At 46.7% G+C, this 70,596-nt stretch overlaps 3 protein-coding genes across 10 annotated transcripts; 2 read left to right on the top strand and 1 right to left on the bottom strand.

Annotated features, from left to right (window-relative positions):
- Positions 1-10,564: 10,564 nt before the first annotated feature.
- LOC113597274 (embryonic testis differentiation protein homolog B) lies at positions 10,565-21,380 on the top strand. 7 transcript variants are annotated; one of them, XM_053201716.1, is made up of 7 exons: positions 10,565-10,720; positions 12,617-12,704; positions 14,544-14,798; positions 15,710-15,901; positions 20,478-20,509; positions 20,873-20,918; positions 20,995-21,380. In XM_053201716.1, the coding sequence occupies exon 7, from the start codon at positions 21,038-21,040 to the stop codon at positions 21,218-21,220; it is 183 nt and encodes a 60-aa protein (XP_053057691.1). In that variant the 5' UTR covers positions 10,565-10,720; positions 12,617-12,704; positions 14,544-14,798; positions 15,710-15,901; positions 20,478-20,509; positions 20,873-20,918; positions 20,995-21,037; the 3' UTR covers positions 21,221-21,380. The 7 variants fall into 7 exon arrangements, with proteins under 7 accessions (XP_053057691.1, XP_053057693.1, XP_053057692.1 ...); XM_053201718.1 differs by lacking the exon at positions 14,544-14,798 and having other exon boundaries at positions 12,617-12,686; XM_053201717.1 differs by lacking the exon at positions 14,544-14,798.
- Positions 21,381-41,619: 20,239 nt separating this feature from the next.
- CT55 (cancer/testis antigen 55) lies at positions 41,620-64,864 on the bottom strand. 2 transcript variants are annotated; one of them, XM_027054736.2, is made up of 5 exons: positions 64,630-64,864; positions 54,822-55,003; positions 51,843-51,987; positions 42,794-42,906; positions 41,620-42,024 (listed from the first exon to the last, which is right to left on the bottom strand). In XM_027054736.2, exons 1-5 carry the CDS (start codon positions 64,814-64,816, stop codon positions 41,833-41,835), a joined length of 819 nt encoding a protein of 272 aa, XP_026910537.1. In that variant the 5' UTR covers positions 64,817-64,864; the 3' UTR covers positions 41,620-41,832. The 2 variants fall into 2 exon arrangements, with proteins under 2 accessions (XP_026910537.1, XP_014942269.1); XM_015086783.3 differs by lacking the exon at positions 64,630-64,864 and adding an exon at positions 57,524-58,076.
- On the top strand, positions 64,034-64,640 carry LOC113597795 (small integral membrane protein 10-like protein 2A). Its single transcript, XM_027054737.2, has one exon. It carries the CDS (start codon positions 64,159-64,161, stop codon positions 64,393-64,395), a length of 237 nt encoding a protein of 78 aa, XP_026910538.1. The 5' UTR covers positions 64,034-64,158; the 3' UTR covers positions 64,396-64,640.
- Positions 64,865-70,596: the final 5,732 nt, after the last annotated feature.

Raw genomic sequence — 70,596 nt, 5'->3', positions numbered from 1 at the left:
AACCATTTTAGAATGGTTCTTTCAAAGCTATGTTCCTGAAGTCAGGCATTTTCACCTAATGTTTTTTGACAATGAAGAAGTCAAGGCATTGTTACTTGTGAACAATTCCTGGGCTTACCCTTCAAATTGAATCACTCACTAACCTATGGGGGCAGTTAGATGAAAGACATTTTCTTTTTCTTTCTTTGTTTTTTTTAAATCGTAAGTTTTTAAACCATATGGGGTTTATATATTAATCTGCACAAAATTATTCCTTGTAATTGTCTTCAATAGAAATTATCTGTAGATTAACAGCCATTTAGAATGACTATAGAAATAAGTATAACACTCTCTTCAACCTACTATGGTTTGTATGCTTCAAAGAGAAGAATCTTATTTAAAAGGACTACGGGGCGCCTGGGTGGCTCAGTAAGGTAAGTGTCCGACCTCAGCTCAGGTCATGATCTCACGGTTCAGTCGTGGGTTTGAGCCCCGTGTCGGGCTCTGTGCTGACAGCTCGGAGCCTGGAGGCTGGAGCCTGGAGCCTGGAGCCTGGAACCGGGAGCCTGCTTCAGATTCTGTGTCTCCTTCTCTCTCTCCGCTCCTCCCCTGCTCGCACTCTGTCTCTGTCTCTCAAAATAAATAAACGTTAAAAAAATAAAAATAAAAATAAATAAAAGGACTATAGACTCCAGGAAGACAAGTTGTAATTTACTTAAAATACATTTCATTATATATTGTTAATATTATTAATAGGAAAACCATACATTGAGTCATGTTCTCTTTTATAAAACTGCAAAATTAAAGGTTTCTAATTAAACCCATGACACCTAGATGCCATTTATAGTTAAATTTTGGCCGATATGTTTGAAACACTAAAAGAGAAACGACGTAAAATCTGTAAGTCATTTTCCTTCCCTTGAACACTTCAACCTTGATTCACCCAAGGAATCAAGGTATGATCCTTAACTGGAAACAACTTGAAGAAAGTCATAATTTTGAATAAGATTGCAATGAGCAAGACAAGGAAAAGGAGTTTCCAGAATTAAAATCCACAACCCAAAAATGTGATTTTTAACTGGGCCAAGAGTTGAGATGAAGTAAAACAAATAACTATAGCAGCTTCCTAGGAAATCTTTATAGAAAGGAAACTGAGTAGGGTCTGAAAGGCTTTGAAGAGGACAGTTGTAGATAAATTCTTGAGAAATGTGGAGAATTAGAAGCCAACTTGGAAAAAGATAGGATGTGGCTAAATGGGAATGAAGACTACAAAGGCAGTTGTCCAGTAAGAGAGACTAATGAAAAACAGACTCCAGTATTTCGAGTATCTACTGTAAGACAGTGGACTATCTCCTTGATTTTGTTGATACTACAAATGAATTCCAAAGATTTCATTTTGAGCTGAAGGAGATGCAACAAGTAGTAATAAAAACAAAACAGTTGTGGGGCATCTGGGTGGCTCGGTCTGTTGAGCGTCCAATTCTTGATTTGGGCTCAGGTCATGAACCCAGGGTTGTGGGATCGAGCCCTGAGTCAGGCTCTGTGCTGAGTGTGGAGCCTGCTTGAGATTCTCTCTTTCTCCCTCTCTCAAAATAAAATACATCTTTTAAAAAATGGTTGCAGAGGGGTGCTTGGGTGGTTCAGTCGGTTAAGCATCCAACTTCAACTCAGGTCATGATCTCGCGGTTTGTGAGTTCCAGCCCCGTGTCGGGCTCTGTGCTGATGGCTCAGAGCCTGGAGCCTGCTTCGGATTCTGTGTCTCCCTCTCTCTGCCCCTCCCCCACTCATGCGCGCGCGTGCTCTCTCTGTCAAAAATAAACATTAAAAAAATTGTTTAATGGTTGCAGAGTAGATTCCGTTCTAAAATTGGTTAACTTTTGAAACTGAGGCCTGACAATATTAATGAACTATTAAACATGACTTAGACTTCTGGTTCTAGTAATTAGATTTTGTAACAGCTTTATTGTGCTATATCTCACAAATCATACAATGCACCCATTTAAAATATGCTAAAAGTCAGTAGTCTTTAGTATATTCACAAAGTCATACCACCAACGTGGAAAGTGATTACAGAATATTTACATCACCCCAAAGAGAAACACCAAACCCTCAACCTGTAACTCCTCATTTCCTGTAATTCTCTTCCACCAACCAGAGCAACCAATGATCTATTTTCTGTCCATATACATTTACCTATTCTGGATGTTTCATATAATTGGAATCATGCAACATGTGGCCTTTTCTGTCTAGCTTCTTTCATTACGCCTGACATTTTCAGGCTTTATCCATTTTGTAGCATATATCAGTACTCCATTGTATTTTACTGTTGAATGATTTTGTATAGCTATGCTATACCATTATATGGATATATCACAGGGCATGAATATATACACTGAAGTGTCCAGGAAAAAGAAGATGCCTTTAAGTTTTTCATACTTTCTCCTTTTACTTCATGTTTCAAAATGTGGTATATCCATACAATGGTATGGATAAACAAAATGGACCAGTTAAAGGTTATTGGGGTCTTTCCCTACCTTTTAGCTACTATACCTAATGTTGTTAGGAACATTCATGTACAAATTTTTGTTTGGACATATGTTTTCATACCTTTTGCATATATATGTAAAGGTATGATCGCTGGATCATATGGTAACTCTATGTTTAACCCTTTGAGGAATTGCCAGACTGTTTAGCAAAGGGGATACACCATTTTACATTCCCACCAGTAGTGTATGAGGGTTCTAAATTCTCCACATCCTCACTAACACTTGTTATAATCTGTCTCTTCTATTATACTCATCACAGTACTGTGACATAGTACCTCCCCGTGGTTTTGATGTGCGTTTTGCTGATAGGTAATGACATCGAGCATATCTGTATGTGCTTACTGGCCATTTGTATAAGGATATTAATGTTAACTACAAGATTTATCAACTATTTTATGGGTGTGATATGAGCAAATCTTCAACAGCCATTACCTAACATTAACTTCCCTAGGTCATTCCTACCTGCCTCCTTTCTGTGTACCTGTGTCAGGCAAGAGGCGATCTTAAACCTTTCTTCTTGTAGAAGAAATGCATATAATCCCTTCTTTGTAAAGACTTACATGATCACAAGGAAATGAGTCTTCTTTTCCAGAATGGAAGTCAATTTTTATTCAAAAGTGCTTGTAAGCTAGATTGAAGGATAAACGAATAATGCTTCAAAACAAACGTTTTTCCTTTCACTGATCTTGATCTTGATCTGCTTGAGCTCCTGGGGAGACAGAAAAGTTAGAAATTCTGTTAGTGCTAACAAATTTGCTAGTTGGTTTTCTTATAACACATATTTAAGACTTAACCGTTTCAGGCACTTGCGAAACATATAGATAAACCGTGGCTCCTAAGCAGTGGTGGTGATTTCGCACATTCCAAAAGCATATAAATTGATATAGTGATTCCACTGTCAGCTCTGAAATCTTTCTCAAAAGGACGCCAACTCTGGGCACTGGCGCGGCTCAGTGGGTTGAGTGACTCTTGATTTCAGCTCAGATCATGATCTCACAGTCATGAGATTGAGCCTCACGTTGGGCTCTGCACTGAGTGTAGAGCCTGCTTAGGATTCTCTGCCTCCCTCTCTCCGTGCCCCTCCCCTGAGGATCCTGACTTTAAATCCTCAAATTTCTTATTATGATGTTTAGAACCATATGGTCCTTCATTACAGGAGTAAACATTTTAAAGTTATTTCCTGGAAGAAAAAAAAAACAATTCGGTTATTGTTGTTATACAACAATATAACCTCCCTGCCCCAGGTCTGGTACTAGGGCTTTGTTTCCATCAGTGTAGAAAGGTGGCACTGATTCTCTACCCAGCAGCCTTCCGCCCCTCTCTCACACTACCTCTGCTACAAAGAGGCATGGCTCCTGCTCAGGGTCGGCTCACATCTCACAGACACTCTTTTGTGGCCCCTGTGGTCCTTACTGTCCCCAGCATCAACCTCACTTTTGTATAAAACCAGTTGAAATCTGTTCTGGTTTCCTTTACAGACATGTCAGAGCATAACAGCGTGTAGTACGTGATGTAAAAGTAGGAGCATAAAAGGTACGAACTCAGCTGCCTCTTTGCTGTGCAGTGGTTTGGTATTATCTCAAATCCACTTGCTTCTGACAAGACAAAAGAGTTGTTCTGAGAGAAGAATGGGCAGATTGTGTCGGGACGTCATCATCTGTCTGTTCTCACTGATAAGCACGCAGCAGCTCAGCTGCTGAAAGCCCTCGCTGGGGGCTTATCTATAAAAAACATACGAAGAAGCAACATGTCCAGATAAGGGGACATTTTGGCTATCAATACGCAGAGTTTGGGAGGGCAATCCAAAAGTGTTTGGCCTGGGCCAGGCCACACTTTGCTGATCTAAACAGTTGTCCAGAGACCTTGGGGGCAATTAGCTACTGCCACAGTAAAGGCGCCTCTTTTTCCAACAGTGATGAAAGCCACCCACTGGCCCTGGGAAGGCCGTCCTCTTGCCCAGCAACACCGGTAGCCACATTGGTTCTCTAGCAACCTGCTCTAGCCACGGGGGCTTTTGCTTTTGCAGTGTAGCTGCATGCCAGCTGTCAGCTGGCTAAGTCATCTCTGCCTAGTACCAACTCATAGAAAGGTACAGCACAACTAAATCTGCGCTTGGTTCCTCTCATCTCCCTTACCTGGAACAACAGCGTGATCGATTTGGATCATGATGCTTCTGTATTCATTTATTAAGAGACATTACCCTGGGGGCACCTGGGGGCCTCCGTTGGTTCAGCGTCTGACTTGGCTCGGGTCGTGATTTCGTGGTCAGTGAGTTCGAGTCCTGCGTCCGGCTCTGTGCTGACAGCCCAGAGCCTGGGGCCTGCTTCAGAGTCTGTGGCTCCTCTCTCTCTGCCTCTCCCTCACTTGTGTTCTCTCTCTCTCTCTCAAAAATAAATTTAAAAAATTTTTAAAAGACATTACCCTGTGTGCGAGTGGCTTATGAAATCCCCAAGCGAACCTGTGTTGAATACATTGCTCAGTCTCTGAGCACAATTTGCTTCCCAAAACAAAACACCCTCGCAGGGACCTCATGGGATCCTCCAGGAAGGGGCTTGGGCCTGCTGTATGAAATACCACTACGAGAGCATGGGGCCCATCGATCCTGCCTTCCCATAGCTGGTTATCACCACAAAGTCCGGCCAGTGTTACCTGACATTGACCCCAGGGCCAGGGACTAATAAGAAAGGAAATCGGCCAGCTTACTTGTCCCCAGACAGCACAGACACACGTGTGCACCTGGCCCATGTTTTACGTGTGATGTTTCGTAGTGACATCATCTCATGAAAACAGCAGAGAATAGCTACGCCGGTGACGTTTGCCAGCAGCGGCACAAGATTGGGGCTGGGTGAGGCCTCTCATCCGGGTGACTCTCTAGTGCCTCTCAAGTATCTGGGGCTCCTCACTGTTCTAGGTTCAAGACACAAGGCCTCAAGGAAGAGCCACATCAGTTTGATGACAGGGGAAGGTCTGCCTGGGGGAGGCGACAGTGGGGAGAGACGGTACGTTCCTGGAAGCGTGGGTTTAATATGATAAAAGAGCCTTAACTCTCATGTGTCAATATCAACCAAAACTGTATGTGACTGGGAAACTCCAGAAGGAGAAACAAAGATGGGTAACCAGAAAAGGACCTGGGGTTCAGAGGAAAATGAGGTCAAGAATCAAAACTCCAACTGGTGTGTGCTATGCTACAAAGAGAAACAGCAAACCTCCCTCCACCGCCTGCAGACAGAGACTTCGGACAAGCCCGATGGCAAGAAGCGGGGATCTGGACTCCCCTCCGTATCTGGTGCTCCCTGAAGGGGCTGGGCTCCACCTTGGGCACCGCAGCGGTTGAAGAGTGACATGGTGACAGTGGAGATGGTCCCAGTAAAAGGAAACAGAAACTGTGACCCCTTTGCAGAATTAGTGTCGATGTTTTCACAGTTGTGACCACTTCGTGTACTTGATGCATGAAAGCAGGTTGAAGGGTGATTCTTCCTTCCCCTGTACTTCAATGTGCTTGTGATCATAAGGTACACGGGTCTTGTTTTATGAGGTTTCCCCTTTTTTGTGTGGGTCCCTGGGTGGGCATGAACCATGGTATTTTTAAAAGACTCTCCCCAACTCTTTCTCATGAGGATTGTCTACACGCAGAAAAGTTGGAAAACTTGGACAGTGCACAGTGTATGCCCTCCACCAAAATCCAGGGATGAGCTTTGTGTCATAGTTGATCATGGTGTCCCTTGAAGAGAAGCAAATGGACAGTCTACTAAATTCTTACTTGAGCTATTTAAGTGGAAGTGTTCCCGGTTGAGTGTGCAGAAGTTGAAATTGATTGACCAAAACAGTCACAGCCCCTCAACCGACTGCCAGATTTGAGCCAGTTTTTTTTTAATTCTTTTAAATGTTTATTTATTTTTGACACAGAGAGAGAGAGAGAGAGAGAGAGAGAGAGAGACAGAGCATGAACGGGGGAGGGTCAGAGAGAGAGGGAGACACAGAATCCGAGGCAGGCTCCAGTCTCTGAGCTGTCAGCACAGAGCCCGACGCGGGGCTCGAACTCACAGACCGTGGGATGAAGACCTGAGCCGAAGTCGGACACTCAACCGACTGAGCCACCCAGGTGCCCTGAGCCAGTTTTTATACCCAGCTCCCTTTGAATGAAGGGGACACGAGGCCCCTAAGGAAAGACCTCACTACACTGCCAAAAATGTAGAATGTTAATCTTTCAGCCAGCCTTCCCCTGAAGGGACCTATGGCCTATTACCAGGGTGACTGTGCATTAGGGAAAAGGAGATGAGCAGACCTTTGGGGGAGTAATGAACACTGCTTCTGAGCTGACACTAATTCCAGCAGACCCGAAGCATTGCTGTGGCCCACCAGTCAGAGTGGGGGCTCATGGAGGTCAGGTGATTAATGCAGTTTTAGCTTAGTACTGTCTCACAGAGGGCCCATTAAGTCCCCAAATGCACCCTATGATTATTTCCCCCGTTTCAGACTATAACTGGAACAGGTATACCCACATTTCTTCCCTGACCTATGGAGTGACAGCTATTATGGTGAGAAAGGCCAAGTGGAAACCACTAGAACTTCCTTTATTTACGAAAAGTAGTAATCCAGAAGCAATGCCACATTCTTAGAGGGATTTCAGGGGTGAGTGCCACCACCAAGGACCTGAAACACGTAGGAATGGCGATTCCCACTGTGCCCCAATTCACTCTGCTGATTTAGCCTGTGTAGACACCAGATGCATCCTGGGGGATGACAGTGCCTTACCGTAAACTCGCCCAGGCGGGGACCACAGTTACAGATACTATTTCAGATGTGGTTTCATTGCTGGTACCTGGTATGCAGCTCCTGGCAAATGTGTTTCCTCGATAACTGTTAGTAAATACCACCAGAAGCCATTTGATTTCAGCCAGCAAGGCCAGCAATACATTTTCATTGTCCCACCTCGGGCATGTGTCAACTTCTAAATCTGTGTCCTCATTTAGTCCCTGGAACTTTTTTTAAATTTATTTTTTTTAAGCTTTTTAAAAAAGTTTATATATTAGAGAGAGAGAGAGTGCATGAGTGAGCAGGGGAGGGGCAGAGACACAGGGAGAGAGAATCTCAAGCAGGCTCCAAACTCTCAACGCAGAGCCCGACACGAGACTCGAACCCATGAACCGCGAGACTGTGACCTGAGCCAAACTCAAGAGCTGGACGTTCAACCGACTAAGTCACCGAGGCACCTCTAGTTCCGGGAATCTTGATCAACTTTCCCTTCCACAAGACATCACCAAGAACTACTATATTGATGATGATAAGCTGATTAGACCTAACGAACCAGAAGTAGCAACTACTCTAGGCTTCAGGGCTTCCCTGAGTGTCCACTGGCCACAGCTTGAAGCTCAGTGATGTTAACGCTGTTCCCTGAGGCAAAGTTTCCCTGGAAAGCATGTCTGTTCCCAGCTCATTGTTTGTGACCTAAAAGCCAACCTGCCATCACTTATCATAAAAGGGCCAAACAGCAAGGGAAATTATTACAGGGATCTGAGGACAAACTTTCGTAACAGACGACCGGTTTGTCACTTTGGACCCAACGAGAGCTTCAAATGGCTTCAAGAGTGGAAATGTGTGCATGGGATTGTATGGGGAGCGTGTGGGGAGACGTTCCCGGTGCACACCTTCCCCCCATACATCTTCCGATGTACTCCACTCCCTCTTTCCTTCCCCCACCATTTCTCCCATTCCTCACTGCTGGATAACCTGACTTGGGGGGGGGGTGTGGGGGGGGGTAATGACTTCAGCGCCTCAAGCCAAACTGCTTTTCTGGGCTCACCGTCAACTGAGACCCAGCTCTGCGGACGGGACCGGACTGCTGACCCTAAGGTAACAACGGCTAACCAACCGTTGTGTTTGTTTAGAGACGGGTCTCCCTATGTTGCCCAGGATGGAGGGCGGAGGTCATTCACAGGCACAAGTCCACTGCTGGTCCACCTGTGAATTCTCACCTGCTCAGTTTCCGGCCTGGGTGGGTTCGCCTCTCCTCGGGTAACCTGGTGGTCTCTCGCTGCTGACAGATTAACCAAAGAGATGGCGACCTTGGCCCACGCACCCCGCCAGCATAGCGCTCTCCAGCCCAGAACTCCTGCGCTCCAGTGATCCTCCTTGGCTCAGCCTCCGGGGCAGCTGGACCTACAGGTTTGGCCACCAGGCCAGGCCAGCTGACAGTTTTAAGCACCAACATGCCAGCAGTGCCGTCAAATGTACACGGTGCTCCCCCTTTAGTCCTCAAAACCACCACATAAGCCTTTGAGCCACGCGGGAAGCGAGGCCCAAGGGGCAACGGTCACCTGCCCAAAGTCACATCGTCAGTGGGCAGTGAGCAGAGCCAGGACCTGAACCCCTAGGATCTACCTCGAGTGGACACTGACCATTGTAGCAGCAACACTGCCTCCCTGTGGAACAGGCCCTCTTCCCCGTTCACTCTGCGCCTGGGGAAAATCTGGAGGATCACAGTTCCAGACGAAATGAGAAAAAGTCACTTGCCCAAGTAAGCTCTACTCAGGGGAATCAAGAAAATCCGAATGGGGAAGTAAGTGTCCGTGGTGTCCCAGTCTTCGGGGCCAACCAAACCAGATAAAAGCACTCTCTCTGTCCCTCTCTCTCACCTATTCCCTCATCTCTCAAGCTCTCTGCATAGACGCTGCAAGAGGCAGAAACAGCTTCTGCACCTGGCTGTGGATGTCCTGGGACAGGAGGGCCAGGGACCGCTCGGACACCAACAGATCTAGGGCCTGCTCCAGGGTGCGCGTCTCAGGCCAAAGCCACCCACGAGTGACACAGCTCCAGGAGCCGCCTGACGGTTTCCAGGGACCTAGCGCCAGGAGCCACAGACGCGCAAGTGGGAGGCCACCAGTCTGGGCCATCAGGTGCGGGGGGCAAGGGGGTGGGGGGGCAGGGCAGGTCCTCACTGTAGGCACAGTAACTCCTGGGGTGTCACAACAGGGGCCCTTTTTGCTCCTGGGAGCCTGGGCCAGATGCCATGGTCAGGTTCCTAGACATCCTGACCCCGAAACCAGCCGCGACCTCTGGCAAAGGTGTCCGGAGCCCCGTGCGACAATAAACAGCATGTGCAGGATCCGCATGCCCCTGGCCCCCAGTCCCAGCCCACCAGCCCGACTCCGACCCGGGGGGAGCTGTCTCCAGTGCCCGGGCCTCTGCGTGCTCGGGGCGGTGGGACGCCTGGTCCCTCATCTCACTTCCGCCCAGGTCTGGGAGGCACAATCACAGGTGGCTGTCCGTCCTGGTCCCACGAGGGAAGTACCAGCTCTAAAGTCTGGCGTCCGAACACCATCAGCACTAGCTGGGGACCAATGTGAGGACTAGGTCTCCCAGAAACAGCATCGCCTCTGGCCTCGCGCCAACTCACCCAGGACGGAAAATGTGACCCCAGCACGGGGCCCGCGAGGGACCAATCAGAAAACAAGAGGCAGGGCCACTGGACGAACCCAAAGCCCCACGAGCCCTCTAGTGGCGGCGGAAAGTAGAGACGAGCACTCGGGGTAGCGAGGTCGAAGCTCAGGGTGTTCAAAAGAAGAAACTAGAAAGGTAGCCCAAGGCCACTGTCACCCGGGAGACCAAGACCAGAGTCATAAGCCCAGGAAAGTTTATTTAAATGAGAATTCTTGAGCTCATGCGAGATGTAGTGCATCAGGGTGTCGGGAAGGGGCCCAGAAATCTGAATTTTTACCAAGATCTCCCAAGAAATTCTTGCCTCACAGAGAGGTTTGGGAATCCGTGACCCAGTCCTAAGAGTTAAAAGGGGTCCCCACCGTTCCGATTTCTCTAGGGCTGCTAGGATCAGAAACCGGGAACGTCCCACCCAAGTTCCCGGGCTCCAGAAGCGCTTAAGACCGGAAACCGGAACGCTTCCAAAGTGGCTGGGGGCCCGGAGGAAGCCAAGGAAGTGGCGTCCTCTCCCACGTCGGCTGGCTAAGGGAACCAGATGGCAGGGCGGACGTCTCGGGGCCTGCCGGGAAATGTAGTCCGCAGGGAGTGCGGGCGCGCGCCTGCGCCCTGCGCAGCTGCCCCGGGGAGCCTGAGAGAAGCTTGTGCAAAGATGGGGAGTCCCTAAGTGGCCACAGGGCGTGGTCGTCCCGCGGGCGGTGTGAAGGGGCTGGCCGGTCCCGCTGGGGCTTCACCTACTGGCCGCCGCCAGACCTGACCCGGTCAGTCGCCGCTGCAGCTCCCTACGACCCGGCCGGGCCTTCCCTTGATTGTCCGGGACCGGGATCGGTCCCTGGGGATTGTCCCTCCGGGCGGCGGGATATCGTGGGCGGGAGCGCGCTGGGGCCATGCTCGCGCCCCAGGCAGCCGATTTGTGACTGGCTTTTAGACGTTCCCACGACGTGTCCCCCCTCGCCTTTCTCCGAGTGCCCGCTCTGCAAACACCTCTCTATCCGTGGGCCGGGCGAGAGCAGGCTCGCTCAGGCGGCTTTTGGGGAGAAGCCGTGAGTCCCGGGGTGCAGTGACGTTTCTTTGCGGAAGGGCGGATGGGGGGACAGCGGGACGGTCAGGGCCCTGGTGGACGTGGTGGAGGGTTCGGCGCGTCTGGGGAGGGCTGCGGGCTGCGAGGCTGAGCACGGTAAGGGCGGGTCCACAGCCCCAGCCGGCCGAGTTCCTGGATGCCCTCCAGCGACGGTTAGGTGCCTAGGCGGGAGATGGGGAAGCTTTCTAGGAATCAGTGCTCGGGACAATAACCTTTCCTGAGTGCATGCTGTCGTTCGCTTCCGTGCAGTTGCATCCGACACAGGAAATTTTGTGAAATCGATGCTATCATCATTTTCATGTTACAGACAGAAGCGCTGGGTGTCAGGCTCACAAAGCCAGCAGGTTATCCCGCCTGGATGGTCTGCCGCTGAAGTCCAGGTTACCATCGAGATAAGGGGTGATAGGATCACAGTGTACATCTGGGATGACTAGAAGGGATGATTTGGGATGATTAGGAAGATCATGAGTATTTTTTTCTTTGTCCCACTCCAGGGAAGAGGACAGGTACAGAAGACATCTTGGCAAATGCAGAGAGAGTACCCATAGCTTAGGGTGGGTGCTGGTATTGAGACTCGTGTGTGACCACGTGGGTGGCCTCAGGGATTGCCCTAAGAACATTTGGATGTTTTTAGACATGAGCATTGCAAGGGTCTATCCCTTCTAGCTTTGTCACCATTTTCCTCTGGCATTTCCTGGATGACATGGGACAGATTATTCAGTCCTCCTAAACCTCTGTCCTCAGTCCCCTCATCTGTATTTAGGGCATAATACTAGTCCCCACCCCCTAGCTCTGGGTGAGGGCCACATGACCTAATATATGCAGGAGGCTTAGAACAGCACCTCCACAGAGAGCCATGAACGTGATCGGTGTCCTTTGTTATTAATGTAGAACAGATGGCTGATGGCCTGTCCTGATGCAGTGCATTTTTCTCACGAGAAAGCCACTTGGCATGCCATAGCAGGATGAGGGTCATGCTGATATTGGCTGAAGTACACACGCCTTGAGTGGAGAAGAAGGAAGGATTTTGGATTTGCAGTCTTTGGAGGCGTGGCTGTAGCCAAGATGCCTGTGATTGACGGTGACCAAGGGTTACTCAGAGCCATATGGACTTTCAGGGTGTTCCCCAGTGTTTTAAGTATTGATCCCTATTTCTTTTGTGGCCTGTATATATTCAGAAACACAGGACAGCCCATGTTAGACTGGGCGTGGGGTGACAGGCCACCAGATGTATAGGGGTTCATTTAAGGGATGGGGTTCTTAGCCTTGTGCCCATGGAATTTCAAAGCCCAGTTGTGGCTTTGAACTATAATAGAACTGCAGTTATGTCTATGGAACACTTGAAATGTGGCCAGTATGAATGAGAAACTGAATTTTTTTAATAATAATTAATTTAAACTGAATCTGCCACATGGGACTTATGACCACCACATTGGGCAACACAATTCTAGAGGGTCCGCGGATGTTTACATTTTGTAAAATTTGTAAATTTTAAAAATTTTAAATTTTAAATTTTAATTTAATTTTAAAATTTGTAAAATTTTTAAATTGGATGTGTATGTGTGTGTTTTTCTAGGAAGTGAGTCCATCAGCTTCTCAAAACTACCAAAAGATTAGGATGTGCTGCTTTATGGTTTCGGCAGAACGTAAGCAAGTTAAGGGAGGTAACTATGGCCTCTGGTAACCACTGCTGTCCCTTCTTTCTCATTTTGTCGTGTCCTTAGCTGTGGGTGACTCCTCATGATGAACCCCTATGTTGTTTACTTCGTCATAGCAGGCTAGGACCAAAGGGGCCCAAAGCCCAAAGCCCACTGGTGTCCAACCCAAATTCTCATACATCCAGTTGTTTTAAATAGTCCAAAAAACATATTTCCAAAGCCATTTGGAGCCTACCTACTTTACATACTCCACAAAACTTCACCCATCATCTGCCAACCGCAGATAAGTCAAACACTGGAGCTACAAAAGACCCCAGACTGCTGCCACCCTTTGGAACTGCCTGACCCAGAGATTCCCCACTAAGCCGCTAAGAGACATGAAACCGTTTCCTCTCTCATTGTCCCTTCTTCTCTGGAAATTTCCTTGCCCCATTCCCCATGTGGGTGGTGGCCCCCATACCTCTGTCTCTGGAAGGTCTCTTGCTGGGAGGGATTTCCCCTCTCCTAGAACCCTGTCCTTGTGCTGCCCAAATAAGGTTTGTGTGCTACTCCCTCTCATTGTCCTGTGTCTTCCTTGATCACCAACCGCCCCCGCCCCTGCCAAAATCCCTCTGCTCACCAAGCATCCTTATATAAGGAAGAGGCAGGAGGGGTGGAGTTAGTAATAGGAGATATTACCATGGAAGCAGTAGCTGGAGTGATGCCAGGAAGGGGTCATGAACCAAAGAATGCAGGTGGCCTCTGAAAACTGAAAAAGGCAAGGAAATGGATTCTTGCCTGAAGCCTCTGGAAGGAATGCAGCCCATTAACAACTTGAGTTTAGATTTCTGAACTCCAGAAGGCTAGGAGAAAAAAAAATTCTTTTGTTTCAAGCCACTGGGTTTGTGCTAATTTGTTACAGCAGCAATAGGAAACTAACGTAACTTGTATATGCACAAATCTATAAATATTCCTATATCTATCCATTTGTGTCTATTAGAATAAATATGACTTTAGTCCATTGCCACATGGGTCATCCTAGCCTTTCCTTCTTGCTTAACTGTAAATTTCCTCACCAGCAGTGGCTCCCACCATCCAGCCTCCGTAAACTATACCTGTACGGCCATTTCTGAAATGTTCATCTATACCCCCATGAGAATGTACCACGCTGAGGACAGTGCTTTGTCTTTAGCCAGTCTGCCGACTTTTATTTTTTATTCATCCCCCACCTTTTACATTTTGAAACATTTTAAACATAGGGAGAATTTGCTTTCTGCTTGGCAACCTTAGTGCTGTGAATGCCGCCTCTCTCTCTGCTCCACTCGTTCCCTCTGGATTTCAGTCCCCTTCCCCTGAGGAGCTCCCCAGCAGGGGCACTGCAGGGGTGTAGAGCTGCTTGACCCACATCCCTACCCCGTTGCCTCACTCTGCCACCCAAGCCCGCGGCTTTCCCAGTTCTGCCTGACTCCTCTCCTGGTGGCTTTGTGGCTCCCGTCACATCCCTCCTCAACCTCCAGCCTCTCCCAGGAGGTTGTCCCCAGGTACACACACCTATATAACTGTATGCAATGGTACTGGAGAGAAAAGGCTACGTGTTGAGAGACTTGGAAAGGAAGGGGAGAGTATCAGGATAGGAAACATGAACAGGACAGACATTCAAGACAGGTTGGAAACCCTAGAGCAGAATGGCACCTGGCCCCAAATTCTACCTGGAGCTCTGGGAGGGAGACACCCTCTCAGTGCCCCACACCAACAGAAGGAGGCAAGAGGAGGCCAGAAATGCCAGCCTGGCACTTAGGAGAGGCCTGAGATTATTTCCTTGGGTTCCACATGGCTCATTTGTAGCATGAACGATTCCCGCTGCAGGCCTCAGAAAGACTCCATAGAGACGCCCAGGGGAGCCTGGGTCAACAAGAAGAGGCGTGGGGTAGGGAAGCGGATGGCCCAAGATGGACAGCTCTCCCTATTGGGAGCCACAACAGCAACCACAGACACCAGAATCAGATGCTGGTATGTGCTCACAGCCAGCCAGGACCAGTAATCCAATGGCCAACATTCAAACACCAAGGAAGACAAGAAAGCAAAGGGAATGAGTCTGTCCTTTGGCCACAATCATCTTGTGTAAGCATCTGTATCCAGTTATCTTCTTGGGGAGAGAGAAGAGGGTGGGTAAGAGGGAGAAGATGGGAGGAAAGAGGAGGGGAAAAAGAAGAGGAAGGGGAAGAGTAGGAGAGGCAGAGGAGTAAAGAAGTCTTCTTGAAGATTTCAGTGCTGGTGGATACTGTGCATCACCTATATAAGGATATAACATGGTGTAGACTTTCCCAGACATACTGGTCAAGGGAGTACTTTGTTTACAGCACAGTTACTCATATCTCCTAGATCCAGTACTCCCTGAAAGAGTTTGGGAAATGTGGCTCTATAAAGAGGCGAACAGAATATCCGGGCCTAGGGCACAGATGGGGGCGGATGGGGGTCCCTAACGGAGAGGCAGTGACACGTTGAAGACACTTGCCCCTCTCAAATTTGCTTTGAGTGCCCCTGGGCTGGTCATGGTCCCTTAGCCTGTCTTACTGTAAACAGGGATTGCACTGGATCTCTTTTAAAGGGAGCAGCTCTTTTAGAGTTCATTCAGAGGGCAAGCATCTGGGGCCCTCTGAGCCACTAGGACTCCCCAGTCATTTACAACTGCAGCCTGAAGTTGTGATAGCTCTTAGGCATTTTGCCGACAGTCGATGACTGGTGGTACTGGAGACAGAAAAACAACAAACAAGGGAGCTGGACACTGAAAGCCTAATCTGAACCATGACAAAGATTCATAGCTGGACTCCCATCAAAGCTGAAGAGGGCCGCTGTGGCCACATGGGACTGTGCTGGGGACCTAATGGAGTCACCACGGAGAACAGCCTTTCTGAGACCCCTGGGCCAGGAAGCACACACTAGGAGGATGCTAGGCCAGGGGTGGTCATGGATGCGCCGGGGTGGGGGAAGGAGCAGCCTAAGAGAGGTTAATAACAAGGATATAAATACAGTTCCAGCTGCCATGGGAGACCAGGAGAGGAGGTTCCTGGCACACTCTGCACTCTCAGGAGCCCCTCACACAGGACGTCAGACGTTGCAGCTTGGGCCCCTCTTGACTGGACGGCAAGAACAGAGCTGCTGACATCCACAGCCCAAGATCCTTCTGAGATCCCAGGGAGAGATAGGTGCCCACGTGCCCAACGGTGCGTATCTGTAGGTAGAACAGAATACAAAAGTCTTGCTCTCTTTTCCCCTGAGAGAAGATTTTAATGTCTGCAATGCAAATGTTCTTTAGACAGCTGAAACCTTACAACATTTTTCGGGACTGGGGCTCCTGAAACCCGATTCCAATTATAAATGCTAATCGGTTTAATGCATGATCAGCTTTAGAGGAGAAATGTAATTGCAGTTCATTGAGAACTTTACACAAACAGTGGATAGAATGTTGACATATCTAAGGAGCAGACTATGTCAAAAAGATTAGGACACTGACATGTATTTTGATTCTCGCCTTTCAAAACCAGGTCTCACATCTATACCCACAAGGCCGCTTACTACAATCACCCATGATTCTCTGCCTGAGTGTTTTTTCTTACCCTTGGAGCATGCTGGACATGACTCAAGGCCACTGGAAGTGTCAGATATTTATTGCCTCTGCAAGTAGCGAGTCCTTTATTAATAATGGTGTGGGGGGGTGGCACCTGGGTGGCTCAGTCAGTTAAGCGTCCAACTCTTGATTTTGGCTCAGGCCACAATCTCAGTTTGTGAGATCAAGCCCCCCATCAGACAGTATGGAGCCTGCTTGGGATTCTCTCTCTCTCTCCCTCTCTCTCTCTGCCCCTCCTGTTCTCTCTCTCTCTCTCTCAAAAATAAATAAAATAAACTTAAAAAAATAATGTTTGGGTATTTGGCAGCTACATACTCTAGGTTCCATGTCCCATACTTGGGATGGATGTGAAATGTATTCTACCCAGTCTCCCATAGTCCCCCCACTGAATAAGCTCCACTTGCCAAAGTGGTAACTTTCTAGATCATCCCCCCCTTAATTGGCTGCCTTCCTTGCAAGTCTCACTTCATCACACACACTTACCGGTGTTACCTGGTACTTCCTTTCAAGTAAGCTATTTGTACCGATGGTTGGCCTCAGGGTCTGCTTCCTGGAAACCAGGACTTGGACACCTTGTATATTAAAAATGCATGCAATTCAATAACACTGATTCAAAAACATATATGTTCCCCTATGGTTATTGCAGCATTATCTACAATAGCCAAGATATGGAAGAAACCCAAGTGTCCATCAATAGATGAATGGATAAAGATATGACATTACACATGCTCACACAACTCACACACACACACACACACACACAGAGTGGAATATTACTCAGCCATAAAAAAGAAGGAAATCTTGCATTTACAACATGGATGGACTTAGATGATATCATGCTAAATGAAATACGTCAGGGAAAGATAGAAGCCATATGAGTGTACTTATATGTGGAACCTAAAAAAACACCGAACAAACAAACAGAAACACATTCATAGATACAAAGAACAGACTGGTGGTTGCCAGGGAGGACGTGGGGGAGGGATGGGCAAAATAGGTGGAGGGAATTAAGAGGTACAACCTGCCAGTTATAAAATAAATAAGTCATGGGGATGAAAAGTACCCCATATGGAATATCATCAGTAATATTGTAATAACTCCATGCTGACAGATGATAGCTATACTTCTGCTGAGCATTGAGTAATGTATGGAATTGTTTGATCACTTACGCTGTATACCTGAACTAACCTAATATTATATGTCAACTATACTTAATTTAAAAAAAATTTTTTTAATGTTTTTATTTATTTTTGAGACAGAGAGAAACAGAGCATGAGTAGGGGAGGGGCAGAGAGAGAGGGAGACACAGATTCCGAAGCAGGCTCCAGGCTCTGAGCTGTCCGCACAGAGCCCAGCGTGGGGCTCGAACTCACAAACTGGGAGATCATGACCTGAGCCGAAGTCAGATGCTCAACCAACTGAGCCACCCAGTCGCCCCAACTATACGTAAATTTATTTTTAGATGTGTTTATTTTACTCTGAAACTCATATATTCGGTTGGAAATAGAGTTCTACACTCAAAGTTATTTTTTACCAATATTAGAAAGATAGGCTCTACACCATTCTTTTTCTCTCGGTCATTGTTGCTTGCTTCATTATCTCCCCTTTTCTTTTTCCCAACTGATGAAGTGTATCAGGAACACAGAAATGTATAGAACATATAGGGAATAGCATAATGAATGACTGTGTGAACACCTCCCAGCTAGGGAAATAGAACTTGCAACACAGGGAATCTATCTGCCCTGGGGTGAGCACCAGCCTGAATCTGGGATTTCCCATGTCTGTGTGACTGTTATGTAGAGCAAACAGGGGCCAAACCACGAACATGGTGTTTCCTGACCCCTCTGGATGCCCCAGCAAACCTCTGCCGGCCTCCTTCTTCTCTATTTCCCATCATCAACTGCAGGATCAGGCCTCATGATTTTTGTGATCACTATGCGGTGATAGAATGTGTTTGGTGAGCTTAGTATTCCACACGGTCAGGGGGTCAGGGTCCTGTCCAAGGTAATAACCACAGCTCTGATGGATTTTCCAAGTCTATGCCTCCGCTCCCCCCCAGCTCGGGCCTGGCCCGGGCTAAAGGCCTAAGTAGGAAAGGGGGACCAGGTGTGGCACGTTCATCCCACTGCGACTCAGCCAGAATATGCCTCCCTCCCCGTTTCCAACCATTAGACCCCCACGTGGAGAGCTGTCCTCATTCCCCCCAGTCACCCCCTTTCGAAACTTATTTGGATTCTGACTTCTTCCCACTGTCCCCCGCAAACTCTGAGACCTCCGAGCGGCCTCCTGCAAGACCCGTCTCCTTAGTAAGTTGGAGGTGTGAGGCCTTTTCGCTCGTAAACTCAGCAGCCTTTCCAGCTTCTCCAAAGGGGGCCCCTCTCGATTCCAAATCCCCCAGACGCTGCCGTGTTAGGAAACACCGTCGAAGGGTGAATAGCAGGACTTGACACGTTGGTGGCTTTTGGCTGGCACAGAGTCGGAAGCACGGAGAGCACGAGAACAAGAAACACACGAACCCAGGAGAAGTGAAATCAATGTTTCAACTTGAATGGTTTCCTCAGGGGAAGGATTCGCGGACCCACAGCATTTCCTGGGATTTTTCATGATCCCTAAGGATCTTGGGTGGGTCAGTCCCATGGCTTTTTGGCAAAGGCCACGTCCACCCTGGTGACCGTTGTGTGAGTGTCCACAGCCACCGGGTCCGAGCCTCATCCTTTTTGTGCCTCCCCAGCTGCCGCCCCAGTAAAAAGCTATCAGCACGTTTTAACAGGCCCAGATGGGTTTCAGGTATTCACCTGCCTTCTTGATGCTCTGCGTGGGCGCGCTGGGACCGACGTCTCCGTGTCCTTTCTCCATGACTGGTTGACACCAGAGCCGGCTTCGGGAAGAAGCATGACTGAAAAAGCCTGTAAAAGTTGACGGGATCTAGAATTACCTCTAGGAGAGATAACAAGTGGCCCCAGAAGCTCCTCCGCACTTTAAGAATACACACAACATGCGTATGCGAGGGCGCGCACGCACACACACACACACACACACACACACCAACTTAGTCATAAGATACTGCTTAAAGGTGACACCTGATGTGAAACGCCAGCTTTATCACTTACTTGATCCCCACATATATATGAAAATATTTCTAGACTCTCTAGTTTGTTCCACTGACGTGTTTGTCAATTCCTGTTTCATTGCTAATCCTATAGAGTAAGTTTTAATATCCAGTAGGGAAAACTCCCCCGTTTGGATAATCCCTCGCATTTTCTCTTCAAGGTCATTTTATACCCCAGGTACTGGTTCCAAGTATACACTCAAATTCCTGTTGTGGTTTATGATTGCGGTCACACTGAAATCACACATTTAGAGGGGAATTTAGAGCAGAATCGACAACATTTCAAAGATTAGCCTTCCTTTTCCCCCCCAAAATAAATAAAAATGTTATTTCAGTGTCCAAACAGGAAGCTCATGAAAAGGTTCATGGACATTTTCCCTAGGTTTTTTTTTTTTAAGTTAATTATATTTGGAGGTATTTTACAATGCTCATGACGCGTTTGAATAAGACATTTTCTTTGTATTGTATTTCCTAATAGAAGTGTCTACAAAACTTATTTTCTTATGTGTTTAACTGATGTCAGCCAACCTTTCCTGATCTACTTCCTGGGTGTTTACTTTGGTTCTCCTAAGAAGGAAATCCATTAAGACAAAGGCAGTTTTGCCACTGTCTTGTGTTAGTCGGACACTAATAATAGTTCTCATCCCTTTCTGAGGTCTTTTAGAGACTGAACTTCGTATCTTAGTGTCTTGACGTGGTTCTACTAGGTTTGGGACGATAGCTTGGAGGCTGGGCCCTCCCTGCCTCTCAGGCAAAGGAGGTCTGACCTGGTTCTCATAGTCCTCAACTGATCCAGGTGTCACTGAATGTGGGTAACAACTGACCCCCCCCACCCCGGCCCCGGCACCACTGGTCCACTTGCAGTTTTCAGCCGTGAACCAGTAGTAACCAAGGTGATCGTGTCCAGCGCTCGGAACTTGCATGTGGTCAAAAGGTTCTGAGAGCCATTGTGAGTCACCGTGACACCTCTGGGCTTAGCCAGTCAGGCCCTGGGGCTCAGGGCAGGAAGGATAAGACAAGGAGGAGAAGAATCCTCTCTCTCACTCCTTGACCTCTCTTCCAGACGTTCCTGAAGCGAGCTCGGTGGTCTGAGAGGTAAGACATCCATATCCACCAATAACATGTAATATTTCTTTGTGACGTTACCTCGCCCACCCACCTGATGACCCCCAACCCTACTGGATAAAACGGGCACTGCGTCGGGTTCAGAAATACAGCACAAAGCTTTTGGGGGGGGCAGTCTGGGGGTGGTGGTAGGGATCAGGGGTGTGGGGGTCAAGGTCAGGTATTAGGGGTGAGTGCGGTCTCCAAACGCAGTTTGTCATCACACTCACAGCCCTTGTCCTTTGCTCCTCCGGGCCTTACACAGATCTGTCAGCACCTAGTTCCCAGCCTTAGATCCTTTCCTTCTTGAAATGCCTGGAGTGGATTCTCTTTAACTGTTCTTGCCTGTTGCAGGGAACAAGGCAGATAAAGCGATCTCTGAGGACTACCCTGGAAACAGGTGCATGTGGTGGGGGGTGGGGAGGGAAGAGCCCCCCGGGTCCCCTGGGTCAATTGACTTTCATCATCTTTTCCAGGAGTCGTGCTCCTTCGTGAAGCCGTCTGTGGCGTCAGCGAGTCATGGAGAAAGAAAAACCTGAAGTGAAACCCAGCACACCCGCACCCAGCAACGAGGAGAAGACACCTAGACCCTCAAGACGCCCCAGGCCTTCCCAAAATATCCTGTGCTTTTTACTGAATAGGCAGCTGGGGAGGCACAGAAGTGACGTGGACCTGTCCATGTGGGTGTGGATGCTGGACTGAGCCACGCCCCGGTGCAGGTGGCCCCTTCCAAACAACCATGGGTCTTGCCTGCTCACCCCCACCCCCGCCCCCACCTGTTGAAAATGCAAAAGAAAAATGGATTTAAAATAACAAACACCTCTCTCGTGTCAGCTCTTGAAATAAAAGCTGCGTTTTCCTCCTTTTGGTTCGATGTGTTCTTATTGCCCGAGCAGCATTCTTCGGTCAGTTACACTGGACAGGGGATCGTGCTCATGCTCACACGGAGTGCAGGAGCTCTCCTACACCGGGGGATGGCGAGGTCACACTGCAGGGCGGGTCTCTTCCACCTTTAACCCTGGACAAAAGGGAACCGCGATGTGGAAGCAGGTCCCTCCAGGAAGGGAGACTCCTCTCCCTAGGCGGTTTTGAGACACCCTCTGGGTTCCCCTGGAAAACCCAGGTACTAGCCTAGGGACACACATTGTTTCAGAACAGGCCACCAGCAGGGCGGGAAGTTGAGGACACTCCTTTGGGGTTTCTTATTCTGATGCTCAAGAGATTATCATTTAGACACGACAGCCTTGCGTCATTGTTGGTTCTATTTCATATTTTAAAAGTCAGAGCACAGGGCATTTTAATATGGGAATGTCACACCCTCTGGGCCCCCTGAAGGGAATGGCTCTTCTCACTGTCCCCAAAGTCTGGACCGGCCAGACCCTTATCTGGCCGGGTGGGGAAAACCTGGTAGGCAGTGGTGGCTGGAAGCCGAGAATGTACTGGACTGAAGGCCCCAGCCCATCTTGGCAATACGGGGCCCTGGATCCCCTGCAAGAGCGTACAGGGCTCGACAGTCCCTCAGGGAAGTTGGAATGGGAGTGAGAACACTGGGCATTGAGAAACAAGCTGAGGCCCAGGGGAGAGCGCCCTGGGTACATGGCCAGCTCAGGGGACCAGCCAGGGACCAGCGAGAGAAGGTGCAGGAGCAGCACAGGTGCGGGAGCAGTGAGGCACGGGCAAGACTGTCCCGGGCAGTGAGGACAGCTGCCTGACCCCAGCCCCACTGCTGGTAGGGGAAGGCCCCCACCTCCCCCCACCTGCCCGCAGGTCGGGGCGCCTGCTCCTCCCCTCCCCTCCCCTCCGGCCTTGGGTTACGCAACACAACTCTAGCCCTCTGCATCCCACCACCTCCGCCCCGAGCCTGTGCCCTCCCTGAGTGCAATCTGACTCGGCCTCTAGTGTTCCTGGAGGGCGGCTTCTGGCATCCTACCTGTCACGACTCACAGCAAATGGAGTTGCTATGGGCCGTGAACCTTGGGACGCAGGGGGCCACGTTCCAACAGGGAGGAAACTCACGGATAGCACCTTGAGCGACAGCACGAGCGGCGCAGAGGGACGTCGCAATGTACCCTCCGGTGCCGGGCACCGTGGGTGCACGTGTGTGCACGCAGGGCTCGACCCGGTGCAGCAGGTGGCACTGTCGCTCCTGGGACTCGGGACCCCGTGCAGCGGCTGGCACCGCCTACCCTGCATCTCCCAGGGGTGCCTGAGCCAAGCAGCAGCCCAGCTGAGGCTCCACAGAGGCCCAGCCCTGGGCAGTGACACTGCAGTGGCAAATGTGACAGGTCCGCCACTGAGGGGCCTGCTGTGAGGGGGGAGGGGGGAAGGGGGGGGGGCTTGGAGGTCACAGAGGCCTCCCCATGAGCCCCCATGGTGTGCAGATCGGACTGGAGGGACATCCCTCCACCACAGTGTTACTGGAGGGATGCATTTCAGCGTCATTTGTGTCTCCAGAAGTCAGAAGCACAAGTAAGACATCCAAAGGGGCGGCGGCGGGCAGAGAGAGACCGAGATGGAGGAGAGGGAGCCAGAAAGGGGGAAGGAAAGAGAGATTGGCCCCAGAAGTCGATCCTGGGCCCCCTGCACAGGACCAGCCAAGTCCACACCCATCCTCCTTAGGAGCCTCCCGCCTTCTGGTTTGTCCAGGCGCTCAGACCCTCTTCTAGAAGAGTCCTTCCTGGGGAGCTTGACAGCATCCCCTGTCCAGTGCCTGGAGAAGCAGCGCCAAATGGCCAGGGAAGACCCTCCATCGTTCCCAAAGGCTCTGGAAGAGGGGACACAATGCCCACCCCTCCTCTGTCTTCCTGGGGTGGGGACAGGAACAGGAAGTGAAAATGTAACCAGCAAGGGGTGGGCCACCTCTCTTTCCCTCTACTCAATTGGCTGCCCTCCTCCCCTCCCCCCCCCCCATTAGAGCCGCTGGAAGGAGAGAGGAGGCAGGGCTCCCTGATGTGTGTAAAGGGGCCTGTGCTCTCAAGGACACCAGAGACACTTCAACAGAATGGTGCATGGACACGATGCTTGCGCATTACGAATACACTTATAATCGGAAGGAATCTTGCGAAAGAAAACATACATCTGTCCAGGAACAAAAGTTCTATTAGCATCAAATACAGACTCTGACACTATGACTTCTCTCTGGAAGCAAAATTGCCATAAAAAGTACTTTGTTCCTTGGGACACGCAGTTCTCATTGACACAGGTCAACGTGAGGCCATCAGTCAAACAAACAAACAAACAAACAAACGTTGGCAACATACTTTTGCCTGTTCAATCTCCTACACATAGCACACTTAGAGAAACCTTTCAAAAAGTGTGCCTCTTCCCTGGAACAATTCAATTGTGGTTCATGAAATCACATTTACTGTTGTAACATTTTAGAACTGTGGAAGGCTTAGAACGGACTTCCTCTAACCCCTTCATGTTACACGCAAGGAAGCTGAGACCTGAGCAGGGCGTAGTGACTTGGGGCTGTCCCTGGTCTGTGGCTCAAACGTCCTGATGGAAGCACTCAGTCATGCTGCCTAGAGCTCTATACTGTGTTCCTCCGTGAGTTTTCAGCAGATATTTTTAGTTTCCCCAACTTGCCTCCCAGTGGCTTTTTGTAGAATAGGGAGTAGAAACTCATTGTGATAGCTGTGAGCCAAAAGTTAAAATATTGGGAATGAAATTCCATTTGCAATAATAGTAGGAATAGAATCAGACACAAACCACATGTAGAGGAAGGATGCAGAGCTCTGACAAGATCTGCAGATATTATACAACGTGCAGATGTCATTAAATGCAAGAAGGGGGCGCCTGGCTGGCGCAGTTGGAGAAGCATGCAAGCCTTGATCTCAGGGCTGGGAGTTCAAGCCCCACGTCGGGTGTAGAGATTACTTAAATAAATAAACTTTGAAAAAAAAACAAGAGAAGGAGACATTAAGGCAGGCAGGCGGGCGGGCAGGGAGCCCTCTAGATTCTAGCGCCCACAAAAGCGAGCAAAATCGGGGGCGCCTGGGTGTCTCCGTCCGTTAAGTGTCCGACTTTGGCTCAGGTCATGCTCTCAGGGTTTGTGAGTTTGAGCCCCCTTTGGATCCTGTCTCCCTCTCCCTGCCCCTCCCCCACTCGTGCATGCAAGTACTCTGTCTCTTAAAAATAAAAATAAAAACATAAAGGGGAGTAAAATCAGAAGGGGGGGATCACATAAGAACTACATGTTTAACTACCAGTGACCCTCCCTGTGTTCATGCTTCACACTTCCCGCCCCCCCCCGCCCCCCAATCTGTTATTAAGCAGTGTCGGGCTGAGTTAAGGTTGCTGTAATTGAAATCAAGTAGTAAGCAGAAGTTTAAATAAATGAGATGGGGGGTTGATGCTATCAGAAAAAAGTAAGAAAGAAAGAAAGAAAGAAGAAAGGGAACAAAGTAACACAACCAAAAAATACAAAAGGCAGAGAAAGTATCCTTCTAGGGAAAGGAATCACTACCAGGTAGTGTAAGAGAAAGTTACGCATACTCTTTTTTTAATAGCACTAAGAAATTTTAAATAATGGAAAAAATGAAAATAAAGGAGAAATGATAAGATAAAGAAGGAAATAAACAGATAACAATGAGCTGGCAAAGTTCATGTAAAAATAGGAAGAAATAGGGGTTCAGTCCGTTTGAGTGTCTGACTCTTGATTTTGGCTCAGGGCATGATCCCAGGGTCATGGGTCAAACCATGCCTCTGGACCCCGTGCTGAGCATGGAGCCTGCTTGGGATTCTCTCTCTCTCTCTCTCTCTCTCTCTCTCCCTCTCTCTCTTTCTCTGCCCCTTTCCCCCTCCTGCAATGCTCTCTCTCTAAAATAAAAAATAAATAAATAAATAAAATAAAAAATACTTCTTAGAAAAACAGTAAGAAATAAAGCCATTGCTGAAATGAAGCCACATTAGAAACATCAGGAATCAGAATGAACTGGTACAAGCAAACAGAATAGAAAAGAAAAAACACCTAAGAAATAACAGCCGCTTTAAAAACGGCCATAAACGTGGAAGAAAAGAACAGTGCGTTAACCTCTGGGTGTTTGTTGTCCTCGCAACAATTGGGAACTGGGGAACTCAGTTTTACAAGGGGGAAAGAGCAGGCTGCTTTTTAAATTCTCTTCTGCGACTTGTGGCGTCAGAAGGGTCATTAGTTTGCCACAAACTCGGTGGAGGAAATAACAGAAACGTATGGAGTCACAGTTCCGGAGACGAGAAGTCAGAGGTCATGAGTGGGCAGTGTTGTTCCTTCTGAGGGCTGGGACGGAGAATGTGTTCCAGGCCCTTGCCTAGCTTGCTGGCAAGATTTGGCATTTCTTACAGTATTAGTCAGGGTTCTCTGAAGAGACAGACCGAATAGGATGGACAGACAGACAGGTAGGTAGGTAGGCTGACAGAGTCAGATTTATCAGAAAGAATCAGGTCGTGGGAGCCTTAATAAACAGTATTTATGGGATGCTTGGCTGGCTCAGTCGGTAGAGCGTGCAGCTCTTGATCTCAGGGTCGTGAGTTTGAGCCCCACATTGGGCATGGAGCCTAATTAGAAAAAGCATAAATTAAAACAGTAAACCAAAAAGCAACAGAAACAGAATTGGCTTGTGTTCTTATGGAGGCCGAGAAGTCCAGTCAGCCGAGAGCTCATGGCATAGGTATAGGTTGTAGTCTGAAAGGCAGCGGGCTTGACACCCCAGACAAGCCAATGTTTCAGTCCAATTTGGAAGGCCAGAAAAGATCCAATTCATAGCTCAGGCAGGCAGGAGGAAATGCCTCATATTCATAGGAGGGCCAGCTGTTTTTTTATCTTCAGATCTTCTACGGATTGGAAGAGGCCCACTCACATTAGGGGACAATTTGTTTTACTCAGTCTATCAATTCAAATGTTAATCTCATTCATAGCACTCTCACAGACACACCAAGAATAATGTTTGGCCACACATCTGGGTACCCTGTGACCCAGTCAAGTTGATACATAACATTAAGCATCACACTTACTTCTTCATCGCCGTGATCTCTGCCTTCACCTTCACATGTCGGTTTCCCTGTATACATACCTGTGTGCACACATCCCGTTTTGACAAGGACACCAGGTCATATGGAATTAGAGGCCCACCCGAGTCCAGAATGACCTCATCTTAACTAATTACATCTGCAACAACCCTATTTCCAATAAACTCACATTCTGAGGGTCTGGGGGTTAGGATTTCAACATGATTGTTGGAGGCACAATTCAACCCCTAACAGAAAGCATATCAGTGAGTTTTTCAGAATTAGGATGGTGGAAATGTGTATTACCTTGTGCCTCTGGAGGCATCACCATTCTATGTGAATAATGCCTCCTGGGCTTACATAACAGGGTTGTTTGCCTACGTTGTAGGCAATAGAAAATCTTCTCGAATGTGCACTGGCAGGGGAAATGCAGATACCCACAAAGCCGTCTCGCAAATTTGTCTTAAAGGCAAAGTATAGTCCATCGTGACCTAAATCAAGGAAAATGATTTAGGACTGGATGAACAATTATATTAAAAGGAGGGTAGGATGGGAATCCAAGCTGGTGCAGCCACTCTGGAAAACAGAATGGAGGTTCCTCAAAACACTGAAAATAGAACTACCCTACGACCCAGCAATTGCACGACTAGGCATTCATCCACGGGATACAGGGGTGCTGTTTCGAAGGGACACATGCACCCCCATGTTTAGAGCAGCACGGTCAACAGTAGCCAAAGTCTGGAAAGAGCCCAAATGTCCTTCGATGGATGAATGGATAAAGAAGATGTGGTATGTATATACAATGGAGTATTACTCGGCAATCAAAAAGAAGGAAATCTTGCCATTTGCAACTACGTGGATGGAACTGGAGGGTATTGTGCTAAGTGAAATTAGTCAGTCAGAGAAAGATAAAAATCATATGACTTCACTCATATGTGGAATTTAAGAGACGAAACAGATGAACACAAGGGAAGAGAAGCAAAAATAATATAAAAACAGGGAGGGGGACACAACAGAAGAGACTCATAAATATGGAGAACAAACTGAGGGTTCCTGGAGGGGTTGTGGGAGGGGGGATGGGCTAAATGCATAAGGGGCACTAAGGAATCTACTCCTGAAATCATTGTTGCACTAGATGCTAACGAATTTGGATCTAAATTTTAAAAAATAAAAAATAAAACAAGTTAAAAGAAAAAAAAAAGAAACAGGAAAAGCACCTTTCCTCTCTGCCATACATCTATTGTTTCAACAGGAAGTCTCACAGACATGGTAATTGCTTAGCAGAACATCAACAGACGTGCAAGTAAGTCAGGTCACCCAGCGGCCTACACGCTTCTACTCAAATACATGTGTGAAAGAGAGCCTTTAAACATATCCAGACAGATTCTTGGTTTTGTCCTGGTAACCTTACAAAATAAAAGTGCCAGTTATTTTACCAGCAAAATGGGTTCATTTGGGATTAGCAGAAAATTGCAATCTGGGACAAACAGGCTACAGCAAAACCATAGGCAAGTCCAGAGAACAAGTTAGAGGAAGACTCCTTTGCAGAGGAAAGGGGGCAGTTGGGAGGGCGGTTGTAAACAAGAAGTCCATTGGAGTAAACTGGGAGTTGGAAGTATAGTGACTTCTCATTGGCTGAGCTGTGACTGTCTCACAGTTATTTGCTTGCACCTAAGAAGCCCACACAGTGAGACAAGAGACTAAAAAGGTGGGTTGAGGTCAGATCATTCAGTGTTTGGAAACCTGGACTTGATTCTCTAGGCAGTAAGGATTCATTGAAAGTTTGAGCCATTTAGAAATATTATATAGGAACATTATTGGCAACGATTGGACGGTGTGAAAATTAATAAAGGGAAACCTCACTAAAATGGAGTCGGGAGGTTGGCAGGGGCAGCCTCTGACTCCCAACCACTCATCAGCGTTTACAGACCCAACAGGAAGAGAAGGACCTTGCATATGGATGGGCTTTACTATCCCAGCAGGAGCAAGGAAGGCTTCCTCCCACCCTGGCAACAGCCCAGGCAATTAGAGATAGTCACAGCTCAGCCAATGAGGAGCCACTATACTTGGAACTCCCAGTTTACTCCAATGGACTTCTTGTTTACAACAGCCTTCCAGCTGCGCCTTCCCTCTAATAAAAGAGCCCTCCTGGCCTTAGTTCCCTAGACTTGCCTACGGTTGTGCTGTAGCTTCCTTGTTCCAAATTGCGATTCTCACCTATTCCCAAATAAGCCCATTTCCTTGCTGGTAAAATAACTGGCAGTTCTGTTCTTAAGGTTAACAAAGGACATATTAGAGGCAAAGGGAAACTATTATGGGCTAGCACTCTATGAATCAATCCAAGTTTCCCAAATACCCCAGTCTGGAGCCTATTGGAGTGGTCCAGGTGAAGGATGATGAGGACCCAAATTAGGTTGATGACTGTGTGAAAAGCAAGAAAAGCACAGCTCAGTTGGAAGATTTAATTTTTGGATTTTTTTTTTTTTGACAAGGCTTAGCAATTCATTAGATGTGATGATCAAGAAGGAAGTAGATAATGACTCAAATCAATTCTTGGCCTCACTGGCTGAAACAGTAGAAATTTTGTTAACTGAAGTAGGGCACAGAAAAAGAGAAACAACTTTTGAGTTTAAGGTAGTGGATTAAGTTTTGGACAGACATCAGTGAGGCAGTATTTACCAAGCACTTAAACAAAGCTACTATTTATAGAGGGTTTGCTATGTGTCAGGCACTTTGCTAAGCACTTGACATGCATTACATGGCCCCAAACTCACGTCATCTTTGTGAGGCAGGTTTTGTTACCGTATCTCTCTTCTAGATCAAGAAAATGAGCCTTAGAAAACCTAAGTAACTTTCTGTAAGCCCCATCCTTGTGACTAACTGAAACAAGGTTTAAACCTAAACAATCTTACCATATGGCCCACCCAATTGGCCACCACCCTGTAGTAGCTCCCTCATATGTAGATTTGGAGCTTGGAAGAAAATCAGGGCTAACAAAGTAAATTTGGAAGTTTATTCCATAAGCCTTTATTGAACTCCTGCCAAAGTCCAAGTACAGCACTCTGAGTTTCAAGTACACAAAAGCCAGTGGCATGACCCTAGAAGTGAAAATTAAAACAATGGACTTGAATCAATAAGTGTGAGCAACAGGAAGGGAGGAGGCGAAAGCTAAGAATCCTGGGCTGGGCACATGAGTAGACAACACTCAAGAAGAGGAAAAATAAGTAGTCAGAGAAATTGGAAGAAAACTCGATCCAGGGGGCAAACGAACTGAGGAACGAGTGGCCAACTCTGTCAAGTGGTCCAGAAAATAATTAAATGAAAGAATATTGAGAAGAGCTGCTAAGTTTTATAATTTTTGGTGTAATTTAATTATCTTCCTAGCAACTAGCCTCTCTTGACTTTTTAAGAGAATGTGAAGGGCAAATGTGAAGACATACGTAAACCAATATACAGTTGACCCTTGAACAACATGGAGGTTAGCGGTGCCCACCCCTCTGTGAAGTGGAAATCCTGTGTATCAGTCTTGACTCCCCCAAGACTTAACTACAAACAGCCTACTGTTGACTGGAAGCCTTACTGATAACATAAACAGTCAACACGTATTTTGTATATTATCTGTATTATAGACTGTATTCTTACAATAAAGTGACCTAGAGGAAAGAAAATGTTATTAAGGAAATCACAAGAGAGCGCCCGGGTGGGTCCGTTGGTTAAGCATCCGGCTCTAGATTTCCGCCCAGGTCATGATCTCACAATTCATGAGATCTAGCCCCACGTCAAGCCTTGCATCAGGCTCCACGCTGAGAGTGGAGCCTGCTTGGGATTCTCGCTCTCCCTCTCTCTGCCCCCTCCCCTGCTCATGTGCTCTCTCTTTCTCTCTCTGTCTCAAAATAAAGAAACATCTTTTTAAGAAAAAAAAAAAAGGAAACCACAAGGAAGAGAAAATATACATTTACAGTACTGTACTGTATTTATTGGAGGAAAAAAAAATCCGCATATAGGTTGACCCGCATAGTTCAAACCCGTGTTGTGCAAGGGTCAACTGTACTTCAAAATTCGGAGCATGAAAAGAAAAGCAGATACAAGAGGATGGCTTAAGGGAGAAGCCAAAATTGAAGAGAAGGCTGTGTCTTTTTCTTGCTGCTTCACAGAACTTTTTCCTGATTCTACAGCCTGAGACAAGGGTATTCTATGCAAAGTGAGAGCACTTTGTACTTACAAAGTCAGAATTGATGGGTAGATGATCGATAATTGAAAATGCAGATTCAAATGCAAAATCATATAAACAATGATACCTGCCTACATTAAGTATTTTATTTTAACCTTTTAATGTTTATTTATTTTTGAGAGAGAGAGAGAGAGAGAGAGCACGCGGGCAAGCGAGAGCACAAGCGGGGAGCAGAGAGAGAGAGGAAGACACAGAATCCGAAGCAGGCTCCAGGCTCTGAGCGGTCAGCACAGAGCCCGATGCGGGGGCTGGGACTCAGGAGCCGCAAGATCATGACCTGAGCCGAAAACAAGAGTCAGAGGCTTAACCAACTGAGCCACCCAGGTGCCCTATTAAGCATTTTATTTTAACCTGAAACATATAAATATTCATTTACTCACCAACTTTTTGCTAGGCAGCCAAGGCCACTGCTTTGCTTGCGGGCCTGCAGTTGTGTTTCCTCATTGTTTCCCTGCATAACCAGCGTTCATAATACAACCTCACCGTTTCCAGCGTGGGTCTCCTTAAAGGGAGGCAGACCTTATAGCCCCTGGGAAACAACTCAAACACAAAGGCCTCCTTGGTGTTTTTTTAGGATTCTTTCAATCTTTTGCCATTTTCTTTGTCACACACAATTCAACAATTTTAGATGACGACTTTCCAAAGGCTTTCTTTTTTTATTATTTATTTAAAAATTTTTTAATTCCAGCATAGTAAACAGACTCTCCAAAGACTTTCAATCTAGTTTTCATAAAAGGATCAACTCTCTTTTCACATAAATATTCCACCAGTTTATACATGGACTCAGGCCTACACAAGGCCTCTAGCCAAGAAACTGGGGAAAGGGGTCAGCAGCAGAGGGCCACAAGAAGGAAAAATTGTCCCGCCGTTGAGACTGCAGGGGGAAAAGAGAGATGTTTCCCAACCTGGGCTGAATGTGAGTGGGAGCCTTACTGGGTCATTTGGGAAAGGACCCTGGAAGGGCGGGCCTACGCCGGCCGACTCCATCTTGTTCTGTGTCCTTCCCCTTGACCACGCCTCTTCCCCTTGAGTAAACCCCACCCCCCCACCTGCCTAACAGGACTCGGACCCTTCCCCAGCCAATCGGCTGAGGCTACAGCCATTGCCTCACCAACTGCCCCTAGGCCCCAATAAAACCTTTGTCCTTTTGAAAACTCGCTCTCTCTCCCCGGTATCTCACCGCTGCACCGGTGCAGGTAGGGGATTGAGCTCGAGCTAGCTTGAATAAAGGCTCTTTTGCTTTTGCATCGGACTCGGCTCCCTGGCGGTCTTTGGGGATCACGAATTCTGGGCATAACAACCCCACCCAAGACAACTGCCAGGATCAGGAAAAGCTTAGTAAAAACAGGCTGAAGATGCACTGTCAGATACAGGGAGTGGGGGTGTCTTATGGGAGGAACAGAGGAGAGGTGTTGGCCCAGGTTCCCTGTTGAAGGAGGGGCCACCAGATGTCTCTAGAGGAAGAATCTCAAGGAAATCCATGAACGGCAACTCTCAACATCCCTCCAGACCAGACAGCATCAAGGCCAAGTCATGACACTAACTTTTCAAATAAGACTCTCCCATCCACAACACTCACCCTTCCCCAATCCACTTTGACCCTGGAGATGTGTGACCCCATTCAGCAAGCACAGGTGTAAAGAAAAAGATCGCGAGGCAGGAAAATAGATTAGAAGCCAACCACATCTCCACTTTGCTGCTAGAGAATTTACAACTTAGGTAGATCCAAACTGGTACAGAGACATGACTTAATTTTGTGTATAGTGAAGGAAAGCAAAATTCCCCTCTACCCTCCAGGTCTTCCAGCTGGATTGAGAATTAAATTTATATGACAGACACCTGGGTGGTTCAAGTGGGTTGGGCATCGGACTCTTGATCTCAGCTCGGGCCTTGATCCCAGGGTTCTGAGTTCAGGCCTCACATTGAGCTCTGTGCTGGGCATGAAGCCTACTTTCACAAACATGAATGAAATTTGTATGATACAAATTAACAAAGAAAAAACCCCAAAGTTTTATTGCATGCACACGAAGGCCCAATATTGAAATTGAGACCCTCGAAAATGACTAAGGCAGTTTCCCTCTTAGGCAAAGAGACAGTAAGTCTGTGAAGGATTGACAGGACAAAGACAACTTAACTTTGGGAGCTTCAGGTAGTAAGAAATTCTAAACAGAATTTGGGTTGGGGTAGTACATCAATAAAAGGTAACAAGAGTTGTTTCTACAGTCTTCTGGGCTCTGAATTTCCCCCCTCTGGTGATAAGTATGTCTCTTTACCTCCTGGTATGGGAAGGGCACCTTTCACATAAGAAATTTATTTCCTGTTTTCGGGGAGACAGAGGAGATTCTGAGTGTCCTTCTTGCATAGGCTGTCTCTTAAGCAACTTTTGTTTTAAATAATCAAGTGCCAAAGTGGCACATTTTGGGGAAGTCTGACTTTGGCCCCCAAAATTGTTTGGGATTATACAATAATCCCTACAAATAATAATCTGTTAAAAGAAATGGGACATTTTAATTACTGAAATTATCTTATCTGTATGATTATAGTGACCATAGAACTTTTTACTATCTAAAAGTAATCAAAATAATAAGAGTAACCACCACCACCACCATCATCATCGTCATCATCATCATCATCATCATCATCATCATCATCATCATCCAAGGAGTGGAGACCCAGTTTGGACCCACAGAGAAGGTTTAAGCAAATTTGGAGGTGAAATGTAGGAGGGGAGAATCAAGTTCTCTGCTTGCACCTTATATGGTTACCCTGTTCTCATGCAAAAATTACAAATAGTTATCTCCCAGGGTGTGTTGATTCTAAACTGAATGATACTTTTGCTCTTTAACTTATCTTTTGTACTATGATAATCATTATTAACCTTAAAAATAAAACTGCCAGTTATCCTAGCGGCAAAAATGGGTTTATTCGAGAATAGCACAGAATTGCAGTCTGGAACAAGCAAGCTAGGGCAAAACCATGGGCAAGTCCAGAGAACAAAGCAGAGGAAGGGCTGTTTTATAGAGGAAAGGGGGCAGTTGGGAGGGCGGTTGTAAACAAGAAGTCCATTGGAGTAAACTGGGAGTTGGAAGTATAGTGGCTTCTCATTGGTTGAGCTGTGACTGCCTCTCATTGCTTGGGCTGTTGCAGGGGTGTAAGGGGAAGAGGAAGACTTCCTTCCTCCTGCTGGGGTAGTAAAGCAGTAGCTATGTGCAAGGCCCTTCTCTTCCTGTTGAGTCTGTAATTGATCAATAATAGGTCATGAGACCTCTCCCTGCTCACCCCCAGACTCCATTCTAAATGAGATTTTCTTTAATTAATTTTCACATTGTCCTTCAGGATGAGGTCATAATATAGTCATTTAAATGTAAACATGGATTTGATATCATTCATGCAGGGTTTTCCTTTGTGAGTGATTTCCCTACTGGACTACTCTCTGAATGGCTTCCCCTCCCAATTATCAGGGATTGGAAACAGAGGTTTTACTTGGTTTTAGCTTTTTTTTCTATCTCCTATTTATTATAATATCCTTATTCATCCCATAAATAATCATCACAAGGTATGTGCAAGGCCTCATAGAGAGTGCAGACATGTATAAACAGAAAAATAATGCCCAATCTAAATGTAAAATATGTTGAGCTCCTATGGTTTGCCTAGAGCTTAGCGGATGTTGTGTTCACACTGTCGTGACTGAACCTGTCTTTGTGTGAGGCTAAAGCTGCAGAGAACTGGTTCTGTCAAATGAAAGCGATATCAGCATGTGCGTTCTGCCATTTGAATCCCTAACAAAGATGCATTTGTTTTTCGAAAGCTTATTACCACCCGGCTGACAATTAATGAAATCTGTCCGTAATAAAAGCTGAAAGCAAGAGTGTAAAGCAATATATGGAAACCTCAAAAAATTCATCTGTGCAGGCAAATCCATACATGCACCAAGTATTGTATGTAGAATAAAAACTCAACATGGCTTTGCAGAAATATATGGCCCTTTTTTTTTTTTTTTACATTATGTCGATACCGTTGTAATTAATAAAATAAAGCCAATTGAAAACAACAAAAAAGTCACCTATGACATTTGGGGACAGATGCAACTGATATTTTCATTGAGGACCCTCTTCCTAAACTAAATATGATGCCTTAGAAGACGTAAGGAGTTTATAGTCATAATTTGGTTTTGACAAAGCAGAATACATAAAAAAATGAAGACTTGCAAGTTGCACTAAGCATGTAAATATATCCTTACCTTGTTCAAACACTTGATTTGAAGGAGTCGTGACAAAGTGTGCTCCCCCACATATACAGCATTTGTAGGCTGTCTCGTGTGATTGCTGAAGGGGCACGTGCAAGCTGTACTGTGATCTTTTTTTTTTTTTAATGTTCATTTACCTTTGAGAGAGAGAGAGAGCACAAGCAGGGGACCGGGAGAGAGAGAGGGAGACACAGAATCCGAAGCAGGTTCCAGACTCCGAGCTGTCAGCACAGATCCCGACTCGGGGCTCGAACCCACGAACCATGAGATCATGACCTGAGCCGAATTCGGACACCCAACCGACTGAGCCACCCAGGCACCCCATGTACTGCGATCTTCTAACTGCACTCCGAATGCTCATAAATGCTTTCTTGCTAGGATTTATAGGCTTTGTGTTGCTTTACACTGTTTCATTCACTGATATTATTTCTGAGGTGGGTATAATAATCCATATATCAATTCACTTTTCATACACTTTGAAGATTATTAAACCGGTTATTTGAGTCCATCCTTAATGTTAAAATACAAATCATACACTTTGATGTATACATTCATTCCCCCAATACCCAGCCATTGTAGTCCCATTGTGTGGAATACACTTTGCCTCTATGTCTGACCATGACGTTCCTACCTGTATTTCAAGGTCCTTTCATTCATGTTGTCCTTAATAAACATCTTTGGAATTTCTTTCTTAGTCTTTCTATGAAACAGTGGAAGAGAACACAGTGGAAGGTCACAGGAGTTGAGTTGTTTAGAAGATGGATTTAAAAAAGAGGATATGAAGAGTCCTATGAATGGACTGATGAGGGGCTGATGAGGTCCAAGGGTTCTCCAGGTTTTTTTGTGGTGATTGATCTGAAGGTCTCAAAATAGATCATGGTGGTGAGGCAGGAAGTGTTGGCATGTAAGGCAAAGGTGGGAGTACTTGCCAGGAACATACAGAGTTCTTGGGTGTCCTCCTCACCGTCTTGGGGCAGAGTGGACCTCCTCTGGATAGAGTCAATCTTGGGGGCTCTTACTTTGGGTTCAGAGCACATGAAGCTCTGGGGGCTTCTCCTCAGCTCCCAGGAATGGGTTGATGAGGGATTCAAAGAAGTGAGCCCAGTTAGGACAAGAACGGTGCCTTTTCATCTGTTTCACCAGCATTAGCTGAGCCATGTAACAATATTGCTTTAAAAAATTAACAAATGAGGGACACCTGGCTGGTTCAGTCAGTTGGGCGCCTGGCTCTTGATTTGGGCCCTGGTCACGATCTCACAGCTCATGGGATTGAGCCCTGTGTGAGCCTGCTTGGGATTCTCTCTCTCCCTCTCTTTCTGCCTGTCCCCCACCCCCCACTTGCACACGCACACTAGCGCTCTCTCTCTCTCAAAATAAATAAATAAATGAACTTTTAAAAGTAAATAAAAATAAAAAGTTAACAAATGAGGGGTGCCTGGCTGGCTCAGTCATGGAGTATGTTGACTCTTGATCTCAGGGTGGCGAGTTCGAGCCCCACGTGGGGCATAGGGCCTACTTATAAAAAAAAATGTTAATGACAAGCTCCTGGGTGGCTCAGTCGGTTAAGCATCTGACTTTGGCTCAGCTCATGATCTCACAATTCGTGAGTTCGAGCCCCGCTTCGGGCTCTGTGCCGACAGCCCAGAGCCTGGAGCCTGCTTTGGATTCTGTGTCTCCCTGGCTCTCTGCCCCTCCCCTGCTCATGCTCTGTCCCTCTCTGTCTCTTAATAATAAATAAACATTAAAAGGTTTTTTTTTAAGTTAATGTATTCTCAGACAGTCCATGTCTTCCTTCATTCACTCAACTGGAGTAGTCTCTGCTTTCAAGGAGCCTAGAAATATGCTTGGGGAACACAAAAAGTTAAACAAAAGAAAATAGAATAAAAAAGATATCACGAGGTCGGTTAATCACAAAATTAGATGCTGATGCCTGAAGTGCTTGTGGTTTGCTGAATGCATTCCTCACGTCAGGGTTCACTGGGTTTTGTCTACAAAGTCTGTAATATATATATATATATATATATATATATATATATATATATATATAAAATACAAAGTCTATAATAGTAATCCTTAGTTCTCTCCAAGCAGCAAATTTTTTTATTTTCTTTTTTCTCTTTTTTTAATTTTAGTTTTTATTTTTTAAAATTTACATCCAAATTAGTTAGCATCTAGTGCAACAATGATTTCAGGAGTAGATTCCTTAGTGCCCCTCACCCATTTAGCCCACCCCCCCTCCCACAACCCCTCCAGCAACCCTCAGTTTGTTCTCCATATTTATGAGTCTTCTGTTTTGTCCCCCTCCCTGTTTTTGTATTATTTTTGTTTCCCTTCCCTTATGTTCATCTGTTTTGTCTCTTAAAGTCCTCCTATGAGTGAAGTCATATGATTTTTGTCTTTCTCTAATTTCACTTAGCATAATCCCCTCCAGCTCCATCCACGTAGTGGCAAATGGCAAGATTTCCTTCTTTTTGATTGCCGAGTAATACTCCATTGTATATATATACCACATCTTCTTTATCCATTCATCCATCGATGGACATTTGGGCTCTTTCCATATTTTGGCTATTGCTGATAGTGCTGCTCTAAACATGGGGGTGCATGTGCCCCTTCGAAACAGCACACCTGTATCCCTTGGATAAATGCCTAGTAGTGCAATTGCTGGGTCGTAGGGTAGTTCTATTTTTAGGTTTTTGAGGAACCTCCATACTGTTTTCCAGAGTGGCTGCACCAGCTTGCATTCCCATCCAAGCACCAAATTTTGACTCTACTCAAGAAAGAGGAAAAAAATCTACTCTATTTATATTCTTCAGGTCAAGATGATAATCTACTCTAAGATGCATTTAATGTTCTATACCTCACAGTGTGGTGTTCACTATGTATTTTAGAATATAGCTGGTCAGCATGTGTAATGACAAACTTGTGGTAATTACACGGAGTGTCCATGTTTCCTACATGAACCTACATGTTCCTGTTATATGTGAACCAACTTAAGACATTAACTTCACTCTCCTAAGTTGTGTGCTGGGCCTTCAGCCTTTTGACTATCTTTGTTGTTGTTTGGTTATTTATTTGTTGTTTTTTTCTGATCAAGTTTTGGGTACTAGACAATCACAAAATTCTCTTGAAGTTGAAACTGCCTGTGCCAATGAGTAAGAAGAGGTATTCTCATTCCACACCTAATACAGAAAATATCTTAGTTTATATAATGTGGTGGATTCTAGAGGATTTAGTTTACCGCAATCCAGAAAATGATTATTTAAATAACTAGAGATACAATTATTGTGAGTGAGGGAGGAATTTACTTAGCTTTGGCATCAACTAACATTTATGAACTTGGCACATCTTTGGTATTGTGCCAGATGACTCCATGCACATTGTCTCAGTGCAGGATATGGAATGTATTATATCACAGCCTACACGCTCTTCAGCATAGGTACGTATGCAGAAAATTGAGGGTCCCTATATCAGGAAAGGCCCCTATACCTTGGTAGAGACATAAACCAGCAAAGTAATCAGAGAATCCGTATTATAGAAGAGGTAAGGAAAGTTTGGATCAAAAGATATAATATGTCTTTCTCACTGTCTGTGAGGTGAGAGGATTCTCAGAGGTTCTTCTTTCTCCCCTTTTATATTAAAGAGAAGAGAGCAAAAAAGAAGTATCATCTACCTGTAACTCCTAGGTTTTAAGATATACATGAAAGAGAGGCACAAATAAAATGATAGCACAATGAAGTAACTGGCCAGACCCAGAATGTGGAAGATTCTTCAAGAAAAAAAAGAAAAACTTACTCTTAAATCAATAAAAAGGGGTGTCAGGAGGGGACTACTGAATAAAAGATACGTCAGAGATATAAAAAACAAATTAAATATGAGGGTATTATTTGGATCTTCATTTGAACAAAACAATTGAGAGAAATTTGAACATGAAGTTGGAATTAGATGAAATTAGATGATTTCTATTCATTGGCCTGGGAATTACTATTTAATTATGATTGGTATATCCTTATGGTTTAATGACACATAATACGGTGACCATGGGTAAAATAATATGTCTTGAATTTGTTTTAAAATACTTCAGTGAACAGGTGCCTGAGTGGCTCAGTCAGTTGAGTGGCCAACTCTTGATTTTGGCTCAGGTCATGATCCCAAGGTCATGGGATAGAGCTCCGTGTCACGCTCTGCACTGAGCGTGGAGCCTGCTTAAGATTCTCTCTCTCTCTCTCTCTCTCTCTCTCTCTCCCTCTGCTCCTCTCCTGCACTCATGCACTCTTTCCCTCTAAAATAAAAAAAATTAATAAAATAAAATACATCAGTCAAATGGGGCACCCGGCCGGCTCAGTTGGCGGAGCATGTGCCTCTCGATGTTGGGCTTGCGAGCTTGAGCCCCATATTGGGTGTAGAGATTATTTAAAAATAAAATCTTAATTTAAAAAAACGTCAGGGGAAGGGCTCCCAAACTCTGACCACGCTTTTGAGGATTGAATGAGATAGTGGATATAGGTTGCTAGCCCAATGTTGTGAGGATAGAGGGCAGTCAAAATTCATGACCTTTGCTCTCTGTATATCCTGAGAGCAGAGTCCTAGTACCATTCTCATAGCAAATAGCCAGCATTTTTGAGTCTTCATCATATTTTCTGGCTGATGTCGTGCAAATAGTGCTCTTAGATACTATGGGAAGGTAATATAATGTATGGAACTTGGAACTAATGAACACTTACTTCCTTAACTGATATTCTGCATAAGCCTCTATTTCACATTTAGGTTTGCCTTTGGCCTGAAACAGACAGGATTTTTACAAGCAACAGTGGAATTGTAAAGAACATAGAGATAAGGGGCGCCTGGGTGGCTCACTCAGTTTAGCGTCCAACTCTTGATTTCAGCTCAGGTCATGATCTCACAGTTGTGAGATCAAACCCCACCTTTGGCTCTGCATTGAGTGTGAGCCTGCTTGGGATTCTCTCTCTCTCTCTCTCTCTGCCCCTCCTCTGCTCATGCTCTCTCTCTCTCTTTCTTTCTCCCTCTCTCAAAATACATAAACATTAAAAAAAGAATATGGAGATGAAATTCTAGAAAAAAGTGAACAGCATCAACAAGAATAAAGCACAAGGAAAGCACAAGGCATGATGTAAGAGCAGTTCATGTCCCCTTTGGATGACATTTGCCGGTCCTGCTCACCAGGACGTGGAATACAGCTAGTCCAAGGTGTAGTTCCAGAGATGGATGATGAACAATGGTCTTATGACACCTGAGTTTGAGCTCAAGATGGACTGCAGTAGGCGAACGGTTACACATTTTAAAAACTTAAGCAGCACACCTAGGTGGGAATGGCGATTTGAAATTCAGATCGCAAGGGGCATCTGATGCCATATGTGTGGCCAACTGAATGCAGGTGGGTCTTAATGTTTATAGGGCTTCAGAACCGCTTGAGGAGCTGACTTTAAAATGTGTATGCGACTCCATCATGAAGGTGAAATGTACAATCCAATGTTTATTCCTGATACGCTGTGTTTTCAAGAGGGAGTGGAAAGGTATGAAAATTAAGGTAGTGGTGATGGCTGCATACCACTGCAGATGTACTAGAAACCACTGACTTGAACACTTTAAATGGGTTAATGGTATGTTATGTGAATCACCTCTCAACAAAGCTGTTTAAAACAGGCACGGGTCAGATTTGGCACACGGGCTGTAGCTGGCTGGTGCTGCTCAAGAGGACTGTCTTTAGTTTCTTTCCTCCATTTGTAAAGATGCCTGAATGAGCGGAGGGGAATCTGTGCATCAGCACATCTGCTACTCACTCCCAGCACACTGGTCAGGAAGCTCTACTGCAGAACACTGGAGCCCCAGAAACTTGGGGTGGCAGGTCCCTGTGTTTTCATGTGACTTATTAAAACCTTGTTTCCAACACAGCTCAGATGGATACTTCCTGCTCCCCAGTCCTATTGTCATGACGTCATCCATTCAGGGAGACCAAGGTGATGCCCTGATGAGGGTGAGAAAGACGATCGAGGACCGTGGTAAGCCACTGTCGGTGTCAAGAACACTATCCCTCACATCAACCCAGCGGGAGACTACAGTGGGGAAGTGGGAGAATCCACAGCCCCTGTGTCTCTCCGGTCCAATTGCGGACTTCTCTGTAGTCCCCACGGGGTGTGGTGCTGCTGTAGCAGGACGACTTTCGTGGGGACCTGGAGCCGATACTGCCCCCAATTGCTCCTTTCTGTCCTGTGACCCCATGACTCTGGGAGCCAGATGGGCATTAACAGAAGGCAAGTTCCATCAGGGCAGCCTTTGTGTTCAAGGCCGTAACCCCTACGTGCACCTGGCACGTAGAAGGTAGTCACTATTTCTAAAGTGAATCAATGAGTGAATACCTAAAATCTAGAAGATATTGACTCCACTTATTGACCACAACGTGGGGGAACTAACTACAACATGGTTGGGTGATCTCAAGGATCTGTAATGTAGACTCAGAATATTTTTTTTAAACCATGATGCACACTGTGTCTTAAAAACAAAGTTTCTTGGTTGAGAAACTGTTCTAAAGGTGAAAAAACTCCAGAGGATGTGGGTTAACTTAAAAAATAAACAGACCCACTAAAAGGAGAAAATCACAAACAAGATTATCACAAGGAGTTACGATGAAAATGTCTTTAATCAATAACGAAAACTGCTGACCACTATCCAGAAGGTACACTCCACTGAGCCAACCCACACAGGACTTGAAAGGTTGCATTTGAATTAATTCCTGAGGTTTACTGAACTATTCATCACAAGACACTTTCAAGCCAGGCTCTTTACTGACAAGAGAAGAAAAGCTTCACGGGGACTACAAATGCTGTTTTCTCATTACCACCTTTTCACTGGAGTCATGGAGATTGCTCTCCACATATAGCAGGACTGACTGCTCTCCACCACGACAGCATTAACAACATCAGATATTTGAGGTGTGTATCCATCGGGAAGCTTCAGAGATTCCAAGGTGAAAAAGATGCTGTCATCTATCACCCCATTTCTTCCATGTAGGCTAGTAATGTAGACCTGTAATTACAGATAACAGAAACGTTCATGTAAAAGCTTTGTGTGCTGTAACAAGGTCCGCAGCTCCTCTCTCTGGCCTTAATCTGTAGGTCACTCTAAATCAGTGATTCCCAGCCTGGCCACCATATTTGTCACATCCGGAGCACTCTGTAAGACTACCCATGCTGCCAGACCCCACCTCACAGCAGCTAAGTCAGGTTCCCCGCAGGTGGGGCCCTGGTCTAGGATTAGAAATGCTGCTCTAAATATAACACTCAATGTCCATTAACCTTTCTCCTAACGGTTGAGAGAGTGAAAGGGGTAGAGTGAGAAAGGAATGTGGTGGCCAACAAATGTCACTGCCCTACTTCCTGGGTCACATCCCAAATGCCATCTGTCCTTTTCTGCAAACTGACTTTCCCACGCATTTCCCATCTCCACTACCTAAATCACACCCAGCATTTACTGCAAGCTCTGGTCCCACAACCTCTCCATTCATTCTTCCCCAACAATTCCCTCAAAATGATTTGTTTTCTATTATGGTTGCTCTCAGAGCACTTCAATACCTCCCAAGTAAACTACCTAATTTAGATTTTAATTACATGTGTGTTCCATAGAATTCCTGAATTCTTTCCCTTCAGAAGCACGGTCCATTCCATGAAAAAATAGAACCCTCTATGGCAAAGAATGGTTTTCCCAACACACCCCATGGGATCACGAGCAGCAGCAATAATCACTAGTGGGAGGAGAAGCAGAAACAGACGACAAGAGCTACGTGCAAACGAACTACCTCATGCACATGCTTATGTCTCAGAGGCTTCACCGACAGGGCTCTTCTGCCCAACGTGTCTGATTGGGTGGAAAACTCAACTTCTACTCGGTCTCCTTGGTAAGGCTCAAAACCTAAAACAGCCATGGAGAGAAGTCGAGTTGGAATGTTCTTGGTAATATTATGCTTCACCATTACTTTGACGTTGTAATACCCTAAGATAGTTTCTATTACATTGAAAGCACACTTTGAACCTTTTAAAACAAGTAACTTGTAAGTATTTCTGTCAGAAAGGATGTTTATAACCCATTATGCGTTGATTTTCTCCCTGGTTTAACAAAGTCTTGGAGAAAAGCATCAAGTGGGCATCACAGGGCAATCTCTTTGAGAGCACCATGGGATTTCTTCAAACATTGGTCACATTCACAAGTCTTTCTGGATAGGCAGGGAAGTACATAAGTCAGGGCACAAGTATGAATCCGGCTGCCTCGGTTCAAACCTTGACGCTGCCACTTACTCGGCTTGCAACCTTGGTCAAGTTACTTAACCTGTTTGTACCTTGACTTCTTCATCTATAAAATGAGAAGCATAATTGTAGTACTTACCACAGAGAGTAAAGGGACAACCGTCAGTACATATAAAACTCACAGAACAATGCCTGGCACATCATCAGCCCAAATACGTGCCACAGCCTAAAAATGGCAAGATTCTTCCAAACTATCAAGTTGGGAGGACCACCGGGAAATGTGAGACACCCTAGGTTATGTTTACATGAAACATTAACAGGAAAACTCAGCTCAGATGTCTTGTCATACACTGAATGTTCCTGTTATAGTACAAATCTATAAGTACTTATCTGTTTAATAGTTTGGTAACCCCTTTTTTTAGTTTTCAATAAACCTTTTTGGCAGCAATGAGCAAAAGAATGAATGTGTGCTTAGGGAAAAATGAGTAATGAATTAATTTTCCAGAAAAGTTGATGAATACATGAACTATGTAATTCATCTGTGCTATGGACTGAATGTGTGTGTCCCCCTAAAATTCTTATGTCTAATCCCTGACCTCCAGTGAGGCTGTATTTGGAGATGGGCCTCTAAGGAAGTAACTAATATTAAATGAGCTCATAAGGAGGGGCGCCTGGCTGGCTCAGTCAGTAAAGCACGTGACTCTTGATCTTGGGGTTGTGAGTTCATGCCCTGTGTTGGGTGTACAGATAAATAAAAATAAATAAATAAATAAATAAGCTCATAAGCAAGGGGCCTTAACCCAACAGGATTTGTGTCCTTGTAAGGAGAGACACTGAGAGCTTGTGCCCTCTCTCTCTCTCTCTCTCTCTCTCTCTCTCCCTCACACACACCAAGGAAAGGTCACATGAAGACTTGGTGAACTGAGGGGCACCTGGGTGGCTCAGTCGGTTAAGCGTCTGCCTTCAGCTCAGGTCATGATCTCACAGCTCGTGAGTTCAAGCCCCACATGGAGCTCTGTGCTGACGGCTCACAGCCTGGAGCCTGCTTCAGATTCTGTGTGTCCCTCTCTCTGCCCCTCCCCCACTCATGCTCTGTCTCTGTCTCACAACAATGAATAAATGTTAAAAATTTAAAAAAAAAGAGACAGTGAACTGGAAGCTGTAAGCCAGAAACTGTAAGTCAAAAAGAGTTCTCACCAGAAACCAAATTGGCTGAAACCTCAGTCTTGGATGTCCAGCTTTCAGAACTGTGGGAAAATAAATTTCTATTGTTTAAGTCACTGAGCCTATGGTGCTTTGTTACAGCAGCCCGAGTAGACCAAAACAACATTTGGTCTGTCAACATTTACTCTCCACCATAGGGGCCACAGTGATATCACTATCCATGAGAAAACCAGAGGACTAGATCCCCTGAAGCTTTTACTTTACAATTTAGTAGATATTTTAAGAAACAGTGCCCAAAGACCGTAAGTTAACATGAGAAGTTACAAAAGGTACATTGACATATAATTCTATGATGCATGACTTTTCTTTTATCAAACAACTGCTCTAACATAATTTCACCAATGTTGTATTACAATTTTTCTTAGGTACATTGCAAGAGTTTAACAATAGCTGTTAAGATCTTAGGTCCATTAGGAGAAGAACTTCACAAATGATCAAATGATGCCAGATGCTTTAAAGAAGAAAGAGTTAAATGAATTCCAGTAATGGTTTGATTCCTTCCATCCAAATCATGGAATCAAAGTGAGAGAGAAAATGATCAGCCTCTAATGTCCAAAACTAGTCACAGCTAGACCTCAGTATTATAACTGTAATAATATTATAATATTATACTATGATAATTAGAATTCAATATCATAACTATTAAGTGTGGTCTGACACTCACAGCCAGGCCATCTTGCTTTCCTGTTAGACATAAAAAATCTCATAAGATACAACCTCAGATAAAGTCACCCTGAGACTATGACAAAATGAAACAGAACAAAGCCATTTCATAATTTTGTCTAAGCATGAAAAAAAGCAAGGCTACTGTGCCACCCACAAAATAACCAATCATAGATCGCCCCACTCTCTGACAGCATCCAATTTAGGGTTAACCCTCACTTCCTTACACCCTCCCCCAAATCACCCAACTAAATCTCAAAGCCTATAACAGCTTCTTCCTGATACCCTGTAACTGAGACATGCCATGGTTCCACCATGGTGTGTGTTCTCCCCTCTGAAACAAGTACTAAGCCTAACTTCATTTTGCCTGAAGAGCTTCGACAAAAGTTGTGAAAGTTCTCTCTGGCAGAGGCAAAATGGCTAATATTAGTACAAATGCTGTTATAAATTCAGTATAAAAGTCCTACACTGGGGTAGCATTATCAACAATAGCCAAGTAATGGAAAGAACCCAAATGCCCACCAACTGATGAATGCATAAAGATGTGGTATATGTACAAGGGAATATTCCTCAGCCATCAAAAAGAATGAAATCTTCCCATTTGCAACAACATGGATGGAGCTAGCGTGTATTATGCTAAGTGAAATAAGTCAGTCAGAGAAAGACAGCGTATGATTTCACTCATGTGTGGAATTTAAGAAACCAAACAGATTAACATAGGAGGAGAAAGAGAGGAAAACCATAAAACAGACTCTTAGCTATAGAGAACAAACTGAGAGTTGCTGGAAGGGTAGTGGGCATTAAGGCGGGCACTTGTGATGAGCACTGGGTGTTATATGTAAGTGATGAATCACTAAAGTCTACTCCTGAAACTAATATTACACCATATTTTAACTAACTAGAATTTAAATAAAAATTTGAAACATAAAAAAAGCCCTACACTGGGAATATACTCTTTTGTTTTTGCAGTGTTTTTTTTAGATTAATTTATTTTGAGAGAAAGAGCGCACAAGTCAGGTAGGGACAGAGAGAGGGACAGAGAGAGGGAGAGAGAAAGAATCCCAAGTAGGCTACACACACCAAGCTCCACGCTGAGCCCAACGTGGGGCTCAGTCTCACGACCCTGAGATCATGATCTGAGCCGAAATCAAGAGTCAGAGGTTTAAGGGACTGAGCCACCCAGGGGCCCTTATTTTTGCAGTGCTAACATAATTACAAATTTGGAACAAAGTATCACAGTAAGCATACTGTTCGTGGAAATTTAAAAAATTGATGGGGGGGCGCCTGGGTGGTTCAGTCAGTTAAGTGTCCTACTTCGGCTCAGGTCATGATCTCGCCATATGTGGGTTCGAGCCCCACGTCGGGCTCTGTGCTGACAGCTCAGAGCCTGGAGCCTGCTTCAGATTCTGTGTCTCCTCTCTCTGCCCCTCCCACACTTGCGCTCTGTCTCTGTCTCTCAATAATAAGTAAACATTAAAAAAAATTTTTAAATAAAAATAAAAAACTGATGGAACAGAAATGCAATTGGAATTGGTTGTGGTGTAAGCATAATTCATACCCGCATCCAAACATCCATGATATTCAACCAACTGAAAGCAAAGCTGTAGTAATCAAAATTTAGAAGACGTGTGTGTACGTGTGTATACCTGTGTGTATTTACATATTCAAAATAACAGAACTACAAACCTTTGGGACCAAGTTAATACTGAATACAAAAAGATAATGACTCAGCAGGTCCCTGGCTGGCTCAGTCAGCAGAGGACATGTCTCTTGATCTTGGGGTCATGAGTTCAAGCCCCACCTTGGGGGTAGAGTTTACTTAGTAACAAACAAACAAAAAAAGATAATGACTTAGAATGGTGACTTTTCTCTTTTTTCTTACTACTTTCTTCTGTTTCTCATACAGATCAATCAGATTTTAAGCACACTTGAGCCTCTGAAGGACTGTGAAACCAGCCCAACTGTCTTACTATGGTAGTGATTTTGGGGTTTTTTTGGAAACGAGTCCTTTTAAGTTTGGTTACAGTCTGTTTAAAATCAGTTGGAAGCCTTTAATAAAAAAATTCAACCAACATAGTGCCAAAATTCAGGTTTGGAAGGTTTTGGAGAATTATATTTACCCACCTGAAATTTGCAGGGAGAGAGGTCAAAAATTCCCTCACCTCAAAAATGGAAAAAGTGAGCAAATTGAACCATCAGAGCTCAACTGCTGTACAAATTTGAAATCAGATGATTATACTTAAGAACATTTCAGAGTGTGGCAAAAATCTTCATATGCAGCTCTTATTTTGTATTGGAGATATTTCTATCCATAGCAGGATGGAAGGAAATTAAGAAAACCTACAAATTTGCCACTGGATCGCAATTTGATGAAACATTCAAATGTTTCTGTTGATGGACTCAGAGATGTTCTTTTTGAGAACTAATTTTGTTTTTGAAAGATGTATTAATACTATTTTAAATGTCCAAACTTAAGACCAATTTGTTAGTCATAGATAAATAACTCAAAAAGCTGATTTAATTTTAATCAATTGTAACACCCCATTTTAGTCTCAAAAAATGACTCAGATTGGGGGTCCCTGGGTGGCTCAGTTGGTTAAGCGTCTGACTCTTGGTTTTGGCTCAGGTCATGGTCTCGCGGTTCATGAGTTCGAGTCCCGAATCAGGCTGTGTGCTGGCAGAATGGAGCCTGCTTGGGATTCTCTCTCTCTCTCTCTCTCTCTCTCTCTGCCCTTCCCCTGTTTGCACACACTCTCCCTCTCTCAAAATAAATAAACATTAAAAAATGTTTTTAATGACTCAGATTGGACAACAGAGGATATGGTCACCCCCTATAGCTATAGCTGAAGGAGAGAGTTGCCCTACAAAAGCTATGGCCTTTGGTAGATGTATAAAGTCATTGCCAAAGTGCAGCCTGGCAATGAGGTATCTAGGGAAATAAATATTCCATCTCCCTGCCCACTCCAGTCTCCTGAATTCAAGCATAAGAATGTCAGAAGCTGAAGGACAGGGTTTTTTAGTGACTATTGGTCACTATAGTGGCATATTGAAACAGGAAGCTACCTCTGACCTGAGTAAGACATTGTACAGTTGGACACTTCAAGGCATGAGGGAAAGTCCAAAAAGGGATAAGAAGGTTACACAGAATTTTTTTTTTAATCTTTCAAGTGGGCACTCAAGCCAATATGTTCTGAAAAATAAAGAAATAACCTTATTTGTGATCTCAGGTTTCTAACTCAGGTCGCGCTGGTTACATAAGGATATGTAGGATGATATAGGACCATATTAACACATAACCTGAAAAATAAAGGGGAATGAAATCGCAACATTATGCACTTGGTAGGCCCCCCACCCCTGCCCTGAGGGTCTTGAAGGCTCAATTCCATTTTAGCATCCTTCACCAAAATGGTTAAGATTTATTGTTTATTCACATACAAAATACAATCATGGACCCGATACTGACATTAACTATTTCCCATGAGTAACACTCATGGACCTAAACCCTCAAATCTTGTGTGCATAATGGGGACTGATCACCACCATCCTGTGAGGCAAGTCCAAACAAATGGGATCTTGGGCCCCGAAGCACCCATTAGAGCACCTCTCACTGACACATAAACACATTCAGGCTGTGCCAAGAAGAACACACACTCTCAGCTACTCTCTTCCATGCTCCTGTCCCACAACGGTCTCCATATATTCACTTCCCACTCACTCCTCAACCTGCTTACCACTCTTTCTGTCACCTATCCCATCTGATTAGAACTGACCGCATCAAGGTTATCCCAAAAGGTTCTCGACAGGAGTAAATCTAGTGTAAATTATGCCCTTCACACAGGACCAGGTTCTATCCCATTTGGATCCTACTGGCACTTACAACCTCATCTCAAACCATTTCACATTCGGGTCATACCACACATAGTCACCACCCTCCCGCCACCCTCTCCTCCTTCCCATCGCAGGCCCCTATTCCCTGACTCCAAATATTTTCCCCAGCTGGCTCCTTCTTCAGGTCTCAACTCAAGTATCACTTCCTCAGCAAGGGCTTCCCTAAATTGCTGTGTATAGCAAACCCCACCACACCGTACCCTCCTGTTGTACTATTACAGCACCTAGACTGTAAAGTTCAAGTCCTAGACGGTAAAGAACAACCTGGAACTCTCTCTCTTTTTTGGGGGGTGGGGGTTACTTGCTGATTGCCTGCGATCTAGCTCATTAGAATGCAAATATTAGGAAAATAGGACCTGGAACAGAGCCAGACGTTCAAATATTTACTCTGTTGCATGAACATCAAGAAGAGAATACACACTGATTTCCCATTGTGTGGGACCAAAAACTTTCACTCAATTTTTCCTTTTTTTAGATCCCCATTATGCTTTTAAATTGGAATTGTCTTTTGCCATTTTCATTGGGTTTCATAATCACATCAACAGCAGCTGTTTTGACAATTCTAACCATGACTGATTAGGTGCTCAGGTCTTTTTAATCTACCCCCTTTCTTACCCTAGAGAAGTCTATTATTCTGATTCACTTGATTTATTTTGTATCAATAAATCCCCTCACCCATGATTTGGGTCCCGGCCTCTATTTATGCCTCAGGGCCCTGGTTCCATCAGTCCTTCCTGCTCTCTCCTGCACCTTCAATCAATCCCTTTGGCATTACAAACATGTTCAAGTGTTTCCCATATTGAGAAGAATTCCGCTAGCAAGGGCTACTACTGTTGGCAGTGACTTCCAGTTGGCATGGTTATATGAACCAGGAAGTTGACTTTGGAGCTTAGCAATCACAGGGGCCTTTTCTCTTAGAATTGGGTATTTCTAACTAAACCTGTCTTAAAATCCTAGCTGCCACCAGATAATCATCTTTGGGGACTTCAATGGTTACCAACTAAGGTCAAGTCCTGGCTTTTTAATCCAAGAAAAATCAAATGGAAAGATGCAGTGTGGCTGAACTAACTTCCCCTTTTGTGTTCAAGCTAAACAGCATCTGGTTGGACTTAAACAGGTACAAAATTTTTACTTGTATTCATCTTTCAAAACCCAGCCTGGCAGGGGGTTGCAGGGCTGTGGAGCCCAGCTGGGAAAGCATCTCACCCAGGCAGCCTTCCCCAAGTCTCCCTGTAGCAGTCATTTTCTCTCCTCTGCTCAGTAGTGTTGTTTTCATCATGTTCTTTTTTTTTAATGTTTTATTTATTTTTGAGAGCAAGAGAGAGACAGAGTGTGAGTGGGGAGGGGCAGAGAGAGGGAGACACAGAATCCGAAGCAGGCTCCAGGCTCCGAGCTGTCAGCACAGAGCCAGACGAGGGGCTCGAACCCACGAATTGTGAGATCATGACCTGAGCTGAAGTCTGACACTCAACCGACGAGCCACCCAGGCGCCCCTCATCATGTTCTTTTAATGTATCCACATGTCTATCTCTTCCAGTTAGACTGTGAGCTCTTTGTAGGCGTGGTTTAATAAAGTCTTACTTATCTTGGTCTTGCCGATACCAAGCACTCTATCATGTGCTGAGTTAAACTCAAATAACTTAAACAAATTAACAAATTACAGCTTTAGGCATAAAACAACAAAATGTTGGGGCGCTCAGTCGGTTAAGCGCCTGACTTCAGTTCAGGTCATGATCTCACGGTTCGTGGGTTCGGGCCCTGCTTCAGGCTCTGGGCTGACAGCTCGGAGCCTGGAGCCTGCTTCAGATGCTGTGTCTCCCGCTCTCTCTGCCCCTTCCCCGCTCACGCTCTCTCTCTCTGTCTCTCAAAAATGAATAAACATTACAAAAAAATTTTAAAAACAACAAATTGTTATACCTGATAATTACCAAATAGAATTCAACAAAAGTACACACACACACACACACACACACACACACACACACACACACAGGGAAAATGCTAAAGGAGGTTATCAAGAGGACATGACCACCAGTTGACCCATGAGCTGGACCCCAGGTGGCTGGAGGCTCTTCATCACCCCCCGCCCCCGTCTTTGTAATGTTATGTTCTGCCCACCACCCCCACAGCTGGAGGACATAGCATTTAGAGATCAAGGTTTTGCTGAGACCGCCTGGACAGTGTATGTAACAATGCAATTAAGGCATCTATGTAAATTTTTTTAAGATTCTGGCAGGTGGGTGCAGAGATCTATTCACTTGGTGTCCACCCAAGACAAGCCTTGTATGTAAGTTCCCTTGCTTATTACACTGGCCACCTACCAATTGGGAGGGGTTTGCCTGTTTCTTTGATCTCTCCTTGCCCTCCATGTACAGGGGCCAGTTTGCAAGCCAACGGAAAGGTACAAGGCTATCTCCAAATTTATTTTAAAGCATTTAAAATATTTTTTTTAAAAAGAGCATCCCTTAATGTTTTTCTGTTAGATTATAAATTTTATGCCTATATGAATGGAAAAATTACAAAAACACTAGCTGTTGCATCTAATAAATGAAATGGTAACAAATGGCAGCATGAATTCTTAAGAACATTAGGTATCTGTCCCTTGTTGCACGTTATCTTCAACTCCAAAGGTCGATCTCAAGCATTAAAGAGCCTCTGATTGGAGCCAAGGATGCTAGAGAAGTAGTTCTAATGTGAAAATCCTCTTGCCAAGTAGCGTGTTTGAAATTTGACACTGGAAATGATGCCTATAACCATCTGCAAATCCAATCTATAAAATGAAAAAATAGATAAAACCTAATATTAAATTTTAAAAGATGTAAATTGTACCTTTACAAACAACATGTAGCGAGAAGTAAGTTGTATGATCAATGTAGTCAGCCCCTTCCTCTGCAGAGGTAATAGAGGCAAATGAAACTCTAGCGTAGGAGTTGGACATTCCATTGCCATGGCAACTATCACAGAGAGCAACCACCTGCGAAATAAAGAAACAATTACTGCAAACATAACACAAATTTAAAAAGCAGAAACACACTTCAATCATTGTCATTCAAGAAGTGGTTTAAACAACTATAACAAACAGTGGTGAATAGATTTCACCTGACAAACATATGATAGACATGAGATGATGATAAAATAATGAGTGAGCTTTATATCTTTCATTACTTTATTTTTTAGAGAAGTTTGCAAAAATTGAGCAGAAATTTCCCATACATTCCTCTCCTCCATTCTTAGTTTGCCCTATTACTAGAATCTTGCATTTGTTTGATTGGTACATTGGTTCAATTGATGACCCAATATCGACACAGTATATTTAATTAAAGACCATTGTTTAAATTTTTTTAACATTTATTCACCTTTGAGAGACAGAGTGAGACAGCGCGAGCAGGGGAGGGACAGAGAGAGAGGGAGACACAGAATCAGAAGCAGGCTCCAGGCTCCAAGATGTCAGCACAGAGCCTGACATGGGGCTTGAACCCACGAACCATGATACCATGACTTGAGCCAAAGTTGGACACTTAACCAACTGAGCCACCCAGGCACCCCTTGAGTTCATTGTTTAAATGAGGGCTCACTCTTTGTGTTGTTCTGTCATATATTTTTTTAATGTTTACTTATTCTTGAGAGAGGCAGAGCACGAGTGCAGGAGGGGCAGAGAGAAAGAGAGACAGACAGACAGAATCTGAAGCAGACTCCAGGCTCTGAGCTGTCAGCACAGAGCCCAACCTGGGGCTCGAACTCACGAACTGCGAGATCATGACCTGAGCCGAAGTCAAAGGCCTAACCGACTGAGCTACCCAGGAGCCCCATGTCATATATTTTTAAAATGTGTCTAAAAACACAATTTGTGTACCAACCAGGTTTAATGCACTGATGGTACTAGATTTGAAGGTAAAAGATATACTGTTCCTGCCCTCCAGCAAGTCACAATCAAAGGGGAGTAAAAGACAAAAATCACTAATTCAGTGCAAGTTGTGACAAATGGTAAAACCAAGTGCAAATGCTGGCTGCTGCGAATTCCCAGCAGGGAGGGAATTTCAGACTGAAAGAATATAGGACAACAGGGTGCCTGTCTAGCTCAGTCATGATCTTGGAGTTGTGAGTTCGAGCCCCACATGCATGTAGAGATTATTTAAATAAATTTTAGGGGCACCTGGGTGGCTTAGTAGGTTAAGTATCTGACTATTGGTTTTGGCTCAGGTCATGATCTCACGGTTTGTGAGTTTGAGCCCCACGTTGGGCTCCATGCTGACAGTGTGGAGCCGCTTCGGATTCTCTCTCTCCCTCTCTCTCTCCCCCTCCCCTGCTCACTCTCTCTGTCTCTCTCTCTCTCTCTCTCAAAAATAAATCAATCAATAAACTTAAAAAAAATTTAATAAATTTTAAAAACTTAAAAAGAAGAATATAGGACAACTTCCTGGAGAGAGTGGGATTTGATATAGGCTGTGAGAAAAGAGAAAGATTTTTACCTGGCAAATGTGTGTAAGGTTGAGGACAGGGGCAGGGAAATGACAAGGGAGGAGAGACAACACATCTCAATGTAGAAGAACAAGGAAGAAAACTAAAAGATTCCAGATCAGTGCCCCCAGAGGGAGAGAGCATGAGATAAAGTTGGGAAGATAATGGGGGAAGGGGGGAGCTCTAAAAAGACAAACAGAGCTGCCTGGGTGGCTTAGTCTGTTAAGCATCTGACTTTGGCTCAGGTCATGATCTCCCAGTTCATGAGTTCAAGCCCTTCGTTGGGCTCTGTGCTGACAGCTCAGGGCCTGGAGCCTGCTTTGGACTCTATGTCTCCCTCTCTCTCTGCCCCTCCCCCACTCGTGCTCTGTCTCTCAGAAATAAACAACAGATTAAAAAATTTTTTAAAAACAGTCTTGGAGGAAATACTGGCAAAACGTTCATATGATAAATTTCCTAACAAAGCTCTAATTTCCATAACGTACAAACAGCTCTGATGCTCCTACTAGAAATAGCTCTAAGAAAAAAAGATTGTTGTACTCTCCCCAACACTTAAAGAAATGCAAAATAAAATTATGAGACTGCCTTTTTTTAAAGATTGGAAAAGATTTCGAAGATTGAAATATTTCCAACCTTGTCAATATTGGCAAACAGGCATTTTCACAGCCTGCTGTTGACAGTGCCAATTGGTACAATAAAGCTGAAGCATAATTTGACAGTATCTATTAAAATGGTAAATGTCTACATTGAGGTGATGATTACATGACTCTGTACAATTTACTAAAAATGTCATCGAACTATGTCCTTAAAAATGGAGACTCTTGGGGTGCCCGGGTGGCTCAATCAGTTGAGTGTCAAACTCTTGATTTTAGCTCAAGTCATGATCCCAGAGTCATGGGATCAAGCCCCAAGTTGGGCTCTGCCCTGACCATGGAGCCTGCTTAGTGCTTAGAATTCTCTCTCTCTCCTCTCTCTCTCTCTCTCTCTCAAAATAAATAAATAAACTTAAAAAAATAAAGTGCATGTCTGTTCACCTAGCAATTACATTTCAGCAAAATCAAAAATCCTTTACTTGGGTGAGAAAAGGAAGTTGCAGTATAATAATCTAGACTCTAATAATTATTATTGTTAAATAGTTTTAGTGCTGAAGAATAGATATACAATTTCTACTTTGATAAATAGAAAGCACTACAAAGAAGGAACAAGTGTACCACACAACACAGTGAATTGGACTTCAAATTCCACTCTACCTCTGCCATGCCAGGTCACTTTAGAGAGGCTGAATAAACAGAAGCAAGATTGAAATCCCCCCAGGAATAAAGATGGCCCCCAAACTCATACTAATCTTACTTTGATCGCTTTCCATCCATATGTTTTCTCTTCTTCCACAATGGCAGTGACTTTTTGTCCCACGTTCAGAAACACACTGTCAGTCACAACATCACTACTGAAGTAGATCAAGTCATCAATCAAGCCGTGGTCCTTACAGACCTTTGTCACAGCTCCCTGCACAGTTTTTAATGTGGTGTCACCTAAGAGAGGGGTAAACAAAATGTTTCATTAATCAGTCTCCAAAGTAAGTACCCATGAGAAGTAAAGCCTTCCAGGGGAAGACGTGGTAGCCAATGATCTAGCTACAGAAATAAGCTGGACTTAGTTTGAGATGCAGAGGGGCACAGTGATTAAGTGTTTGGGAGGCAGAATGCTCATGTTAAAAGGTTGGTTCCACCATTTCTCTGTAAGGCACAGCAGCCCAATGCACTTGGCAGTGGAGCTTTGCCATAGAGGGCACTGGGTCTGGGACTCTTTGGCTGTGAACACAGTTCTTCCCTTTACCATCTGTGTAACCCTGGGCACATTTCTTAACCTCTCTGAATTTGTTTTCATCTGTAAAACCAGGGCATTCTTAATGTCTGCCCGAGAGAATAGATCTTAAATGTCCTCACCACCCACCCACACACACACACACACACACACACACACACAGGCACAAAGGATAACTATGTAAGGTGATGGATGTGTTCATGAACCTTATTGTGCAAACATTTCACAATATATACATATAACAAGGCATCATGTACACCTTAAACTTAAGAGTGTGATGTGGAAATTATGTCTCAATAAAGCAGGGGGGGAAGGGTTGTTGTAATTATTAATTGACACGTACATGTCAAGTGCTTAACACTGTGAATGTCTCCCACAGGTTAGAGCTTACGTGTTCGTTGTTATCATGGCTTCTGCGTCTAGAGAGTCTTTAAACGGCCATTATTGTTATAGAATTTTATCATTATCAGCGATAGCAGCAGCAGCATCTAGAGATTATTCAAACATCTCACCAGACAAAACACATAAAGAGATCTGGGGGTTTAAATCTAGTCCAAATGTGCATCCCAAACTCTCAGGTTTATTTTTTTCTGAACAAACATACCTAGTAAGCCATAATTTTGGATCTGAACCTAGAGACTAAGCCTGCAGAGCCCGCACTATGAACCACAACACATTAGGTGCCCTCTAAAGTGAGGCTGGGAGAAATATTGATTATAATAGATTATGGTTTCAGGGGGGCACGTGGGTGGCTCAGTTTTTTAAGCACCCCACTCTTGGTTTCAGCTCACATCATAATCTCACAGTTTGTGCGTTCCAGTCGGGCTCTGTGCTGGCAGCGAGGAGCCTGCCTGGGATCTCTCTCTCTCTCGTTCTCTCTGCCCCTCCCCTGCTTGTGCTCTCTCTTCTCTCTCAAAATAAATAAACTTGAAAAAATAGATGATGGTTTCAGAAGCCAAGAAAATCCTGGAAACCTTTTTTTTTTTTTAATGGGTCAAATTTATCAAGTGAAATCATAAAACACAAAGAAGGGGCACCTGCCTGGCTCAGTCGGTAGAGCATAAGAATCTCGATCTCTGGGTTGTGAGTTTGAGCCCTGGGTTGGAGATTAGTTAAAAATAAAAAAATATATATATAAGATAAAACACAAGAAGGGGACGGGACAAGAGGGCAACTGCCACGTAGGCTCATGAGAATATGTCAGAATTTCTTCTGCATTGTCCCTTCGGCAAAAACACAGTTAACGCACGTGGCAGTGAGAGCTTCCCACTAAAGCTAAGCCGCAGGCTTCTGTGGCCGACTCAGCTGAGACTCCACCACTCTGCAGGGCTCACGCTCCGCCGGCAGAGAAGCTGCATGACATCCGGGCACCAGGAAGGCCGGGTCCCAGCTGGGAGGATGACGCTGACCAAACACACACTCACCCCGTGGAAGGAAGTGCCTCCGAGCCCGGGCACACACGTCAGGGGGTGGCTGCTGGGCCTCCGGGCCTGGGGGAGACCAGCGGGGGCCCCCTCTCTCCCCTGCTCGCGTCTCCCTGACCCGGCTGTAAAGCGGACGGGACAATACTCTGACTTCCTTCGTGAGGGCTTTCCGAGGATCGAATGGCACGAATGCCCCCTAAGGCCCCGAGCCCAGCGCTTGGCACACGCAAGCGCTCAGCTCGGCCGATGAACGCACTGCGGAGCAAGGACGCCGGCCACCCCGGCACGCCCTCTCGGGTTTCACGGGTGCCCAGCGACACAGGGACGCCTGCACCGGGGTCCCCTGAGTCATCCACTCAGGGCCCAACCCTGGGGCGGGAGTTCAGGACACAGAGGGGAGCGAGTTACATGTGGCCCCTGGCCGCGGACCAGCGACACACATAGGACTTGACCACCTGGTTTCAGATACACGCGTGTTTGGGAAACAAGATGAAATGCAATCTCAAGTCAGGGAGATCCACTACTACTGAAAAGATGAAAAGGAATCTGGTGCACATTTCCACATTTACACCATGTAAATTCCAACGGCACTCGGGGAAATGCAGGGGCCGGGCACAGCTCCCCAGGGGCCTTCTCTGTCTACACCACCATCCCCTAGGACAGGAGAGTTCTGGGCATGCAGGGACTCGAGGATGCCTGTCCTCACAGGGAGGCATTGCCAGGGGCATGAGGCGCCCTTCTGAGACAGGAAAGGGGAGCACCCTTAGGTGCAGGCCCCTGGGAGGGAGGAGACGAATCGAATACCTTCCAAGAGCTTCACATGCTGCTCCTTCTCGGCCTCTGAGGAGTCCACCCTCCGACGGAAGAAGGCAAGAGCCTTGGAAATGAAGCGAAGCATGGTCCCGTTGTTAGGGCAGCCTGTGCCCCTCAGACACAACACCAAGCTTGCTTCTCTGCCTCCCACAGAGCTGCTCAGACGCCACGGCCACCCCTCAGCACCACCCGAAGTCCAGACAAATGCCTAGGAGAGCCTTCGTTCAGCCTGCCCCACGAGGGGCTTTAGCGGGCTCACCATCCAGCCAATGGGAACACAGCGGGCTCAGTGGAAGCCACTGAGAAGCCGTGAGCTGATGGGCGGGACTTCATGGCTCCTCCTATCAGAGGTGAGAGCGGAAATGTGGTGGCCAGCCGGAAATCACTTCCAGTGTGATCCCTTTTTGCACCTCTCCGAGAGTAGAGGGTCTCGGTGGGCTTCTGTAGGGAGGGCCTGATGCCTGTCTTGGAAGGTGGCACAGCAACTTGCCCCGAGGACTTTGCTCCCAGATGTGTAATCCCCACTCCTCACTGCCTTCTCTTTTCTTCCTTTGTCGCTAGGCGCCCTCCACACACCACCACCCCCACCGCCACCCTGCCTACACCACCACCTCACCCCTACACTCACTCCACAGAGAGATTAGTGAGTGTTCAGCTCTAAGCAACGGCTTTCTGTTCAATGTTAAACGATACCACAGATACTGTGGGAAAGATGAACTTGCACGTCTATATTTGTATCAAAACAGGCTGTGTCTTGCTCTTCTTGGAAGGGAGCCAACTGTGCCAAGGCACTCACTATGCACTACGGTCCCAGGAGCCACTTTTTTTTAAATCTTTTTTTAACTTTATTTTGAGAGAGAGACAGAGAAGCAGAGAGAGAGGGAGAGAGAGAATCCCAAGCAGGGTCCGTGCTATCAGCTCCGTGCTATCAACCAAGAGTTACAGGGGAGAGGAATTTGGGATGTGTGGTTTCGAAAGAAAGTCATTGGAGGAGAGTGAGAGTCCAAGGTTGTGATGGCCTCTCATTGGCTGAGTTGTGGCAGTTTCTCACTGGCTGAGTTGTTACTGAGCGAGGAGGAAATCTTCCTTCCTCCTGCTGGGGTAGGAAAGTAAGTTTCTTCCTGTTGGGGTCTACAGATGTTGTTGACAAATGGTAGTGTGTGAGAGCTCTCCCTTTAGGGCTTTCCCACTCCATTTTAAATGAGGTTTCCTTTATTAATTTTCACATTTTCCCCCTTTTGATCATTTTCCTCTAAAACATCACTGATCAAGAGTCAGGTTTTCCACATTTACTGGTTTTGTCCCTCAGTGCCAGGAAGGACCCTTCATGGTTGCCATATCTCACATTGGAGGAAAAGTGCTCAGGTTGGAAACCGTTAAGATCACATTTAGTAACAAGGAAGGGTAGGAAAGAGAACTCTCAGCATTCACATCTAGAGTGTATATCTTATCAGGGTTGTAAGCACTGGAGATCATCTCAAAGCATTGGGCTAGTATCACCCTGTTCCACATGTTGTTTCTACAAAGGTTTATCAGGTTCATATAGAAAGCTTAAAAATAATTATACAAAGCAGAATTGAAAGTAATATGACAAATCCCATTTAAGCAATGGTTCTAAACTCGGAACCCCAACCTGAAGGTAATCAGCTAAAGAGATCAAAGGACCATGGATCGTTAGGTTAAATTCATTGTAGCCAATGTGCTTGTTCTCTCATTTTGTGCAATTGCGTTTCTACTTCCCCAGAGTGTAGGACGTGGTTTTGACTATCACGCAAGCACTTTCTTGTTCAGCAAGTAGATGATCAAGGGCTGCGTGATTACACCAAACTATTTTAGCCAGGGAGTCAAATGATTGTTTCTGAGCTGCCACTGCATTGGCTGTGGAGTCAGCTACCTCTCCTAATGTTATGGAGAGATTTCTGATCATGTGTTCATTGGCACTTACTCTGACCCAAGGAAGAAAGGCTCTCCTTATGGAGGCAAACCCAGAGTCACATACATCTCCTGGAAGTTCCCATGTAAGGCAACTGTAGAGGTTTAATGGGATGGACCAATGAAAGCTTCTGATTTGTTATGGATGTTGACAGGGACAGCCAAACATCCCAATAAACACTGACCTCCAATTCACCAGTTACCTGAACAGTTAGGTCCATGGGAAATGCCATCCACTGCAGACAAAAATGAAACCAGGTGGAACTCAGACTACTCTGGCTGAGATCTGGTTATTGACAGATCCATTAGCCAGAATTTTCTGATTGACACTTTCAAGCCAGGAATCAGAAGAGTTGGGATAACATCCTCTAAGAGGCCATCCCATCCTAAAACAGTCCTTTCTACAAATCTTGCAAAGAAAAATTAGCTGATTTGTATTTCCCTTGGGCTCAGGGAGACGGGACACACTTAGATAAGGAAAAGAACATGGAAGGTGGTGAAGATTACACAATTTGCAAAGATGGAGGGATTTAACTGAGCTAATATAGTTATGACTGAAGAAAGATGGAGACAAGGTATGGGGACACTGGGCCATAATAGCATAACTTGATAAGTAACACCCATAAACTTGTAGGCATAATTGGAAGTGGCATTTGGGACTAAGAACAAATTGGTTACAGGTAAAACCAAGGGGTCTCTGACACCATCAACAGATCCAGAAGGCAGAAAGGTTTCCTCCTTTTGCAATGGATTTGGAAATGTGGATAAGAGCATTATTTTTCCAGGAATGAGAGGGAGAAAATAAGGTAAGAAGCAACAGTGAGAAAATGTTATGCTGTATACATGATAACTAATCATAGCGTACTGACATTGACAATTTAAAGCACTTCCAGGGAGGTATAGAAATCGTACTTCCATTTAGGTCTATTTAACCTTTTCACTTTTATAATTTTTTAAAAGTATATTTGTTTATCTTGAGAGAGTGGGGGGGGGCAGAGAGAGGAGAGAGAAAATCCCAAGCAGGTCCACAGTGTCCACGTGGAGCCCAATGCGGGGCTCAAAGTCACAAACCGTGAGATCACGACCTGAACCAAAATCAAGAGTCAGACACTTAACCAACTGAGCAACCCCGGCACCCCTAACCTTTTCACTTTTAAATATAAATGTCAAGTATTTCCTCCATATGAGATGAAATTCTAATTTTTGCTTCAACCATCAAAATAATTTTGAAATCTCAAGAAGATAGTCTATTATATTTTCTCTTCTTTTTACCCATTCCAATGACTCTTTTTCCTTCCTAAAGTGCCATCTTCCTCAGGTGGTGATCTTTTCCTTTCCATTTAGGAAACTTCCCTGAGCCATTCTTTAAGGATATATCTGCTGATCAAAATTTCTCTTAATTTTTTTCCATCTGAGAATGTCTTTCTTTCCTCTCTATTTTGAAGGATGTATTAACAGAGATAAAATTTGTGTTTGGGTGGTAAAGTGAACCACCCATTAGTCCTATTCCCTACCACCTCCTTCAGTTTCTTTGATGCTTCAGGCTTGCCTTGTTTCCCTTTACTATGTGGTAGGAATTGCCAGATCAGTATATATGGATTTGCTGAGTTCCTTACGCCATTATAGAGATGCCACAGAGATGTTCAAGTGTGGTGGTGAACAGGCATTTTGAGAGAGCCTAAATACTCAAGCCAGCTCTCCTTGTGAAACTAGGATGGGGTCATTGTGAATCTACTTCTTGCAGACAGCTTTTTTTTTAATGTTTATTTATTTATTTTGAAAGAGAGAGAGAGAGAGAGAGAGAGAGAGAGAGAGAGAAAGAGCATGTGCACGCATGAGTGGGGGAGGAGCAGACAGAGAGAGAGGGAGAGAGAGAATCCAAAGCAGGCTCTGCACTCTCAGTGCAGAGCCCGACTTGGGGTTCAATCTTACCAATTGTGAGATCATGACCTGAGCCAAAATCAAGAGTGAACGATCAACAGAGTGAGCCACCTAGGCGCCCCCAGACAGCTTTTTTGAAAAGTTATGTGTATAGGGGCACCTGCATGACTCAGTAGGTTAAGCATCTGACTCTTGGTTTCAGGTCATGACCTCACAGTTCATGGGTTCAGTCCCAAATTTGGGATTCTCTCTCTCTCTCTCTCTCTCTCTCTCTCTCTCTCTCTCTCTGTCTCTGCCCCTCTCCTGCCCTCTCTCTCTCTCTCTCTCAAATTACATAAATAAACTTAAAAATTAGAAAATAAAAATAAAAGTTATGTGTATAAGCGCATGACTATTTCCACAATTTATTAAATCGCCTTTAATAACTGATCAAGTTTGAGTTGGATTTGCCTTGGAATAAAGATTAGGGTGAAACCACAGAAGTGCTTCTAAGCACACCATTAAAAAATGCCATGAACAAGGGCAACTGAAAAACCTGAGACGATCCTGTACAGTATCCAGGGCAAACAATAGATTAAGAGGAGTGGTTAGAAATCACCATGTGATTTGAAGGACTTCGGGGCACACCATGCCAAAATATGCCACTTTGGCATATTATTTTGAGCTAAAAGCACTTGAAACATAGCAAATGCAGGGAGGGGCTTTCTCTGAAATCTCTGTGAAAATTAATAAAAGGAAACCTCATGGGAGACCAGAAGGGGACCCCTTATGTCCTACCTACCATTCCTTGTATATTGCAGACACTGAGAGGAAGAGACATATCTTTCAAATAGATACTACATTAGCTATTACTACCCCACCAGGAAAAAGAAAGATGTTTCTCCTTCCCTCCCTCCCCAACAACAGCCCAGCCAATGAAAGACCGTCACAACCAAGCCAATGAAAATCTACTATACTTGAAACTCCCAATTTACTCTAATGTACTTTTTGTTTATAATAGCCATCCCAGCCTCCCCCTTTCCTCTATAAAAGAAACTTCCTCTCTTGTTCTCTCGACTTGCCTACCATTAAGCCATTGCTTGATTGTCTTGGGTTGTAATTCTCTCCTATTCCCAAATAAACATGTTTATGCTGGTGAATTACTGATAATTTTATTTTTTATTAAAATTTTTTTAAACGTTTATTTATTTTTGAGAAAGAGGCAGAGAGACAGTGCACGAGCAGGGGAGGGGCAGAGACAGAGACGGAGACACAGAATCTGAAGCAGGCTCCAGGCTCTGAGCTATTAGCACAGAGCCTGTCATTGGGCTTGAACTCACAAACCGCGAGATCATGAACTGAGCTGAAGTTGGACACTTAACCAACTAAGCCACCAGGTGCCCCTGACAATTTTATTTTTTAGATTAACATCCCCTTATGGGCCTAAAGACAAATCCTCCAAAAGGAACTCAATTCTCATAAAACCCCTCCTAAGAAATTTCATCAACCAGGGAAATTGATTCTTACCACAAGGGGGAAAACTAGAAATCCACACCACATCCAAAATCTTTCACAAACTATCCAATCTCCAGTCTGTTCTACTAAGAACTTACTCATGTTTCCTAAAAAAATCACTTAGTCTCCCCTAAATTGCCTACATCGCCAATCCCCTTCCCCGATTAAGATGGTATATAACCTCTCAAATCACACTGCCTTTCTGGGTGTTCACATTTTTTTTTTACCTGTGATGTCCCCGGACAGGTAATATTAAAAATTAATAAAGGTGTATACCTTTTCTGCTGTTAATCTGCCTATTGTTGATTTATTTCATACACCTAGGAGGTGTATACATATAGAAACTAAGAGTGTAGAGGGAAAGTTTTATTTCCCTACAGGTATAAGAAGGAGAATGTGGGGGGAGGGGGGCGCCTGGGTGGTTCAGTCAGCTAAGCATCTGATTCTTGATTTAGGCTCAAGCCATGATCTCACAGCTCAAGAGTTCTAGCCCCACATCCGGCTCTGTGCTGTGTCAGTGCAGAGTCTGCTTGGAATTCTCTCTCCCTCTCTCTCTGCCCCTACCCCACTCATGCTCTCTCTCTCTCTATCTCAAAATAAATAATTTAAAAAAAAAATTTAAAAACAAGGACAACAGGGCAATTCAATAAAGAAATACACATGAGCAGCAAATATATCAGAGAGGAAAAATGCGTCTGTGGCTTGGGGAAACTCTGCTGAGTTAGCAGAGAAATGTGAATTAAAGAAAGATCCAACAGGTCGCCCTGCGGGGTTTTCGGAGGAGATGGTGGGGCAGGGGATAAGGTAAACCGGGGGAGCCTTCCCAGTGGGCCTTCAATACAGAATCAGTATAGCGGTCCAGACCTTCCGGCCCTCCCCTCCCCTCCCCTCCCCTCAAGGATACTCAGCAAAAGCAATCCCTGGGCAGCACTACCTTCCAAACCACTCGCGCCCTCGGGCTCTGCCCTTGGGAGGCCAGGAGGAGGAGGGGCTTGCAGGCGGGGCGGTCCCGTAGGCGGGTCTATGACAGCGGCGGCCGCTCTGTAGCGCCCGGGAGGGGTGTGGCCAAGAGGGGGGCGGGGTTATACTGGCGGCCGCCGCTGCGGCAGCCGGTGAGGGGCGGAGCTTTCCGTGGGCGGAGCTCTCTGCGAGCGGCTCAGAAGGGGCGGTGGCGGAGGTGGCGGCGGTGGGGCATCCCGGGGCCAGCAAGGGAAGAGGTGACAGAGGGCGGCGCGGGGCGGGGCGCTGCAGGCCTCGCGTCCACCTGCCCGGCCGCTCGCACTCGTGTCGGTCGGCGGGGCCTGCGCGGGCCCAGGCCCATGGCGGCGTCCGCGGCTCTGTCGGCGGCGGCGGCGGCGGCGGCCCTGTCAGGCCTGGCGCTGCGGCTGTCGCGCTCGGCAGCGGCCCGCGGCTCGTACGGCGCCTTCTGCAAGGGGCTCACGCGCACCCTGATCACCTTCTTCGACCTGGCCTGGCGGCTGCGCATGAACTTCCCCTACTTCTACGTGGTGGCCTCGGTGATGCTCAACGTCCGCCTGCAGGTGCGGATCGAGTGAGCGCACGCCGCCGCAGCCCCGGCCAGAGGGACCGGCGCGCGCGGCCCAGACGGACAGGGGCGCCGGCATGGAGGACGGCCGCCCGCACGCGGCGGGGGCAGGAGGCGGGGCGGCCGGGGCCCCCGGACCCTAGACCTCCGCGGGAGGACGCGGGCCACCGAGCCACCCAGCCGGGCCCCGGCCGCGACCCGCCCACACGCGTCGCGGCCGGTGACCCATTGCACAGAAACTCACCAGACGGGTCCTTTCCGTCGGGCTCGAGAAAGAAAACACCATTTGACTGCGGCCGACCTGTCGCCTCACGTTGGCCGGGGTGGGGGAAGCAGAAAGGAAAAATTCTGCAGCAGGGACTTGACTGGCCCTGACCAACAAGGTAGGAGGCCAGAGGCTGGGGCTTCGGGCCGGCGGGAGCGCTTGCCATGACATCGTGGTGGCCGGCAGGAACTGTGCCCTGGACCCGAGGGAGCCAGCCCCTGAGCTGTCCAGGCAGGGGCGGGGCGGGGCGGGGCGGGGAGGGGGGGCCGCAGGTGCCCAGGACTCCCTGGGTCTCATTCCCAGACGGGTGAGGGGCGGCGGCGGCCTGGGCATCTCGGAGGGTCGGCCCATCCCCGCCCCGCTGTCCCCTGAGGCCCCTCTGCTGCCACCGGAACCCCAGGGAATGGGCTGGGAGAGGCGCCGGGGAAGGCTCTAGAAGGAAAAGAGGCTGCCATCTTTCACCCCCTTGTGGGCCAGACAGGAAGGGTGGTTGCGTTCTTGGCCAAACCCCTGGTCGGTCCCCTTCTCAGGCCCCTGGGGTCTCCACAGCTCCCGCCCAGCCCTTGGCAGAACTGCCTCCTGTCCTGTGTTGGGGGCTGGGGGGCCGCTCTCGGCCTGTTCCCGCTCCCTTCCCCCTCTGAGGGCATCCTGGGGCCGGACGTTTGGAGACCTGGACGAGTGGGAAGGCTGCTCCGCCCTATCCCTGCCCCCACAGTCTTGCTCTTCCGCCATCGCAGCCACGCTCCACGCTCCCTCCGGCCCCTACCTCTGCCGGCCAGGTGCCACGGAATGCCGCCTCCAGCAGCCCCTGTGCACCCAGAGGAGCTAGGGCAATGGGGATCTCCTTGAGCAGAGGGCAGCTCTCAGGCTGGGGTGGGGAGAGCAGGTGGACGAGGGGCTTGTAGAGGAGGCAGCACTTGGGGAAAGGGGAGGGGGTGTTCTGGGTGAGGAGGCACTGTCAAGTCTCCGTCTCTTTCTGTCTTTCAGGAACCAGTGTTTGTAGGTGGTGACCCGCCCCTTCTCTGGCCTTGTCAAGAGACTCAAATCCCTGCCCAGGGGCGCCCCTGGCCCTAGAGCTGCCCCGGGGAGCTGCTGGGCAAAGGGCCTGGCCCAGGAGGACAGGAAGGGCCTTCCAGGCAGAGGCACGGAGGGGTGGGGTACCCAGCGGTCCAGTTCTGGCGTGGGGAAGGACGAGACCCTGTCACCTCCACACTAGACCTCCTAGCAACACTTTGAGGGCGTTCTGTTCTCCCCACCCCATGATTGGAAAAGCGGGCTCTGAGACAGGAAGAGATTTGCCCTTGCCACACACATAAGAAGTGGTGGGGCTGAATCTGTCCCCTGTCTTCCAGAAAACCTGGCAGGACGGGTTGGGGTGGGGGAGGGGACCTCAAGGCCCTCGGGGCACCTAGGGGGAGAGAGAGGCCCAAGGTAGGGAGTGTGGGGAACTGGCTTTCCTTGGTGGGGGGGGGGTGGCAGGTCACAGGGAAGACAGTCGGGGCTGAGATGGACACGGGAGACAGTCCCAGAACCCCTCGTGGAGCCGAGGCCTTCATCTACACAGCCTGGCCTCCCCTGCCGCGCCACCCCAGGCGTGACCAAGGACTCCTCAGCAGTCGAGCGGCAGAAGCCTCTCAGTCTGGGTGGCAGAGTGGGGGTGGGGGGTAGCGTGGCTCCTGGGAACGTGACGGAACCAGGAGGGTGAAGGGATAAAGCTGGTGTGGGGGACGGGGCCGGGACCCACGCATAACCCTATCTCTCTGTCCCCAGGCTTGGCCCCCCGAGCCCAGGATCACGCGAGAGAACCTCCTCTAGATGGGCTTGGATGGTCCTGAGGCCCCGGGTGTGCTGCTCCCCCTGTACCGGGATGGCCAGGCTCGGCCCCGGGGGAGCCAGGAAAGACCCCGGTCCCACAGCCGCTCTGCCGCTGGCTGCTCTCGGCCCCCAGTGCTCCGAGTTCCTGGGACTGAAAACCGAAGTGGTCCGGTCAGCCCCGGGGACAGAGTGGCCCAGGGTCACACCACCTGCCCTCCTCTGCCGTCCAGCTGGAAGCCCGGTCCTGGGTGAAGGGCTCTGCCTGCCTGGCCCTGGGGACTGAGGCCAGACGAGGCCACCATGTATCCCCTGCAGTTTCCCCGCAGACAGGGTGTACTGGCTTCCTTCCTTGTACCGAGTGTCCTGGGATCCCCGGTCCTGTGGCCCCTCCTGCACCCAATCCCCTTCCACCCGGAACCACTTGTGGGAGCCTGCCAGCCTGCTGACTCCATCCACAGATCTGTGGGGACAGCCTGCGAGAGCCACACGGGCTGCCTGAGAGGAGAGGACGAGGGGCCTCCTCGGGGCTGATCCACAGATGTGCCCCGTTCAAGTCCAGGTCTCACCCTCGGGGTGACCTGCTCCCCAGCTGCAGCCTTGTGGCTCAGCTGGAGCTGCCCGGGGCCTATGACACCTCTTCCCAACAGGGAGAAGTGTGGGGGGAGCCTCAGGGCCCCTGGCCTGAGACCCCTCCTCTGCAGGGACGCCCCGCCCCGCCCCGTGGGTCCCCGGTCCCGGTCCCCAGGGCGCAGGAAGTCTCAGCGCGGGGCCCGGGGACTGGGGAGGGTCCGCACATCTTCAGCATGTGTTCCTGCCTCTGCTTTTCTGACCATTTTGGCCTTGAGTAGTTAGCGTGCTTCCTCCCCCAGCTCTCCCCTCTCCCCCCAGTCGGCCCTGGCTGCCTGATGGGCTCTCAGTGCACTTTATTTATTTGCAGTCTGTTTTCCAGGCAGCGAAGCTTCTACAAAATCAGAGACACGAGCTGAATAAGATGAGCGTCACTTTCCTGCGTGTGATTGACTGTACCGGTCAGCACCGTCTGCTGAGAAATGTTCTTGCTTCTGGTATTGTCAAATCTTGCCACTCTAAGTTCAAAACCAAACCAAACAAGACTCCTTGAGTTCAATAAAATAAAATAAGACCAGAGGCCTCCGCTCGTGGTGTGGGGCAATAGCCCGGAAGCCCCCCTTGGAGGGCCCGGAGCAGGGGGAGGGGGACCCACTTGGGAGGGCTGCAAGGGGGGTGGGGCCGTGGCAGGGATGCAGGCCTGCTCAGAAGATGCTCAGAGGCCCCGACTTGCCTGGGCCAGTGCCCCTGGAGGAGAAGGCAGGAGCGCAGGCCTGACTGGGGGCAGTTTGTCCCATTCACAGCCTTTGTTTGCATAACCGAGTACCCAGTACCCGAGTCTTTTCTTCATTTTACAGCCTGGTGTCAGAAAGCACTTCCTGCGGTCAGTCTTGATGGGGAGATGGGGGAGGTGGGGGGAAATGGGTTCTCTGCACCGAATTTGGGTCACCTGGAGGCCCCTCTGCAACAGCAGAGCGAAGTCCCCCTCGGCTCCCTGCCGTCCAGGTGGCCTCCCAGCTTTGGAAACGATGAATCACGGGGACTGAAAGCCGGCACCCCTTCTCCCCATCTTAGACCCGAGCTGTCCCGTCAGTGCTTCCCCAGGGAAGCCTGTCACGGGGTCCGAGGCTGCAGGGCTAAGGATGGGCAGTCAGGCAGAGAGAGGGCTGGTGAAGGGGGCCCGGGGAGGACCGCAGTGGCCGAGGTGAAGAAGGGAGGCCCACCGTCCCCAGGGCGGAGGTGTCCTGAGGATGCAAAGTCACGGTCACGCTGAGGAGCACAGCCTGGGTGCGCTCCACCCGCCGGAGCACCGTGACAAGAGCGACCCTCCCAACACCTGCCACCACAGGAGGGATGGACCCCAGTCCCTGCCAGCACCCTGAGCTTCCCTCTGCTTTGTCCGGACGGTCCTGTTCGGTGCCTGATGGTCCTGAACTCAGACGAGGGATCAGGTAGCCTGTCACAACCAAGATGGCAGGGTCAGACCAGGGCTCAGGGGCCCAGGCACACTGGTGAGGGAGGACCACCCTTCCCTGCCACCTAGCAAGGCAGGCGGCTTCCTCTCTGGTAAGGGTGGCGCCCTGAGTCCAGCTCTTCTGACGACCACTGCCTGGCCCCAGTCCGGCCACATGTACTCATGGGTCATCAGCAGGGAGCCTTCAAGGTGGCTCTGAGCATTCAGCGGGTTCTTGGCTATTCAACATTTGTCCTCAGGTCTCAACTGTAGCAGCCTTGTCACTATGAGGAGAGGAAACCAAGTGAAGGCAACTGGCCGGTGACAGGTGGTGAGAGCCTGCTAGGCAACAGGTGCCATGCTGGGTGCTTTGTCCCCCTAAGCTCCCCATCATCCCTGTGGCCGTCTTTGGAGGAGGTCATGGTGAGGATGTGGTCCCTGGTTGACCCGCGAACTTGAGCCGGGCAATCAGAAGCTCCTCACCTCCTTCCCTGTCCTTGGAGTGCACGTTGTACCCACCGTCCCCTCCTGGGAGCTGTTCCCGGCTCGCAGCCTTCCGAGACTGAGGTGTTGCCAGGCCTCTCTGGACGGTATCTGTGAATGAAGGTTTTGGGGTGCCTGCGTGGCTCGGTCAGTTAAGCATCCAACTCTTGGTTTAGAATCAGGGCATGGTCTCACTCCAGGTCGGTGAGATCAAGCCCCAAGTCAGGCTCCGCGCTGACAGCATGGAGACTGCATGGGATTCTCTCTCTCCCAATCTCTCTCTGTGCCCCTCCCCTGGTCTCTCTCTCTCTCTCTCTCTCTCTCTCTCTCTCAAAATAAGTAAATAAACTTAAAAAACAATGAAGGTTTTCCCTCATATGGGAAAGTGCAGGATGTCCACTTTTGCCATCTCAACTCCACATAAAACTGGAGGTTCTGGCCAGTGGAATAATCTCCCCATCCCACCAGAATAAAACCATTCTGATTGGAAAGGACAAAATAAAGCCATCTTTATTCATGGATGATCCTATATGGAGAAAATCCCAAGAAATGCATGCAGAGAAAAAAGCTACCACATCCATAAACATTTGGCAAGGCCACAGGACCCAAGATCAATATTAAGAGAGCAATTGTATTTCTATATACTAGCAACAAAAACTCAAAACATGAAATTAAGAAAAGAACCTGGGGCGCCTGGGTGACTCAGTCGGTTAAGTGGCCAACACTTGATTTTGGCTCCGATCATGATCACTCCTCAAAACTGATTTTATTTTATTTTTTTAATGTTAATTCATTTTTGAGGGAGAGAGAGAGAGAGAGAGAGAGACAAAGTGTGATCGGGGGAAGGGCAGAGAGTGAGACAGACACAGAACTCAAAGCAGTCTCCGGGCTCTGACTAGTCAGCACAGAACCCAGCATGGGGCTCGAACCCAGGAACTGTGAGATCATGACCTGAGCTGAAGTCGGAGGCTTAACTGACTGAGCCATCCAGGCTCCCCCTTCAAAACTTATTTTAAACCACAGTAATAAAGACAGTGTGGTATTGATGAAACAATAATTCCATAAATAAGCAGAACAGATTGAGAGACTGTAAACAAATCCCTACATTTATGATCCATTGATTAGTTAATTCTGGCAAAGTACAAATAATATGTAAAAAATTACAAATACATGTGGACAAAATACATATAATATCAACAGTGCATGTCACATTTACCATCGTAACCATTTTAAAATATACAATTCAGTGGCATGAAGTACATTCACAATGTTGTGCAACTGTCACCAGTATCAAGTTCCAGAACATTTTCGTCACCCCAAAATGGAAACACCATACCCATTAAACTATCAGTCCCCGTTCCCTCCCTACCCTAGCCCTTGACAACCAAAAATATGCTGTATGTCTCTGTGTATATGCCTCTTCTGGATATTCTATAAAAATGGAATCATACAAGTGGTGACCTTTTATGTCTGGTTTCTTAACGTAGCATTATGTTCTGGAGGTTCCTCCACATTGTTACATGTCAGTCCTCTGTTCCTTTTCAGGGGTGAATAATATTCCTACGTGTGTCTACACCACTTTGTTTATCCATTCACGTGTTGATGGACATTTGTGTTGTTTCTACCTT

Source organism: Acinonyx jubatus, chromosome X (genome assembly GCF_027475565.1).
Source record: "Acinonyx jubatus isolate Ajub_Pintada_27869175 chromosome X, VMU_Ajub_asm_v1.0, whole genome shotgun sequence".
NCBI classification, from domain to species: Eukaryota; Metazoa; Chordata; class Mammalia; order Carnivora; family Felidae; genus Acinonyx; species Acinonyx jubatus.
The sequence above is the reverse complement of the archived record's forward strand: the minus strand, read 5'-3'. Positions and strand labels throughout refer to the sequence as shown.

What these genes read in the sequence shown, in the direction of transcription:
- CT55 (XM_027054736.2), bottom strand. Translation starts at nt 64,816, where the DNA reads ATGGCAAGCGCTCCCGCCGGCCCGAAGCCCCAGCCTCTGGCCTCCTAC. An exon ending in CGACGGAAAGGACCCGTCTG is followed by an intron (nt 55,004 to 64,629) that starts GTGAGTTTCTGT and finishes CCCCTCTCTTAG; the next exon opens with GTGACACCACATTAAAAACT. An exon ending in GCTACATGTTGTTTGTAAAG is followed by an intron (nt 42,907 to 51,842) that starts GTACAATTTACA and finishes TGGCTGTTTTAG; the next exon opens with GTTTTGAGCCTTACCAAGGA.
- LOC113597274 (XM_053201718.1), top strand. Translation starts at nt 21,038, where the DNA reads ATGGAGAAAGAAAAACCTGAAGTGAAACCCAGCACACCCGCACCCAGC.
- LOC113597795 (XM_027054737.2), top strand. Translation starts at nt 64,159, where the DNA reads ATGGCGGCGTCCGCGGCTCTGTCGGCGGCGGCGGCGGCGGCGGCCCTG.